This window comes from Moschus berezovskii, chromosome 5 (genome assembly GCF_049115385.1).
Source record: "Moschus berezovskii isolate FMDL1 chromosome 5, NW_MosBer_1.0, whole genome shotgun sequence".
Lineage (NCBI taxonomy): Eukaryota > Metazoa > Chordata > Mammalia > Artiodactyla > Moschidae > Moschus > Moschus berezovskii.
The window spans coordinates 98,682,078-98,754,166 of NC_142464.1; the positions used below are offsets into that span (position 1 = coordinate 98,682,078).

Genomic DNA, 72,089 nt, shown 5'->3' on the forward strand with positions numbered 1-72,089 from the left:
CCGTCACCCCGAGCAACCCAAACCACCCACCATCCGGCAGGTGACCCCACAAACCAACCCTTCTGGTCCACGCTCCCCATCTCCTCCCGCAGGAGTCAGGGAGGGAGATGGAAAAGTTTGGGGAGTAGTCCCCGGCTCGCGAGAAGGGCATTTTTCTCGTTGCTCGGTCACTCTCAGGTGTTCAGACAGGGAGGATGACATCCGGGCCGTCCTCCGGCCACTCCTCCCCCGGGCCGATTATGAAACTGCGGGCACTTTGCACCTCACCCCGCTCCTAGTGAGTACTCAGGCCCCTCCCCAGACTAATAAAGGTCGCAGCGCGCGGCCGTGGAGCTCACTTGCCAGACACAGCCCGGGTGTCCGAGGGACGCGTGGTCCCCGTAGGTCCAGCCGCCGCCGCCGCCGCCCAGCCGGACCCCTCCCGCAGCCCGCCGGAACCCCGAGTCCCCGCGCCCCAGCACGCGCTCACCCGCACAAGGATGGAGCCGCGCCGCGCCCGCCCGGTCCCCACGCTGCTGCTCGTCCTGGGTGAGTCCCCCGCAGAGGACGAGACTCGGGCGGCCCGGGGGCACCTGTCACTTTCCACCCGACTCCAGGGTCCTCCACTTCCAACCACGTCTCTCCTTAGGCGGGGAGTCCGGTCCTTCCCTCCCGCCGCGGATGGAATGGGATGGGGTAGGGGAGCGGGGAGCGGTGTTCAATATGCCTTTCGCTGATCAAGGAACTTGGGCTGTGTGTTCTGCGTGAATTAATACAGCTCATTATTGGGAGAAATAAAAAGTTGAAAAGATCCACCCCCGCCCCTTAGGAAAATCTGACAGTTTTAAGAAATCCAAAGACAAGGGAAAACTGGGGTGAGGGCAGGGACAGGGGGCGGGAGTAGGGACTAGACCCGCGCCTATAAAAGACCTTTGGGAAAGAAAAGCGGTTTCCTCCCGCCTGGCCTTCAGTTTTCTACATTAAGCGGGCTTCAGCTTTCCGGGGCGCTGGTGTGCGCCGGCGCCGGCTTCGCTGAGGCTCCGGACTCCACGAGTGGAAACGCTGCTCGCTCTCCTGGAGCTGCAGGGACACGCGGGCCCTGCCGCTTCCGGTCCCCTCCCCTCCCGGGCTCATCGCTTGCTGTTAATTGCACTCCGTAGCCTGTAATGGCAAGCCACTCCAGTACTATTGCCTAGAAAATCCCATGGATGGAGGAGCCTGGTAGGCTGCAGTCCGTGGGGTCGCTAAGGGTCGGACACGACTGAGCGACTTCTTTCACTTTTCACTTTCCACTTTCACACATTGGAGAAGGAAATGGCAACCCACTCCAGTGTTCTTGCCTGGAGAATCCCAGGGATGGGGGAGCCTGGTGGGCTTCCGTCTATGGGGTCACACAGAGTCGGACATGACTGAAGTGACTTAGCAGCAGCCTGTAGTAGACACGACTGAACACGCAAACACACATACACGCAGCCGGTAGTGGCAGAGCGTACTTTAATGCATGTCTTCTTATTTGAGATAATTCACTTTTTTTTTTTTTGGACAGAGGGGGGAAAATCCTTACGTAACTTTACTGATTTTGAAAAAAAATAATGCTAATTCCTAAACTTCAAGAAGAGTTTGGAGCTGTTATGAAAATTTTCCTAAGGAAATAAAGGTTGCCAATCTCGCGTTATTTCTCGGATTGCAATGAGGCGAATTCCCCTAACTCTACCTGTGCAGGATGTGACAGTTAAATTATTATTTCTACACACCTTATCTTAGGGGTTAGGAGACCTAATGACATGCATACTATGCATACTTATAAGTTACTTGTCCAAGTTCAAGAACATAGGTGGGAACTGGATCTGTGGTTTCTACCAAAACTTCTAAGAATAACTTGCTAGGAGTTTCTCAGTAAATAATGTGGCTTTGCTATCTTTGTTACCAAGTCTTCCTAGAGTTGGATGTCAGCCTAGAGGTCAGAATAGCTTAACACTTTTTTTCCCCCAACCTGTAAGGTTGATTTGACCAATGCAAGTGTCTGTGTTCTGGGCCACTCATTGAGTATTCTAATTTGAGACATCAAGATCCTATGAATATCCTGGTTACTACCCACTTAGCTTATGTGTTGTGTGTGTTTTTGTTGTCATAAAAATGCTTAACTCCTTTATTGCATTACTTAATTATAGTTCACCTATTTCATCAGCTGCCAAGCCCATTTCTAAATGAGCTCGGTCAGTTTCTGTTTTCCCAGTTTGTTTAGGTATTTCTCTGCCACTAGGAAAGTTCCTGTTTGAAGTTCTGTATCATATCTCTACACTCTATTCAGGTATGCAAGTCCAATAGTCTTATTCGAAAGCACACAGAAAAAAGGCAAGGCCAACCGTTCTTTCTGAAATTGCCATTTCCCCCCTAAACTAAAGATTACCTAGGAATACTTTTCCCAAATATCTATCCTTCAAGAAAAAGAGACATTCTTTTGAGTTTTCAGCAAACATTTTATTATTGCCTTTTTTTTTTGGTGGAATTTATATGTATTTATGTTTGTGGGAAAAAATACAGACACTTTCATTTCCATCTTCTGCTTTCAACACATGCAGATTTAAATTGCTACACACATCCTATAATCATTTGGTCACTTTTACATTTTATAAATATTTGATATTGATTGTTCCCAAATAAAAAGGAAAAAATTTTATATTGAGTCTGCAATTAATGGTAGGGTCTCTTGATCTAAAAATCAAACATACTCAAGGATACCTAGATGGGCTTTTGAGCATGCTCCTGAATGACAGATCCAAGACAATTTATCTGTACTTCATTGCATGATGATAGATAATTGACAGAATAAACATTCTTTCTTGAAATCTGAGAAGCATAGATAGTGAGGCAATGGCTCGCCTTAGAGCTTTCCTTTTGACCCTGAGAGTTTATGAGCTGCCTGCTGTTGGCGCAACCTGAGATGACACATCACGGGCAGAAACACGATGACAGGCCTCTCCGGTCTGGATTTTGACCCAGGCACCCTAGCTGCCTTCCGCATCATCTTGCCTTATAAGCAACTTGGATAATTGGGGTGTGTGGTTCAGCCCTGAGACCCAAATCTAGGCTTGGGAAGGCAGATGCCGCCTGTGAACTAACCATGTTGTGTGTGAGGTGTTTTCCATGTATCCTTTACTCCTTAAAATAACTGTATGAGGTAGAGATGATTATCCCAGTTTGACAAATGAAGAAACCAAGGCTTAGTGATGTCAGATACCTTACAAGGACTTAGAGACAGAAAATGTCAAGGTCATTCTTGGTCAATGTGTAAAGAGCTGGAGGTTTTCAGAGTTAGTTATCAGGAGCATAATAAAGTAACTGGTTCTAATAGAGAAGTCCTAGAGTAGTGTGGGGGTTGCTGCAGAGCTTAGGACCTGTTATGGGCACTGGCATATGTGCAAAAATGGTACCTGATGGTATCACTCAAAAAACCAGGCACAGAAAAGATGAGATTATTTCTTTAAGCTCTGCTCAGATATGTTACATTTTTATTAACCTATATTCAGCATTTTTAATACCCAGGAAATGACTTTATTATGAAGCAATCATTGACGTCAGTTGACTGAGACCTTTGTTTCTATTTTTATAGTTACCTAGACGTATGTTAAGTAAAGCAGACAAGGAGAAGGAAACCCACATTCTTTTTATTCCCTGGATCATTCACAATATTATAAATTGAATGTAGTGTTGACAAGGGATCAAGCTGGAATCTACAGCATACTTTATTAAGAGTGAGAAAATAGACCTACTTATTTGGTTTTAAAAAAAATGTGCAATGGTCCCATAGTCACTTTGGAAAACTTGAATTTGAATGTCTTCTGTTCAGTTTTGCCCAGGAATCTCCCATTTCCTGGTGAATGATCACCCAGGAGATGCAAATGTCGTGTAAGAAATCCTCTTTAAAGGGACTGTCAATTTAGGTGTGGTCTCTTCATCTGTCACTCTGAATATAGGCCTATGCAAATTCCCATGGCTGTAACTGCTGTTGGAAACATTCCTTCAGAAGACAATGGGAAGACTCCCCAAAGGTGTAACAGGCCAGCTCCTCAGGGAGGAGCACCCTGACGGCCATTGCCTTGGTATGGGAATTCTGGAACCTTTGGAAAATGAAGTAACACAACAGACTCAGTGTCCTCTGGCGATGCAGTTTATGTTAAGGCTGGATGTCTGGTTTCAAGGCAAATAAAGGTTCAGTGACATTCTAGGTTAAAGCATTAATCAGGATACTGTTAATAATACCCAGGACAGCTTGATAATTGTCCAGAAAAAAAGTTAGCTCAATTATTTAGGTCAAAAAGCCTGAATTTTAAACTTGAGGCATGAAAGTAAGTGAAATACAAATCTTTTTGAAAATCCTCAGGATAAGGGGAAAAGTCTCTCTTTCTCATATGTATGTATAAATGCATATATGTATAAGTTTATATACACACATATGTGTATCATACTTTACAGTTTTGCATCGAGACATAGTATATAGAATATAGGTTTCACATCCCGCTTCTTTTATTTCATACTTTTGGAAAGATTTATTTCTCCTTGAGCTTCAGTTTTCTCAACTGTAAAATGGAGATTATAATAACTATGCTGTTAGGTTATTGTATATGGATATTATAAATATCATAACATTAAAAATAATGAGAAACAGTTTTAAAGTTGGCATTGTTATCAGTAGTAGCAAGTGTTATTTTTTAGAAAAATGCCTCATTTTATCTTTGTAACTCCCTTTTAGCCAGAAAAGGCATTATTTTTCCCAGTTTATAAATGACAAGACACACTTTAAAAGAAGTGAGTTACACAGCATGTAAGGCTCCTTTTTAAAATATGGTGTGTCATCTACTGTGGATGCTCCCAACTCACTTCACTTTTGGTGAAAGTTCTACTCATCCTTTAAGACTGAAGAAAAATATCAGGCCTTCTCTGATACCTCCCTCCATCTTTCTCTGACCTCTGGAAAATAAATGTGCAGTCTGCCTGCCCGCCCCCCGACCCCCACCCTTTTGCTTCTTTCTGAATCCTCCTATCCTACTCTTCACATCACACTGTAAGTGTGTATCCGGCCCCGTCTTTCCTTACTGATGCTCAGTTTTTATCCATTTAGTCTGTTGTAACAGACTTATGTTAACCAGTCAATGAATATCATTGGAGGGATGATGAGAATGGTGCTCTATTTAGGGTTCTTAGCACTCTGTTTTGACTCAGACAGCTGTTCTTTGAGAATGTGCTTGCAAAGTCAAATATTTTGGCTGAACAATAGTTTTTGAAAATTCAGTTCTGCTTAATAATAAAGTTGAACAGTTTTTCTTCCCCGTTTTCCTCATTTCTATCTCAATGTAGTCTGTATTCAATGACAGTATGCCTAACAAAATTTAAGTGTATCAGCACTGTGTGTGTGTGGGTGGATGTGTGTATAAGAGTATGTGTGTGTGTGTGAGAGAGAGAGAGGGAGGGAGATAGGGCAATGATATGACTGAATGATGGATAATCAGCAAGAAAAAGTATAATTTTAGAAATGAGAGTGACCTTAATCTAATCTAAATTCTCTCTCTCCTACTCCACCCTGCTCCCCGGTGATATTTTCAGAGATAAGGAAACCTAGCTGCAGAGAGATAAACAGTATCTGAGCTAGAACTAGCTCCATACCTCGTGGATTTGCTGGAAGCGTTTCCAGCCTTGGGTCTATTTACACTGTGGACTGGATAGTTTGTTGTGGACTGTTCTATGCATTGCAGGGCATTTAGCAGCAATCCTGGTCTCTACCCACTAGATGTCAGTAGCAGCTCTAGTTGTGACAACCCAAAATCTTTCCGACATTGCTAAATGTCTCTGGTTGGCAAAATTACTCCAGGGTGAGAAGCACCAGCTAATGTTTTCCATTGCTAGGAAGCATTGCCACTCGTAAGTTGCAGTTCGAATAATCAGTGCTTGAATTACTAAGACAAATAAAATTCATGTTAATGGTAAGCTCGTTGCAGATATAAAAGCAATTCTAATGTTAAAAAAATCAACATGGCAATTTTTATTGCCGATTTTAACACCATTTTCCCTGAATAATGATGAAACTTGTTTATGATGGAATCATTCATCATAAACAATGATTTCTCCAATCATTGCATTGCTAACCACCCCATGCCTCCTTTCACAATTCTGTTCTCTTGACTCCTGCAAGACCGAACTTCCTTTTTCCTCCAATTTCCTCGGTCATTTCTATCCACTCCTTGTCACCTATTTCCGAAGTTCTATGATTTTCCATTCCGTACTTTTTCCCTTGGAACATTTGAATGACTTCTATCTTTTAAAGGTAGTATTTCCTCATAAGACTTTCAAATAGATCCTGTCAATTCCATTCCTGTTCTTTTACTCAAGATCCTTTTTCCCAAAGTGAAGTTGCTAAGAGGTGTCTGACTCTTTGCGACCCCATGGACTATAGCCTACCAGGCTCCTCTGTCCATGGGATTTTCCAGGCAATAGTACTTGAGTGGATTGCCATTTCCTTCTCCAGGGGATCTTCCCAACCCAGGGATCGAACCTGGATCTCCCACATTGTAGACAGACGCTTTACCGTCTGAGCCACCAGGGAAGTCCCCTTTTCCCAGGTACCTCATAAATGTAAATAGATGACATATGAACTGCAAACCCAGATTCCTTCATTCGTTATGTCCTCCTTCATGTCTACTAGCTGCAAACACTGCCACAAACCTGCTGTCCTGCCTGTATTATCTACTCTTCTAATGGCATCATCTTCCTTTTATTTTCTGGCCAGAAATCTATGAAACTATGAAACTCCTCCTTCCCTCACTACCACCTGGGATCTAGCCTCTAGTTCGAAGAGAAGCTATGGCCCTTGCATCAGTTTACTTTTCAGCATCTTGTTCAGTATCATGCATATAGAAGACTCTGGGTAGATATTTGTTGAACAGATGTTATTAGAAACAGATAATTACTAAACAGTTAGTATAAGTTGCTTTCCTTCCCTCTGGTTTATCAAGTGTAATTAAGCCCTTCCCACCCTTCTGTTATGGTAAGGACGCACATATGCTTCGCACAAAAGTTAAAGTCTCCAGTGTTAACCAAAAAATATATTTTCACAAAATAAAATTTCTTAGCAGCTCCTATTATGCTAGGTGCATCACACAGATTCTTGGAATGAAATGTAATTAGCCTTAAGGCTTTTAAAATTATCTTTTATGTACTTGTTTTCTCCTCTTTTCTTTCTTTCTTCTTTTTCTTTGATGCATACTGATGAAAACATTATCCTTTTGCAAATTCATTTTTGGCAATGGGCTTTGGTAAAGAATGAATAATAACAATAGCTAGTATGCTTCTAAAAATGTTAAGTTTTCAAAGTTGTAGGCCACAATACGACCGTAAGGAAGTAAGAAAAGGCAAATGGCACACACTTATCCAAACTGTTTCTCCTTTAGAAGATTTTTCTTTTGAGACAATAATGTAATAGTAATTTAAATTTCTGAATTGAATCAATGGGGATACATGTGAGAAGCAAGATGGAAGGGGGTAGATAGAAAAGGTGCTAAAAGGATCTTCCGTGAAATATTATATTGATAAAAAAAATACATTTTCAATAGATAATTTGAAATAACACCCTAGAGATGAATCTTTGGTTTTAGAGGTTGCACATTCCATATTTAGAGCTCTTAGTCACAAAATTTCAAAGCATCCAGATTAGTACGAATTGTATCCTTTATACAATAATTGATATGCTTTCTCCTATGAGAACATTTCCATTATCTATAAGATAGCTTTAAATCCATTTTTATGATAAAATAAGCTCTACTTTGATATTTTGACACATGATTCTTGATTTGAATAGTTTTAAGTATAGTATTGTATGATAACCAAAATATATGAGCATTTTGAAGTATGATATAGAAATTATTGCCAGAACTGAAGAGTTATTTAATGTCTCTGAACTGAAAACTATGGCCTATTACATCTTCTCTTGACAGTTTACAAGGAAGATCTTATGGCTGTATTTGAAATTCAAAATTAAAGACTTATCTGTAACCTGTCATTATATCAACCACTGGTTTCATTCTGTTATCCTGTTTTTATCTAAATAGTTACTGTTGGCTTTTACATTTACTTTTTAATGATGCTTAGTGGTAAAGTTAACATTAAAAGCTGTCGAAAGAAAATGGTTGCTGGTAGGAAGCAAGATTTATGCTATACAGATATACATTATGATATATTATATATGCTATTCTCTGAGAAATAGGCTGTTACTAGAAAGTATTTTCAGTAGTTCTTTTCAGTGTCTGATGTGATAATAGAGTTTACAGTTATTTTAACTTTATCTAATAATGGAGTTTAAGACAAAAAGACATCTGGAAATGATGAAGGTATATTCACTCCTTGAAAGAAAGTATACAAGACCTAACAAGCCTAGTATGTTAAAGACAAATCCTAAAATTACAGACTGCCCTGGAAGAAGGTAGAAAACTAACAGTCTTGTGAGTAGGTAGGCATGTGACCAAGCAGAAGTGTGAACAAAGAGGATTTTGCTGCCTGTTTGGGCTGGGCAATTACTGTGATTCATTATGAGTTTGCTGTTCTGGTCTAAATATCCTAAAAGGTTAAATTAGGAAAATAAGGTGCATTCCTTTCATTCTGTAACCCATCTCATTTTATTTTGGGTCATTTTTATTTGACTTGATTGTTATTCAGGAGAGTCTTTTTATCTCTGAGAATTGCAGTTGATGATTGCAGAACAGGCTTGGTTAACCAGTCACCAAATCTCAGTCTCCATCTAGATGGCCCCTCCGTGTGGCCAGAAGGGAGCAAGGACAAAAGAAACCGTATGCAATAAAAAGGACGTTTTCTACCTTTAGCATTCCTTCTGATGGTCAGGCACGCACTTTTCACTTAATGCCCCAGGGCCCAGGACATTTAGTGCCCCCCTCCCCCCACTGGAGTGATGGCACTCAACCTCTCCCACGCGCTGTCCCCAGTATTGTGTAAGGTGTAGGCTCGGCCCTGACTCACAGAGTAGAGGTGATTTGTATCCTGTGAGTCACCGGTGCCACTTCCTGCTGGCACATTTGAGATTTCACTGAAACAAATCTCTGAAAGGTGAAGGTAGATGAATAGGCAAGCTTTAAATTCCTGAAACCCATTTGGAAATTGGACAGAAATAATGGGCTCCAAAGACAGTTTTGTTTTCATAACATTATTGACATAGAAGTTCCAATGGCTAATTTTGAGTTTGCAAATTACCGTTTAGCATGGAATTCCTCTGTAGCTTAGTTATCAATGTAGGGCTGGCCACCAGTCTGTTTGCTGACATTATCCAAACTCTATATCCAAATAATATCATAGGGTTATATTTTCTCAGCAGGGACCCATGGTCAAGATCAAAAATTCAAATATAAGATTTGCAACTGACCTAGAGAAAGATCATTATGTTCAATTAACACTAAAGTCATGAAAAACTGAAAGATTAAGGAAATATACAGATAGGACTTCAGCATGGATCCCTGTATGACTTTAATGAGTAATGATTTATAATTGGATATGAATGCTGGATGTTTAAATTCTCCATGGGTTAACTTTTTTAATCTTTTGATCACTCCCCACTATTCCTTTACCCCATTTTGCAAGGCCCTGGGCTAGATGTGAGGTTGAGGAAAGCTTGAAAACCACTTTTGAAGCAATAGAGCTGTGTGAATGAACACATGATTTAGAACCAATTTTGGTAGTTCATTTAGAACCAATTTGGGTAATTCTTCCCAAGTGGTGCTAGTGGTAAAGAATCTGTGTGCCAGAGCAGGAGACACAAAAGATGCGTATCTTATCCCTGGGTCATTGGAAAGATCCCCTGGAGAAGGAAACTGCAACCCACTCCAGTATTCTAGCCTGGAAAATTCCATGGACAGAGGAGCCTGGCCGGCTACAGTCCATGAGTCGCAAAGAGTCAGAAACGACTGAGCGCGTATAAGAACTGAACACTTGGTAGTTCACTGGCTACGTATATCTATGATTAAAGTGTAATCTAAACACTGTCATTTGAGAAGTACATTTAAAATCATTTACAGTTCCATCTATAAAATACCCGGATGTGGGATTAATGTACCAAGTCTCATAGAAACCATCCTGAGAGGTGGACTATGTCCAAGGGAGCGTCACAGGTTAGGACAGCCCAGTTTTTGTGGAGGCACGCCCTGCCCTGAACATTCTTTAATTCACAAAGACAAATATTTCACCTGTGGCTTGACCAACTGGAACAAAGTTTCCAACAGTGGAAAAACTAACAATATGAAAAACCTTTGAGAAAAAAAAAAAAAACAACTAATAAGCAACACCTCAGAGCAATTAGCTGAATTTTATTATAATAGTTGTATGTTGCATTTGTAAGCAGTTCTGAACAGGAAAGGCTAGTGTCTGACTTCTGCAAAGAATGAAGAAATGATCCTTTGCAGAGAAATGTGCATTTGCACAGTGGACCTGGCTGGCCCTTTTGCAGTAGGAGAATCGATAATATCTCCTCCCATCAGTTGAAGAGCCATGGAGGAATAGGGATGTCAGGGATGTAAAAACACACATTTGAAACTGCAGCTTGTGTTGAGCAGACTGTATAAATTAAAGGAAATAATTCTTTACGAGTGAAAGTTTATGGTAAAATTATATCGAGAAGTAGAATAATACTGGCTTAGATAAAACTAGCTAATTCACTCCTGAAAAAATGTGTGGATAAAGTTATGCTTTTCCATCTCTGTTCAACTGACAGTGGAATCCAAATTTTAGCCATCTTTTTGTCATTGATGAAAAAAAATTTTTTTTTCCCTGTAAGGACAATCAAAGTATCGTTTATATTGTAGGAGAAATATGGAGCAGGGAGATGATAGTTCTAAACTTTCCAAAAGATATTTTCAAGTCACTGAAAGGTTATGATACTCGATGTCATAAGATGTACTCCTAACCCTTATCTTCTATAATCTCTAGATAATTGGTCTTGGATAAGACATTTAATTTAACTACACTGCAGTTATTGAGGTTAATATAACTACTTCACAGGATTATTATCAGTGTCAAGTTTGAAACATAAAGAAATTGCAAAGTCTGATGCTTATGTTTTACCCAAATCATACTCAAGTTGCTTAACATGTACACATCTCCTCTAATTGTGAAAAAATGAAATTCTACATTATATGAAATAATTATCCTTTAAAATACCAAAGTACAGAGAGATTTATAACCTTGTTATAGACCAGTAGAGGGCACTATCCACATATACTACTGCTAAAAATAAGCTAGCTATTGAATGGCATGGAACATTCATGAGTCCCATTTCATTTAATTCTCCCCCAAACTCTATAATTTGGGAAAATTGAGATCCAGAGAATTTAATTAATTTGTCCAAAATTGCATAGCTCAGGTTTTCTCCTAGGATTGCCTTTCCGCCATATTTTGTTGCCTCTTTATGGCATTAAATACTCTGCTTCAGTTATATTTAGCTGCGTTCATTCCCTGTAATGTCCATTATACGCTAGTGTTATTGCCTGTTTCCAAATTCTGTAATGTGGCCAACGAACAACATTGCTGTGTACTCTGAAGAAAGTTACTTAAACTCTTTATGCCTCATTTTTCTCATGTGGCTAATGGGGAGAACAGTAGTAACTTCTTCATAGAGTCACTGAATGGATTAAAGAGATAGTATAGTAAGGATGGGTTTCCCTGGTGACTCAGACGGTAAAGAATCGTACTGCGATGCTGGATACCCAGGTTCGATCCCCGGGTCAGGAAGATCCCCTGGGGAAGAAAATGGCTACCCACTCCAGGATTCTTGGGGCTTCCCTGGTGGCTCAGAACATAAAAAATCTATATGCTCATACATAGTACATGGTCAAGAAATGTCAACTGCTGCCAACTACTACCACCACCACCACCAATAATGTTTATTACATAACAGATATTCATATAACCTAGAACGAGTGATTAAAGAGCAAATACATGACTCCTAAGAAGAAGAGTAAAACTCTCTTCAGTAAACTTTCATGCAGTTAAAAGGATTCTTCCTATTCTTTCCATGCAATTCACAAACTTCTTGAGTCATCCTGGTGCCCGTTCTGCAACATTTATCTTTTCAGTGGAGACACACAATGAAACACCTTGTTAATCTCTTATTAGATGACAGAAACTGTATTCTAAGGCTCAGTATGGTTCATGTAGCGTGTGTATTCGTTCCCATATTGCATAAGATATGTTCTGACTTTACTTAGATTACATATTGTTCATTAAAATCTATTAATATTTTCATGTGTAATACAAAGAGTACCTTAGGTACTTAAATCAACAACTGATGTATCTTCGGTTGAGAGTCCTATTTCATTTTGACCATAAATAGAAGCTGAGTTTTATTTGAAGCCTTCTTTGGAGCATTGCTCTGAACACATCATGAAGTAAACCGGTGGAAATTTTCCAATCGCTAAGCTTCTTAAGAAATCAAATGTTAAAACCAGGTCTTTGAAAAGGTTACTATGAAATGTTTAGAACAGGTTACGTTTGTAACTCTGAATATAATGCCAAGGCTTTTACCATGGGACACAGAGCTGGGTGTTCATGTATTTTCAGTGATATGCCTGTTTTCTTTCAGGGTTTAAATGGATCAAATTCTTGAAATAATTAAAAGAAATCTGCAGATATTGTAATTGTGTGGAAATCTGGTCAGAGTTTCTTTCTTGAAGCATTGGTTATATATTTTATTTTTCTCCATAGTTTTCTATCTTCTTCAAGCAGTCTTCAGTACAACTGTGATTCCTTCATGTATCCCAGGAGAGTCGGGAGATAACTGCACAGCATTAGGTAAGCCCAGCTTTGTCAATGTTGCATCAGATAATTACACATTCTTAACAGAAATGTAAACTTAAAGACTATAAATATGAGATAGCAGAAAAAAGAGAAGAATACCTGCTAATTAACAAAAGAACTCGATGATCTGGAAAAATTATATAAAGGAGTAACTGGAGGCCGAGGGACTGGATATCTAGTTATATGTGAAGATTTGATCTTAAAGAGAGGGAACAAAGGAAATCAGATTCCCTTTGATCATTTCAGAGCTTTGCTGTGAAACCATTGGGAGAGGCTGGATCCCAGGCAAAATAGGCAAATTTGAGCTTTGTACACAGTAGATAACGTATTTCGTTGTTATTTTTTGTAAAAGGAACAAATGATGTCCTTTGAGTTACAGCATTCATTCAGAGTACTTCAGTTCAGTTCAGTCGCTCAGTCGTGTCCGAATCTCCGCGACCCCATGAATCACAGCACGCCAGGTCTCCCTGTCCATCACCAACTCCCGGAGTACACTCACACTCATGTCCACAGAGTCAGTGATGCCATCCAGCCATCTCATTCTCCGTCGTCCCCTTCTCCTCCCGCCCCCAACCTTTCCCAGCATCAGAGTCTTTTCCAGTGAGTCAACTCGTCGCATGAGGTGGCCAAAGTATTGCAGCTTCAGCTTTAGCATCAGTCCCTCCAATGAACATCCAGGATTGATCTCCTCTAGAATGGACTGGTTGGATCTCCTTGCAGTATAAGGGACTCTCAAGAGTCTTCTCCAACACCACAGTTCAAAAGCATCGATTCTTCGGCAATCAGCTTTCTTCACAGTCCAACTCTCACATCCATACATGACTACTTAATACATGCCAAATACTGTGCTTGGGTGGCATTAGTGGTAAAGAAGTAGCCTGCTAATGCAGGAGATGTAAGAGATGTGGGTTTGTTCCCTGTTTAGGGAAGATCCCTGGAGAAGGGCATGGCAACCCCCTGCTGTATTCTTGCCTGGAAAATCCCATGGACAGAGGAACCTGACGGGCTATGGTCCATAGCCTCACAAAGAGCCAGACACGACTGAAGCAACTTAGCATACGTGCACACAGATACGTGGTGCATAGTCTTATCTTTGGACCCCAGAGGACTCTGACTGTGGTTCAGGAGAGATCTGCTTTATATTCAGTCTGAGTTATTGAGTTCAGAGTTATCCTGAGTAACCAGAGGATTACGCCTCCTTTCTTGTCCTTCCTCATTATACTCTAGAGGTTTGGTCTGCCTCGCTCCCTATTTTTGGCTATTTGAACAAGAGTATTACAGTCAAGATGCCTTCTTCAAATTTTAGTAATTAAAACATTCTAGGGATTCCTTGGTGGTCCAATGGTTAAGACTCTATGCTTCAACTGCAGGGGGACATGGGTTCAGTCCCTGGTTTAGGAACTAAGATCCCACATGCCACATGGCCAAAAAAGTAAATAAACTGTAAAAAGAGAAAAAAAGCTCTTTATAAAAAATTCTAAAGTAAATTTTATGTGTAGGTTGTAGTGCTAAAGAGGCTACTATTTTCATGGTTGTATTTGTGTAACCAAGGCATTTATAAGTCAGGGTTTGTTTAGGTCATATTCAGCCCTTATCATTAGAGACTGATTGATTTTGGGTTTGGGGTGGTGGTTTAGTCATAAGTCATGTCTGATTCTTTTGACCCAATGGACTGTAGCCTGTTAGGATCTTCCATGGGACTTTCCAGGCAAGAATACTGGGGTGGATTGCCATTTCCTTCTCCGAGGGATCTTCCTGACCCAGAGATCAAACCCTAGTCTCCTGCATTGCAGGCGGATCCTTTACCGACTGAGCTACCAGAGAATGCACACCAAAACAAACCTTGCTGGCTTAAAACCCGCTATAGATTTAAGCTGTCTTAAATTAATTAATGGATTCAGCTTGCAAATGTCTGAATTATTTGAAAAAATTAGACAACCTTATTTGGATAAGTGAATAGCCATAAAGTATTATGATTTTTCATGTGTGCCTTCAGCTTACCTTTTCTAACCTTATACATTGTCTTTTGAGAATTTTATTCCCAGTTTTTATTTTGTTTTGTTTAGTCCTCTGGGCATTTTCCTTTGGGAATCCAGTGTTTTGCTTATTGGTCTAGAGAGTATGAAAACTAAAGTGACTTTTTGTCCACAAATGCCTGAGAATGGTTATTATTATGAAAGGATGATTACTATTTCAAAGTAAGTAACAGAATACATTCCACTTTCCGTTTCTTTCACAGTTCGAACAGAAGATAATCCACGTGTGGCTCAAGTGTCAATAACAAAGTGTAGTGCTGACATGAATGGCTACTGTTTGCATGGACAGTGCATCTACCTGGTAGACATGAGTGAAAACTACTGCAGGTAATGTGCCCAACACAAACAAACAATTTTTTAAAAACCCACATTGTCTCTCTTTTTTATCTTCTTAATAATTACTCTATTATTTCCATGGGCTGCAGTTTTTAGTACTATTAGCTTGCAATTTGTATTTACTATTGGAAACTTTATTGAGTTTTTCTTTTAAGTTGTGCTGTGTGTGCTAAGTCGCTTCAGTCATGTCTGACTCTTTGCAACCCCATGGACTGTAGCCCACCAGGCGTCTCTGTCCATGGGATTCTCCAGGCAAGAATACCGGAGTGGGTAGCCATTCCCTTCTCCAGGGCATCTTCCTGACCCGGGGATCGAACCTGGCTCTCTTATGCCTCCTGCATTGTCAGGCAGGTTCTTTACCACTAGTGCCACCTTCTTTTCAGTTGGGGAACAAATAGTAGAACAAACGGTAGTTATCAGATTATACAGATAGTTCAGGGGTGTGGAATGGGGAGGGCTTCAGATAGCTTCTTCTCACATTTACCACAATGGCAGGTCAACTTTTAATCTTTTCACTGGATTTATATGTCAGCTATTGTTACAAGCATTGACTCCACTGATTTAGACAAAAAGCACCTCAAACCCACACAACTTACACAATACCATTGTCAGCCACATAGGCAGCTAAATCAGACTATCATTTTAATATAACAGTTGCGATTTGAGAGCTTCATGGGGCTCTTTTATCAAAGTTGGGCCAGCTTTCAGGTCAGTCTTTGAATTCATCTTTACGACTTTCAGCAGACCTTGTTGATATCTTGCATTATAGTGTGAGATGACCTCTTATGAAACTAATTCAGAACCAAGATTTCTTTTTAAAATAATTGATCTTTCTCTTCCATTGTCCTTTAGGTGTGAAGTAGGTTACACTGGTGTCCGGTGTGAGCATTTCTTTTTAACCGTCCAAAAACCTCTGAGCAAAGAATATGTGGCTTTGACTGTGATTCTTGTTATCTTGTTCCTTGTCATTGTTGCTGGTTCCATATACTACTTCTGCAGATGGTAAGCCAGTGTTTTTGTTTTTTAACACTCTGCTTTTGTAAATTACCTTTATATAAGACACACAAACTGGGTAAAAATATGGCAAAGTATTATTTAGTGGGAAAAGACAGACTTTGCACTAAAGATATTTTTAAGGAAGTTTCAGCAGCAGAGCATCTGGACTGGACTCTGTCTGGGGCTCTGTTATTTATTACCTCTGTGATCTTATACAACTTAAACTAAGAATATCAGTTCCTGCCTTTATAAAATACAAAGAGAAATCCTTATTCTACATTAATGACAGGATTACTATCAGTATTGAGTATAACCTATGCAAAAGTAAATCATAAGGCATCATGTCAATGTTAAATTTAGCCACTTGTATTTAATTTATTAGATTGAAGTTTGTATTTCATAAAATATACTTTGTAAATTAATAACCCCAGAGGCTTAGGATCTTAAAATTTAAGGCAGACTAGAAGAAATAAATGTCCAGATAATTGTAAGAGCTTACTTTTAAAAATTGGTTCATGCCAATCACTTAAAATTCCATCTTCAACACTCCATCTTCGTGTACAGTGCTATACTGATATATGCTGATAACTGAGTGGGCATTGAAACTTTTGACAGCATATCAGATTGGCTGTTTTTTAAGGTTAGTATCAGGAATAGTATGACTTAAATAGTGTGTGTGTTCAGTCATATCCAACTCTTTGCGACCCCATGAACTGTAGCTTGCCAGGCTCCTCTGTCCATGGACTTTTCCACGCAAGAATACTGGAGTGGGTTGTCATTTCCTACTGCAAGGGAACATCCTAATCCAGGAATCAAAACTGAGTCTCTTGCGTCTACTGCATTGGCAGGCTGGCTCTTTACCACCAGGTCTCCTGGGAAGCCCTACTTAATAGTAGCTGCCTTTAAAATGTCTCCATGAAATCCTTCTTATTTTGGAAGGGCTACAAATTTTTCAGTGTACATTTGAGTGAATTTTATTTTATTTTTGCTGAAAATAATGCACTTCTACTTTTGAAGCTCCAAAACTGTTACTTTTACAAGATTAAATTTATTTGGTCTGTGTTTACTTCTAAGTATTCATCAAATTATAATACCTTTTTAATTAGTTACGATCATATAACTGAATATTATTACAACTGAAACACACCTGAAAGGTCTTTAACTACAATCCTTTCTTTTAGAAATATGAGAAAGTGAGACCCAGAGAGGTGAACTGACATGCCTTGGCTTGTCTAGTTGACAAGTAGCCAGATCAAGGCTAAACAAAGGTTTTCCTAATCGTGTTTTTCAACTAAGCAAAACATTATGCAGTTTCCTTAAGTCTGCATGATTCATCTTCAAAATGGGTAGAAAATGAACTCAAAATATTAAGTAGATAGCTTTAATGAATGAATGAATGAAGATTCTGAACCACTAGATTTATGAATCTTAACTAGGAGAACTTGCCAGGTTATGTAATCCATTTGTACTTTACTTTTTTCATCTGTAAAATGAGGATGATAATGCTAAGTGTAAGGATAAAATAAATAATGAATATATGGCACTTAAAACATTGTCAGTCACGTAGCAGTTGCCTGATAAATATTAGTTATTTTTATTTTTATTGGTGATAACATTACATCAACATGATGGGTAAAATATAATAGTGATATTCAAAGTACTTGTACTTTTTTTCTTATTTGTAATAAGGAAAGAAGGAAGAAAAAGGGAAGGGAAGACAGAGAAAAAGAAAAAAATGGTAACAGTCCAGGATTAAATGTGGTCACATGCTCTTCTGGAATTTTACAGTTTTCATGACCATCTGAAAGCCTCTGAGAAGTTCTTTAACTGCATTTCACCATCTCCTTCCAAAATTATTTGTCCAGGGAAACTACTCTGTGCCCCTTTCCTCTTTTCTCAACTTCAACCTAAACCTGGTTACCTGTGTCATTTTGGAAGCACCATGCTAAAGTACCTTCAGAGCCCAAGTATTTGTTTCTTTTGTTAGCATACTTTGTTCTTATTACTGTTAACTACAGTGCTAATGATTTCATTTCTGAATATTTCTAGGTACAGGAATCAAAAAAGTAAAGAACCCAAGAAGGAATATGAAAGAGTGACCTCAGGGGATCCGGCATTGCCGCAAGTCTGAATGGTGCCATTAAGCTTATGGGCAGGAATGCACTGCATGCCTGGTTATGTTAATATTCCTATTTTATTAATAATATTTATGTGGGGTCATATGTTAAGTCAACAATGATGTATTTTTTAATATACTAAGAAAAGTTTTTATTTTTGTTTTATTTTTAACAGATTGCTAATGTATAATGTACACAAAATATTTAATATAAAAGGAAAGTGGATATTTTTGTAAGAAATCCTTTTCTGGGCTAAATGCTTCACTGAAAACTTTTTTGCCTGGTGTACAGAGCATAGAAGTGAGCAATGCCCAGTTTGTTGTTTAGAAAGTGTCAGCATGTGACAGATTTCTATAAGCCTAAAATATGGTCAAACCAATTTAATATATTTTTCTACTGCTTGAATCAATGATAATTGGTTTGACTGTATTAGAGTTTGGTGTTTGAGTTGGCACCACTGTGCCATGTATTTAAACAGTAATGCTATGGGAATTGGGGAGAAGCAAATATAGATCTTGGGCTAAACACTACACCTTCTGCTCCTTCTACTCACACATCCTGACTGTTTACTGCCTGGAAGGAAGGTGCGTGATTCTCTATGCCCATTCACAACTCCTATGGATATTAGTCATCCATCTAATACAGGGGTCTCCAACCCCCAGCCACAGACTGCTCCCAGTCCACAGCTGGTTAGGAATGGGCCACACATCAGGAGGTGAGTGGCAGGCAAGCAAGCAAAGCTTCATCTGTATTTACAGCCTCTCCCCATCACTCACTTCTCCCTGGTGCATGGAAAAATTGTCTTCCACAAAACCTGTCCCTGGAGCCAAAAAGGTTGGGGACTAATGATCTAATAGATTTTCCTTAAGAAAATGAATTGAGAAAACTTTTACCATCTTTTATGTAATTTCATGTATAGCTTCACAATGTTCTTTTTTTTTTTTTTTAGCACAACATTTATGCTAGGTAACTGTTGCTCATGAACTAATAAAAAAAATCCACACATGAAGCCAAAATTTGTGCTTCTTTTTTGAAGCGTATTTATTTCTATATGAACTTTCCTAAAGAATTATACAATTAAATCAGAGTCCAAAATTTGATGGACTAAGTGTTATTTTAAAGTATAATATAAGACAATTATTCTATATGTGGTCTAAAGAGATCTGAAAGCATATTCAGTTTTCCACTAATATAGCTGAAGTCAAATGTGCTGTGTAAGAATATGTTTTTAATCCTGCACAGCTTATTGACATTTACTGTATGTAAGGGAGGTCTGCGTTTTTTGAGTGATATTGATTGCTTCAAAAAAAATTATTGACGAACCAAGAAATCATCTGAAATCCATTTATTTTGTTACAAAGGGGAGTCATATTGCTTTATCTTGAGCATTTCAATTCATATTACATAATTAATTGTAAGTGGTTTGGGATGTTAAATCTTTATTTAAGGATGCTTAAGTAAAGATTAAAAACTAGCCCCTGTAAAAGTTAAATTTTTATTTATAATTTTATCTTAAATAATAAAAGAGATAGGACACAGATTGCTTTTATGGGTGAAAATTAATTTTAAAAATGTTTTAATGAAGATAATGGTGGGCAAACATTAAAAAAAACCGTTGCTATTAGCTCATGTTTCTTACAAACAATGAAAAAAATTTGGCTCATATTTAGTCTGTCTTCCTTATTTTATAAATTTCTTACTATATATATTTCTAGAAAGATCTGTCTATATCTAATGCATTGAGACTAAATGCAAACCAATGCATAAATACCTACTTTGTGGCTTCCCACTAAGACCACACAGTAACCCGGTAGACATACTCTATAACCAAAGAGGTTCTAAGATTGATGCTAAAGATAACCTCGTGATCAAGATTTGTGTAATATATTAAATATTTAAAATATAATCAAATGCCACTGTTCTTTTGGACATTCTTTGTTCTTTCTCTGCCAAAGTCAAAGCAAGGAGAGAGATGGTGCATTGGGAGGACAGATTTTTATTTTTGAGTCCTGAGAAGAAGATTAGTTAAGTTCAACTGCTCTGAGGTGTCAGATCAATTTCTATGTACCAAATACATGATACTAGCTTCTAATTTCTGTTGATTTCAGTAATGCAGTTTTTAAAAACTTATGTCTGATCCATTTTGCCATTTTTGCTGCAATAGTCAGTATGTGGAGTTTTGGGAAAAAAATGTGTTTGACTTGCTGCCCAATACTTTCTGATTTTTTTCTACTCTTATTCTTATGGGAAAAAGGGGAGTAACAACTTTTATATAAACAGTGTTGCTTGAGTAAATTTTAATGTTTTGACTGAAGAATAATTTTATCTAAAACATGCCTGTTATTCAAGTTGGATGAGGTTAAATGTAAGATAGTGAATTTTTCTCTGCTTTTTTTGCACTCTGTAATTGCACTTTTTAAGTTTGAAGAGCCATTTTGGTATACAGTTTATATTAAAGATGCTATAGAACATAAAGTTGTATCACATGCAGTTTAAAGTAACTTATTTGACAATGAATTTTATCAGAGTACTGAATTGTATCAATTTGTTTGTGTTCAATATCAGCTTTGATAATTGTGTACCTTAAGATATTGAAGGAGACTATAGATACTTCACAGGATATTATTAATTTTTATTTATTTTTTGTTGCAAACTGGAAAAAACAAAATTGAAAAATAAAAATGCATGAAACACCTTGCATTAAAAATGTCACTGATTGATTTAGTCTCTTTTGTTTTTCCATACTACATTAAAGGGCTTAAAAGCAGTGACAGTACTATAATGTGTTTAAGGACATTGATTTTAGTTTGGGAACGCACTATAGAAATTTATCATAGATTATGGCCTACCATAGTGAAGAATTCCTTTGAAATGTAAGGAATAACATTAATTATAAAATTCTAGATGTTAGTATATTTTAAAAGAATATTTTTAGAGAGTAGTTGCTATAGCATAGGCAGCTCAGCTCACTGCTCTGTGATGACCTAGATGGGTGGGGTGGGGGTGGCAGGAAGGGCCGAGAGAGGGCATATATGTACACGTATGACTGATTGGCTTCTTTGTGCGGCAGAAACTAACACAAAATTGTGAAACAACTATAGCCCAATAAAAATTTTTAAGAAGAAAAAATATTCTACTGAGAAATCACTTTCGAAAGGATGTATCAGACAGAAGCATGTCCCATGATTCCCTCAGCATCTGCCAACCAAAAATTTGGGTTTTCCCAGGCCTTCCCAGGTGGCTCAGTGGTAAAGAATCTGCCTGCTAATGCAGGAGATGCGGGAGACACAGATTCAATCCCTAGGTCTGGAAGATCCCCTGGAGTAGGGGATCCCACTCCAGTATTTTTGCCTGGAAGATTCCATGGACAGAGGAATCTGGTGGGCTATAGACCACAAGGTTGCAATGAGTAGGACATGATCAAGCACACACACCGCCGCACAGCACATTGATCCTCTGAAAGTAACACCTTCTGAAGTAACACCTTCTGAAATACATGCTTCAACAATCTATAGAATGCTTTGTCTTTTATTAGCTCCTTGGACCACTTCATAAGCCTCTGGATAGGGCAGGGAGGCATAGCTCTGACCATTTTACAAGGGGATAAACCAATCTGTCCAGGGTCACAGTTGGTAGTAAAAGACGAAGCTGGGGTGAGAAACAAGGTTTTCTGGTCCCCAGTTACACTGCAGCTCTGGCCATGGTGGTGCTAGTGTTAAAAACCTGCCTCCCAGTGCAAGAGACATAGAGACTTGGGTTCGATCCGTGGATCAGGCAGGTCCCCTGGAGAAAGAAATGGCAACCCACTCCAGTATTCTTGCCTGGAAAACCCCATAGACAGAGGAGCCTGGCAGGCTACAGTCCATAGGGTCACAAAGAGTCAGACACAACTATAAGAGACTTAGCACCTGGTTCACGTCAGGGGCAGCAGAACAGACCATCACGTGGAGTGAATGTGAGATTTAATTTGGAATTTTGTGGGGGAGAAACAGAAATTTCTATAAAATGAATTTCTTGAGATCTCACAGAACCATCAGACTGATTCTATTCTGAGAACCCACAGGGTTAGGTAAGGAAAAGAACTCCCTGAAACATTTCTCCCACTCAACTTCCAAGGTGCCCTACTCATCTGGTTGTCCACCTGTTTTCAGTCTTATCCTTGATCTTCCCTAATATCTTCTGTCTTCCACCACTGATTTGTAAATGCTGGAGTCTGCCTGAGCTCTTAATTTTGGAACTTCTTCTCTATGTGCATACGTGCTAAATCGCTTCAGTCATGTCCAACTCTTTGCGACCCTATGGACGGAAGCCTTCCAGTCTCCTCTATCTAAGAGATTCTCCAGGCAAGAATACTGGAGTGGGTAGCCATGCCCTCTTTGAGTTTTCTCTATATATACAATTCCTACTTTATTTCATACCGCCTCGTGCCTTTAATTGCCATTTGTATACTGACTATTCCTTGACTAGATATTGTCCCTGATTTCTAAACTTCATTATACAACTACCTATCCACTTGGATATCTACTGGGCATTAAAAGGTAACATGTTCAGTAACCAACAGCCCCTTATTGTTTTTTCTTCTACCATGTTCCTATTTAATTAAATTCAACTCCATCCTTTTTGTACCTCAGGCCAAAAACCTGGTGTCTTTTCTGGAAGGTGATGAATGGCTCACTTTCAAGTGGTTTCAGACATGATTACCCTCAAATTTGTTCAACAATGGAAAAACTGCAGAATTGGCTATTTTGAAGGCTTTATGCAGAAGAAAAAATCTCTCAGAAGACTAGACCTTGATAGAATATCACAATTTTTTTAAAAATTGGAAACTGTAGGCAATGTATTTGACTTTGGTCAATTCTAGAACATATTTCTCCTCAAATGGTCACAAGATGTTGTTTTGTTCATTAGGGTCCAACATGAATTCATTAAGAAGGAGACATAAAATACAGATCCTTTAAAAATATCCTGTCTGGCCAACTAATGGTAAATACCCAACATACAAAGCCAAACAAAGGAAGAACATTCAGTTTATTTAAATTTAAAGAAATATTTAGGGAAAGCCTTCCAAAATTTCATGAGCCTGCAGCGCCTTGTGCCTGTTAAGAAAAAGGCACAGCCAAGTAATTTAATGCAGGTGTTGTTAATAGGTCATCCCTGGTGGCTCAGTTAGTAAAGAGTCACCTGCAATGTGGGAGACCTGGGTTCAATTCCTGAGTCAGGAAGTGGTTAATAGATCCAACACATGCTAAATGGAGGCCATGTGACAAAGCTTTGGATAAGGGCATGGTTTTACCCGTTGGAAATACAGAAAATGTGAAGAAATGAGTTTTCCCAGTGGCTCAGTGGTAAAGAATCTACCTGCAATGCAGGAGCCACAGAAGATGGAGGTTAGATCCCTGGGTCCAGAAGACCCCCTGGAGAAGGGTAAGGCAACCCACTCCAGTATTCTTGCCTGGAGAATCCCATGGACAGAGGAACCTGGCAGGCTACAGTCCATGGGGTCACAAATAATCAGAAATGACTGAAGTGACTCAGCAGGCATGCATATAAAAATATTAGTGGAAAGGTGATTTTTCCAGCCCATCTGTCAGAAAGGAGCAATGGTTTTCTGTTTAGTCTTTTTCTCTGGATAACAGAATTTATAAAAGGGAAATATGTCATATTCTTGGCCCTCAACTTGTCATCAGGGATAATTCATGTTCTGGACAAATGATAAAAATTAATACTTTATGAATCAATCAATTAATACTTATAGAAAATCTTTTTTTAGTATCTATAAGGACTGTAGAGTATTCAAAAGAAGTATTAAATGTACTTTAGATTTTAAGAAACTTAGAAGAAGAATTTGAAATTATCATGACATATAAAGAACAATGCAAGACTTTAGTAGTTACAGTTCTTTGGCTTTTAGGGGAAAAAACCGATATTGACTCTGGCTCAACCAAGAATAAAGTTTTGGGAAGGATACATGGGGTTTGATAGAATTAAAATAAAAGCCAAAGAATCAAGGAAGTTCTAGTGCTTTAGTTAGCAGTGTACTGCTTCTAAAAGGTGAGAATTCCAACTGTTTTTGTTCTTGGGTGCAAGAGGTCAAGGGAGGCAGCATCTGATTACTCAGCTGGGATCATGACCTCACCTCTTGCCCTGGCCACTAGTACATTTTAGTTGAAAAGCCATAGAGTTTGAACCTAATGGGAGAATCTTTTCCCTGCAGAAGAAAATCAGAGAGCTATTTACTAGAGGAAGAATAAGCGAATTCTGAACAGGCAAACAATGTCCTTTTCATTATAGGGGACTGGAATGCAAAAGTAGGAAGTCAAGAAACACCTGGAGTAACAGGCAAATTTGGCCTTGAAGCACGGAATGAAGCAGGGCAAAGGTTAATAGAGTTTTGCCAAGAGAACGCACTGGTCATAGCAAACACCCTCTTCCAACAACACAAGAGAAGACTACACATGGACACCACCAGATGGTCAACACCAAAATCAGATTGATTATATTCTTTGCAGCCAAAGATGGAGAAGCTCTATGCAGTTAGCAAAAACAAGACCAGGAGCTGACTGTGGCTCAGATCATGAACTCTTTATTGCTAAATTCAGACTTAAATTGAAGAAAGTAGGGAAAAGCACTAGACCATTCAGATATGACCTAAATCAAATCCCTTATGATTATACAGTGGATGTGAGAAATAGATTTAAGGGACTACATCTGATAGATAGAGTGCCTGTTGAACTCTGGATGGAGGTTCGTGACATTGTACAGAAGACAGGGATCAAAACCATCCCCATGGAAAAGAAAAGCAAAAAAGCTAAATGGCTGTCTGAGGAGGCCTTACAAATAGCTGTGAAAAGAAGAGAAGTGAAAAGCAAAGGAGAAAAGGAAAGATATAAGCATCTGAGTGCAGAGTTCCAAAGAATAGCAAAGAGAGATAAGAAAGCCTTCCACAGATACTAAATAGTATTATATCAAGCAATTTAGAGAAAGATCATGTCAATAGGGAAGCTTTTACTGAGGAGGTGGGACTTTAACTGGATTTGGAAGAGTGACAGGACTTTGATAAGCAAAGGAAGGACTGTAGGACATTTCAAATGGAAGAATAATCAAGAAAATCATAGAATGTTAAAGATATGTAAGGGAAACCACCCTGACAAAAGTGTCGGATATCTATTTGGGAATAAGTTAGAATTTAGTTTGAAGGATCTGCAAAATCATACTGAGAAGATAAACTTCACATTAATGGGTAATAAGTAATCATTTAAAGTTCTTGATCAGGGGACACATGCCATTAAAATGGTGACATAAGCCGAATAATACCCACCACCACCCTCTATGCCCCAAAGATGTCCTTGTCCTAATTCCTGGAACCTGTGAATATGGTCCCTTACATGAAAAAAGGGGCACTGCAGATATGATTAAGTTTACAGACCTTAACTTGTGGAGATGATTCTGATGAGCCCAGTGGACTCAGTCTAATCACATGAGCCTTTAAAAGTAGGGAGCTGTTCCCAGCTGTGGTCAGAGCTGTAGTCTGAGAAGGACTTGACCCAAAGTTAAAGACTTTGAGACAAAGAAAGCTATCATAAACCAAGAAATGCAAGTGGCCTATAGAAGCTTGAGAAGACAAGAAAATGGATTCTCCCAGAGAGCCTTCAGAAGAGAATGTAGCCTCACCAACACCTTAATATTTACCCAATGCCAACACCTTGCTTTTAGCCCAAGGAAACCTATATTGTACTTCTGATCTATAGCACTGTAAGACAATGAGATCTATTGGCTTAAGACACTAAATTTGTGGCAGTGTGTTATAGCAGTAATGTAAACTGAATATGATTAGTGTTTTGAGAAAATTTAAGGGTTCTGATTTAAGAAGACTGATTGAAAAAATCAGTCTGATTGATTGCAAAAAGAAGAATACCTAGCTATATGAGTGCTGTAATCACTTAAATATAAATTGAAGAAAGCTACAACTATGGTTACATCTGACATAACAGAGAGCAGGAGGAAAATTTCAGACACATAACAGAGAGAAAACCAGAAGTGGTTAGTGAGTAGATTTGCAAAATAAAAGAAATTGAAGTTAGAAAGAATTCAGCTTTGGAAAAAAGAAGTTAATTTAGTATAAATATGTTGAATGCAAGATAACAACAGGATATACTTATAGAAACAGCATGTTCAAGGTATTTGACAGTACCTCAAAATTACATATGCTATTTTACAATTTAAAGAACACTTTCACATCTATTAACTCTTTGTTTAAATGAATTCTCTGAGACGGAAGGAGGAGATTAATAATTATTACTTACAAGAGAATATAGTTTCTGGAAAGGTTGTGGTTTTCTCTGAGTCATAAAACAGGTAAAGTCACAGAACTTATATGTTATTTCAGGTCTCCTGATCCCCAAATTTCCATCTACTTAGAGCTGCCTCCCTAATGTGGAACTTGGGTGTGTGGTGTGAGTTGAAGATGTGATGGTGGGAACTCCCATCACAGAGACTATAGCTGGTGTCAGAGAAACATTTCAAGTTCAATACTTCAAAGAGTGAGGGTAGAGGAAAAATGCCAAGAAAACCAATGATTGACACAGAGGAAATATCTTCATCAAAGAAATTGTCAAAAAAAAAAAAAAGAGCCAGTGAAGGTAAAAGGAGTGGTTAAATGTTTCATTCATTCATTCAAAAATTACTTATTGAAGGTTTAGTATATGTCTCACAGTTCTACATCTCAACAGTGAGGGATGAACAAGACAGATAATGCCTGGAATTTGCATTTCTAGTGGGAAAAGAAGATAAATAAATATTAACAACAATAATAGTATCAAACATTTATATCAGGCTTATCATTTACTGGAAAGCTTTTAAAAAGTAATAACTTATTAAATCCTTATAACAAGTCTATTAGGTATGTAACTACTTTTATAAGATTCATTTCTCAGATGAAGGAAATGAGGCAGAGTAACTTACCCAAGATCTTGTGGATAGTGATAAAATAAGTTAGTGATACATAATACTCTTCGATGTCAGGGCTGCTTTAGCTGGGATGGCCACATGTGTGCATGCTAGGGCGGCCACAGAGGCATCTATATGGAAGCAACATATGAGCATAGATGTGTGGGGGTGGGGAGCAAACAGTGCAGCAAACTTGTAGAGCCAAAGTATTCTGGATCTGGAGCAGAAAATACAAGGACTATAATATTTAAAAGACAGTAAGATCAGCATGGCTAGAGCATGCTCCGTGGACAGCAGCAAGAGAGAAGTCAGAGAAGTAGGTGAGGGCAGAAAATTGGGGAAGTATAGTCTTTGGATAAGGTGTTCACCTTTTATTAAAAAGTCAGCAAGTCATCAAAGGGTTGGGAATAGAGTGGTGATAAAATTTGAATTTCATAATGTCATATGCAGCCGCATGGATGAGCCAAGAGATGATCATACTAAGCTAAGTAAATCAGAAGGAGAAAGACAAATATCATATGACATCACTTACATGTGGAATTTAAAGTATGGCACAAATGAACTTATCTTTGAAACAGACCCAGAGACACAGAGAACAGATTTGCACTTGCCAAGGGATATGGAGGATAAAGGAGGGTTGTACTGGGAGTTTAGAATTGGCAGATGGAAGCTACTGTATATAGAATGGATAAACAAGGTCCTACAGTTTAGCGCAGGGAACTATACTCAACATCCTGTAATAATCCATAATGAAAAACAAAATGAAAAGAATATATATGGTTTATATATATTTTTGATTTATAATGTCATGGCTATTGTCTGCTATACAGCAAAGCAGTTCAGATATACCTATACATATATCTATGTATACATATAAATACAGAAAGTAATTCACATATACCTATGTGTGTATATATATATATATATATATATATACAAAAAATAATTCAGGTATTTCTATACATGTGTAATTCAGATATACATATGTACTATATAAGTATGTATATCTATATATACACACTTCAATAAAAAAAATACGTATTTCAAAAAGACCAGTCTATCTGCTCTGGAGAAAACAGAATAAAGAGGGGCAAAAAAAGCCTGGAAGACAAGATAGGGACTTATTTTATTTCTACTTAAATAATAACATGGCAAGGACAAAGATGATAGTAGTAGAGGTCATGAGAAGTGGTTGAGCTTGGGCTGTATTTAGAATGAACCTCATTTCAACAGGACTTGCTGATGGGTATAACCAAGAGAGCACAGTGGCATTGAAAATCAGGAGAAAAAAATCTAAGATTGGCAGTGATAATGAACACTGTCCAGTACACTAGAAACTTGGAAAAAAGAAACTGAAGAAGAGTAAAAATGTTACTGGTTTTGACTTCTGAATATCATGGATTTTGAAAGAGTGTTTTTAGTGCTTGATGAAGTGGCTGACGTCAGATTGCCCTGGATAAAGGAGTTGGTGGTGGCTGATGGTAGAAAATACTTACCTAGAACTTTGACTGTGTAGAGAATGGAAATGACAAGCTCTCAATCATTCAGTAATTGTATACCCTTCAATTGCAACCTTTTCTCTTTGGCCTTTTCTGTGTTCATTAGAATCAATAGTTAAAGAAAGCTTAAGGCCATAGAGGAGGTTAACATTATTGGTTAAAATGGAAGTTGGGACTCACCAATGACTTTCAGTTCTCCAGTCATCTCTGGCATTTATACCACAGGTAACTGAGAGTTGGCTCCCATCCCGGGTTTCAGGAAAAGGACCAATGCCTGTGAGTCATATGCTTACACAAGATGAAGTCTAGATTACAGAGAAGGAGACTCTGGCTGGGGAAATATAAATAATACCCTTATCACAGGGTAGGGCTTCTTTACAAAACATGGGTTGGACCTCAGAACAGAATGTTGAACTGGAGAATATACACAGCAGCTATACTGAGAATTGATTCCCTCAGTGTATGTGATGGGTCCTGACCTGTTGGTCATGTCACATAATTTAGAAATCAGGAGTAGGAGGTTTCAGGTTAGTGAAAGTCAACAATTATAATGGTCTTCTCAAAGGTAACAATTTGCTCTCCTGGACAAGACAAGACTGGGAATCCTAATGAGGACTGGTAGTTGAAGTAAAGTGTCACATTGCAGCATTGTTTCTGCCTTTTTAATTTGTGCTTCAGAATCTCCACCAGTTCACAGTCTCCATTGCACTATTCCATAGCATGGGACCCAATATTCAGTAGTTTGTTTGCTTAATATATACCTGTTTTCCAGCTCTTTGTTGTTCTGTGGTACTTGGTAGAAAAGTTCAATATTTATTACTAATATCATAATATAACTAATGATTCCTCACTGGGATCAATCTAGATTGAAAAAAATTCCCAAACAAAATGGTACATTGTGCCTACTTCTTTAGACACACACACACAAGCATTAAATAAACAGTCTTTAGTAATATGCATATAAACTACAAATAATACATCCAGAGTTGAATGACAAAGAAAATATTTATTAAAAGTCACAGAAATGATTTCTGAATTGTAGCCTATACTATCTAAAATTTAGGTCCTGAAAAACTTGTAAGAAACTATCCTTGGAAATCAAATCACAAGAGAATGAAATTCCTTTGAAAGTGCTTGTAATGACAACAGGCAAATTTAGCATATAATAAAAGAAGTGTGCCTTGTACACAGATTTTAATAAATATTTTTTTCTTATCAGAATGGGCAATCTCAGGCTTGATACTCTCATTAGGCAACAAATCCAACAGGCTATGCCCTGTATAGCAGACATAGATCTGTTTGCTACAATGGTAGCAGAATTTCCTGGTGTTGGGTCACAACCCAGCCCCCATTCAAGGAGGGCAAGGAGAAACCAAATACACAGGCAGCACACTCCAGATTGGTAGCTGGCAGAATGAATAAGCAAGGGAACTTATCTACAAGGTCTTGGGCGACGGTGAGATGGTTAAATTGCCAACACCACCCACCAGATTCTTGAAACTTTATATTAAGCCCTTAATGGAGTATTAAAAAGCAGAGACATTACTTTGCCAACAAAGGTCCATCTAGTCAAAGCTATGATTTTTCCTGTAGTCATGTATGGATTGAGAGTTGGACCATAAAGAAGGCTGAGGGCCGCAGAATTAATGCTTTTGAACTGTGGTGTTGGAGAAGACTCGAGAGTCCCTTGGACAGCAAGGAGATCAAACCAGGCAACCTTAAAGGAAATCAATCCTGAATATTCATCAGAAGGACTGATGCTGAAGCTGAAGCCCTAATACATTGGACAACTGATTCGAAGAGCCGACTCATTAGAAAAGACCCTGATGCTAGGAAAAATTGAAGGCAGGAGGAGGAGGGGAAAATAGAGGATGAGATGATTGGATGGCATCACTGACTCAATGGGCATGAATTTGAGCAAGCTCCGGGAGATGGTGAAGAACAGGGAGGCTTGGAGTGCTGCAGTCCATGGGATCTCAAAGAGTTGGACATGACTGAGCAACTGAACAACAAAATGTAGTTCAGCCACATATACCTTCCAGATGGTGCCAGTAACACTGTTTTCTCAAGGCTGCATCCTTGAAAGTGGCTCCCACTGTGGGAATGGCCGGCAGAACATACATTCCCAGGACAGGGGATGGGCTGAGGGACCTCCAGTTGACCTGGTCCAGGTCTAGTATTCACCGGTGCTCATGTCCTTTAGATGAGCTCCTCCAAAACCTGGATGTATATTCCATTAAAAGAAGAGTTTCTGGGTCATGCTGTAAATGTCACTCATCAGCTTCAGCAGCAAAATTTTGTATTATTGGAAAGAAGTTATAGTATGTGCAGGTGTGTGTGAAAAGAATAGAAACTGTATTAAAATTTATGCATATGTATGTCTTATGTAAAATATGTGACCTATACTTTCAGCAAATTGGTTTTTGTAGCTTTTAATAACAAAATAATATGTTTTTAACAAAATTTTAAAGTGTTATTAAGTAAAAATAGGTTTAAAGTTACTCTGTTTTCCTGTTTCTTAAATCACCACATTTTGATTCATAGTTTTACAGTCTTTTATGTGAATGGGATTGGGAACATATGCACAACAATGGAGTTTTTCTGTGTATAACATTTTGCTTCATTTTTTTTAATATTTAACAATTGCAATTTTACATGCGACTAAGCCTTCTTGCCCAGAAAATCCTATGGACAGAGGAGCCTGGTGGACAATGGTCTATGGGGTTACAAAGAGTTGGACCTGACTGAGCAACTCAGCACTCACACAAATATTATCAGAGCTAGTATTTTAATGACTGCATAACTTCAAAACAAAGTTACATTACTGAATGTGTAAATTTTTTTTAATTTTACTTTTGTACAAATTTAGGTGAATATCCCTATACCATAACCATGTGCCTCTCCATGATTATTAAGTAAAATTATTTGAACAAAGTTAAGGGCCAAATTTTGAGCATGGCTTTACTAGCGTGTGAGGTGAGTACAATTGTGCGGTAGTTTGAGCATTCTTTGGCATTCCCTTTCTTTGGTATTGGAATGAAGACTGACCTTTTCCTGTCCTGTGGCCACTGCTGGTTTTAGAAAAGGCAGAGGAACCAGAGATCAAATTGCCAACATCCGCTGGATCATGGAGAAAGCAAGAGAGTTCCAGAAAACCATCTATTTCTGCTTCATTGACTATGCCAAAGCCTTGGACTGTGTGGATCACAGTAAACTGTGGAACATTCTGAAAGAGATGGGAATCCCAGACCACCTGACCTGCCTCTTGAGAAACCTGTGCAGGTCAGGAAGCAACAGTCAGAACTGGACATGGAACAACAGACTGGTTCCAAATAGGAAAAGGAGTCCGTCAATGTTGTATATTTTCACCCTGCTTATTTAACTTCTATGCAGAGTATATCATGAGGAACGCTGGGCTGGAAGAAGCACAAGCTGGAATCAAGATTGCTGAGAGAAATATCAATAACCTCAGATATGCAGATGACACCACCCTTATGGCAGAAAGTGAAGAGGAACTCAAAAGCCTCTTGATGAAAGTGAAAGAGGAGAGTGAAAAGTTTGGCTTGAAGCTCAACATTCAGAAAATAAAGATCATGGCATCTGGTCCCATCACTTCATGGGAAATAGATGGGGAAACAGTGGAAACAGTGTCAGACTTTATTTTTTTGGTTTCCAAAATCACTGCAGATGCTGACTGCAGCCATGAAATTAAAAGACGCTTACTCCTTGGAAGGAAAGTTATGACCAACCTAGATAGTATATTAAAAAACAGAGACATTACTTTGCCAACAAAGGTCCATCTAGTCAAGGCTATGGTTTTTCCCGTGGTCATGTATGGATGTGAGAGTTGGACTGTGAAGAAAGCTGATCACCGAAGAATTGATGCTTTTGAACTGTGGTGTTGGAGAAGACTCTTGAGAGTCCCTTGGACTGCAAGGAGATCCAACCAGTCCATTCTAAAGGAGATCGATCCTGGGTGTTCATTGGAAGGACTGATGCTAAAGCTGAAACTCCAATACTTTGGCCACCTCATGCGACGAGTTGACTCACTGGAAAAGAGTCTGATGCTAGGAAGAATTGGGGGTGGGAGGAGACGGGGATGACAGAGAATGCGATGGCTGGATGGCATCACCGACTCGATGGACATGAGTTTGAGTGAACTCCGGGAGTTGGTAATGGACAGGGAGGCCTGGCGTGCTGTGATTCATGGGGTAGCAAAGAGTCGGACACGACTGAGTGACTGAACTGAACTGAACTGAAGGGCCAAATAGTCAAAGCTATGGTTTTTCCAGTAGTCATGTATGGATGTGAGAGTTGGACCATAAGGAAAGCTGAACTGTTGAATTGGAGAAGACTCTTGAGAGTCCCTGGAAGAACAAGATCAAACCTGTCAATCCTGAAGGAAATCAGTCCTCACTATTCATTGGAAGGACTGATGCTGAAGCTCCAATAATTTGGCCACCTGATGTGACGAGCTGGCCCATTAGAAAATAGCCTGATGCTGAGAAAAATTGAAGGCAGGAGGAGAGTAGTACAACAGAGATGAGATGGTTGGACAGCATCACTGACTCAATGGACATGAGTTGGAGCAAGCTCTGGGAGTTGGTGATGGACAGGAAAGCTCGGCGTGCTGCAGTCCATGGGGTCGCAAAGTGTCAGACATGACTGAGTGACTGAATTAAACTGAACTTAAGTGTATATTAGTATAAGGGGTTCCCAGGTGGCACAGTGGTAAAGAATCTTCCTGCCAATACAGGAGACGAAAAAGACACAGGTTTGATCCCTGGGTTGTGAAGATCCCCTGGAGTAGGAAATGGTAACCCACTCTGGTATTTTTGCCTAGAAAATTCCATCGACTGAGGAGCCTGGTTGGCTACAATTCATGGGGTCTCAATGAGTCAGACAAGACTGAACATGCTTGCCAGAAGGATGTATAAAATTTTGCTTTTGATACAATTTGCAGCAATTATTTTTTAAGTTCTAGAATGATGAAAAATACATCTTAACACCAATTAATTTAATATTATTTTAATACCACTAATTTGCCAATGTATCAATCAGGAGTTAACCTCTGAACATTTCATCCTATTCCTTCCTTCTCTCCCTGCACAATTTGGGCCAAGTTCCAGATATCTAGAACCCTGTCTCTAAATATATTAGTGCTTATTTCCTAAGAATAATGATATTTTCTTACATAACCAGAGTCAGGTTATCAAAATCAGAAATTTTAACCTTGATATACTATTGTCTAATATTCATTCCATATTCAAATTTTATCCACTCTCCTAGTGATAATCTCATGCTAAACTCTTTTTGGTTCAGAATTCAATCAGGATCACATATTGCATTTAGGTATCTGCTGCTGCTGCTGCTGCTAAGTCGCTTCAGTCGTGTCCGACTCTGTGCGACCCCATAGACGGCAGCCCACCAGGCTCCCTTGTCCCTGGGATTCTCCAGGCAAGAATACTGGAGTGGGTTGCCATTTCCAGTTTCCTTTAATTTCCTTTCATCTGGAACAGTTCCTCAGCATCTTGATCTCCTAAACCATAAATGTTCTCCCCATTATTAATATCAACCCTTTAGATTAAGACAGATGACTCCCTTTAAAAGACCAGAGTCAAGGAGGAGGGAAAAGTCATGAATCCATTAGCATCCTTAACTACATTATCATACATTCATGTATCATCTTAGCAGGAAAGTGTGCCCCTCCAGGAGAGGGAGTTTATTGAAAGGATAGTGAAGGAAAACTGCAGAATGTGAAAAGTTACTGATGATGATGATCCTGGCTGAAAAGTTAGAATCATCCTGTGAGGATTGAAATGACAGAAGGATGGCTTTGAAGGCTGGAAGGAATAGTGACGATATACAGAGAAAGTGATATTACAGAGATGTGAAAGTCGCTCAGTCATGTCTGATTTGGAGGGCATCAATACCTGGTTTTTGCCATTTCACCAGTTTTCCCAAGGATAAGAAAATTCTGTAACTAACACAATGGGGCTTATAAAATGAGTTAACTATAGCATTCTTTTCTTACCTTTTGAATCCTGATATCTAATGATACTTCTCAAAGAACAACAATATGAGCTGGGACTGATCATTTGCTTTTTAAGTCAGTTCTCAAACATATTCTTTAAAATGAGAGAATGCCTACTTGGCCAATTAAATCCATAAATATCTCATTAAATAGGTTCAGTTCGGTTCAGTTCAGTTCAATCGCTCAGTCATGTCCGACTCGCCGCGACCCCATGAATCACAGCACGCCAGGCCTCCCTGTCCATCACCAACTCCCGGAATTCACTCAAACTCACGTCCATAGAGTCGGTGATGCCATCCAGCCATCTCATTCTCTGTCGTCCCTGTCTCCTCCTGCCCCCAATCCCTCCCAGCATCAGAGTCTTTTCCAGTGAGTCAACTCTTCGCATGAGGTGGCCAAAATATTGGAGTTTCAGCTTTAGCATCAGTCCTTCCAATGAACACCCAGGACTGATCTCCTTTAGAATGGACTGGTTGGATCTCCTTGCAGTCCAAGGGACTCTCAAGAGTCTTCTCCAGCACCACAGTTCAAAAGCATCAATTCTGTGGTGATCAGCTTTCTTCACAGTCCAATTAAACTGGTTAGAATAGTATAATTCAGCATAGTAAACAATATCAACATAACAACTAATAAAACTTGTAGCAGTTTCATAGGTAAAGTCCTAACTTTCTGAAGTTAGATTCCTATCACCACAACTATGTTAAATCACTCTCATTTGCTCTTCCGCGCTCACCAGTGAAAGTCCCCAGGGAACACACATGAGGTCAGACTGTTGGGAGAATGCACTTCTTATTAGGAGGAACTTTTTATAGTGTTTGGGTCTGTGCTAGATGTTTTAGAGGAGAATATGAGAAAGCCAAGTTTTTTCCTGGATTGGGTGCCATCAGAAAGCTTGAGTAATTCAATTAGGTACCCTACACATTTTTATTTAACAGTCAGGGGGAAGCATGCAAGGCTAAATTTGCCATTGGTCAGAAAATGATAGCCACTCATGTTAGTGGAGATAGGAGGGTATTTGAACATTTTGTGATTGCATTGCATACTGTCTCTGTCCTCATACGATTGGAATGCGGCCCTACTTTTGTCATGCTCCACCATGGTCATGGTGTGGCCCTGTCTGACTCTTCTATATATTTATTGGATGCATTTTGTGTTCAGTGGAGGACACCATGGCCTACCTGTGAGATGTCAAATGTTAAGCCCTTTCATTTTATTTCATTTTATTTATTTTATATTATTTTATTGTTACTCTTTTCTCAACTTGTCTATTCCACATTCAATAAATATGTATGAGTGACAAGATGTGCCTGGCACTATGTGAGGTACAAGATATGGGTGGAAATAAAAGATGAGAGGGTAGAACTCAGGTAACAATAAAGTGTTCGAGAGTATGGCTTTGAGTTAAAGTCCCAGATTTAAATCCTGGCTTATCACTTACTGGGTTTCCCTGGTGGCTCAGACAATGAAGAATCTGACTGCAATGCAGGAGACCCAGAGTTTGATCCCTATGTTGGGAAGATCCCCTGGAGAAGGGCATGACTCTCTACTCCAGTATTCTTGCCTGGAGATTTCGTGGGTTGAGGATCCTGGTGGGCTGCAGTCCACAGGGTCACAAAGAATCGGACACAACCGAGTGACTAACGCTTTCACTTTTTTATCACTTCCTGTCTCCTTGAGTAGTAGTAATAGTGTTAGTCACTCAGTTGTGTCTGACTCTTTTCGATCCCACAGACTACAAGATCACCAGGCTCTTCTGTCCGTGGGATTCTCCAGGCAAGAATATTGGAGTGGACTGCCACTCCCTTCTCCAGGGGATCTTCTCTACCAAGGGATGGAACCCGGGTCTCCTGTATTGCAGGCAGATTTTTTACTGTTTGAGCTACAGGGAAGACCTTGAGTCTCCTTGAGTAAGTTATTCAATATGACTAATTCTCAGTTACTTCATCTGCAAGTAGGAATAATAACATTAATAGCTCCCTAAATTTTATTGATATTAAATAAATGTTATCGTCATCATTATCATTAAAGAAGACAGAAGTGCTACAGAAGAGGAACCAGAGATGATGTGATGGTCTGCACCAGGAGCATTTCAACTCAGGGACAATCAGGGAAGTGCCCCAAGGAGGAAATATTTAAATAGAGCTCTAATCATGCTTTAATTAAGTGGAAGGAGTGAGGAGAAGGGTATCCTATCCAAATAGAAGAAGGAGTCTAAGCAAAGCCTAAGACAGAAAAGATGTATCATGTTTGAAATCCTGGAAGAATGTCTGTGTAGCCGGTTTAGTCCAGAGGAGGTGCCTGGTGGGAAATAACATTCATGAAGGGGACAGTTAGGAAGGACCTTAATGCCATATTAAAGATTCGAGATTGTCCTAAGAGCAACAAAGTACCACCACCAACAGTGCCATGCCTCACCCAATGCCTTTCACAGGAGCTGCTGTTAAGTTACACAATAAGGAACTTGAATTTTAATCTCTATTCCCCTCTCTGACTCCTAGACATGTGCTAATGAAGGGCTTTGGGTAGTCACCTCAGACAATGAGCACAGCCCTAACTTGTTGCCCAGCTCTGAGAAAAACAAAAGTCATTTAAAAAGAAGAGGAATATCAATGGACAAGTTAGTTTTTCCAAGATAGTAGAATATATGACACATGCTTTTTAAAAACCCTTATATTCAAGTATGTTTAACATTACATTGTATATTTTAGAGTCTAGAATTCCACAGATTTTCTTTTTTCTTATGTCTATAATTTTTTTTCAATACCTGTAACTTAGGTACCAAGTCATTTAACTGGTATAGAATCACTTCGGTACAAACAAATAGTCTAAAATATAGATACAGTTGTTGTTTTTCTTTTCCAAATTATGTATTTACTTCTATAAAAATTTACAGACATAAATATGTTATTTCTAGTAACTTTTGGTTTCTACACTTTAAAATTAGTATAATTATCTCCCCTAGCTTCTAGGATTGTTGTGAGAATAACATGGGAGAACATATCCAATGGATATTCAGCACATGCTTGTTAATTTCCCTTCTACCGAAAGAAGGCCTGTTTTCAGCAGAAGCCGAGGATAGCCAGGAGGAGCTGACCCTTGAAGTCTGAGTTTCGATTTCCCCAGTTTAATTTGGAAAGTGTCACTGCCAAGGTAACCATAGAGTTGTATTTGAAGCCATGATCTGTTAGGGGATGTGTAAGAGAGTTGAACAAAGTCATCAGTGAATGCAATACTGTCTTTCAGTCCTTTTATCATCAAAATTACTTTTCCCAAAGATCTTTGCAGTCATGAGTCCATAATAACTTGTCAGATTTTGTCCAGGTGGAGCTGAACTTTAAAAAAAGATCTAGCAAAATAAACTGCCCTAGGCTACCATTCATGTGACTCATTTGAACGGAAATGTGAAATTATTTGAAGGCATAAGGAAAACTTTATATTAAGTGATCTAAATAAAATGAATTAAGTGTTGAGAGATGAGTCAGTTCTTTCCTCTCAAAGCACTAGCATTCCTGCTGATTTCATTTAGAATTATTAATCTTCCTGTAATTATTCCACCTTTTCCTTTACCTTGTATTGACCTCTCTGTTCTATGTTTAAATCACATAGACTCTCTTAAAATTGTAAAAGCCACATACTAATATTTAAATTTTGACATTAAGGTTGATAAATATGCCTTTGATGGAAAGTATCTGAGTTTTTCAATAAACTTTCAATTCTATAATACTTTCTTTTCCTGAACAGCTGATATAATGCATCAGAAGGATCCATTTATGTCAATGGTTCTGAGAAACTGATAATTCAAGAAAGTACCAAACTGTGTCATGGATAATACAGAAGTATTTACAGACCAAAGTTGAATTAATGCAATGTTTTGTTTTATCCATGTCAGAAATGCAAGGAGTAAATAGACTTCCTTCCCAGATGGTGGTTTGTATAGATGGTGACATCTGTGTTGCAATGATCACACAAGCTTGCACGCAATTCATGCCCAGGCTTTTTCCATCAAGGAGAAATGACTAAGAAGGACCACACCAGCTTACAGGCCAAGAATTCCAGGACAGTCTCCTTGTCTGCCCAGCCCCAACCTGGCACAGGTTAAGGGATAGAAACCCTTTCTGATCATCCTCATTACCAGTTATGAGTGGGAAAAATTAAACAGAGTAGTCCTTTAAACTGGATATTACTTTGCTATCACAGATGATTAGTGACAATAGCCAGTGACAAAAATGTACTTTCCCTGCAATGAGATATAATTTTTGTTATTCCCTGACTCTGTGTTTCTCAATGCTGGCTGTACTACAGGGGAATTTAAGAGATCTAAAAATTTTTTTTACTATTCATTTATTTGGCTGTGCTAGGTCTTCGTTGCTGTGCATGGGCTTCTCTTATTGCAGTGACTTCTCTTGTTTTGGAGTTCAGGCTCTAGGGCATATGGAATCAGTAGTTGTGGTGCAAGGGCTTAGTTGTCCCAAGACATGTGGGATCATCCTGGACTGGGGATCGAACCTGTGTTCCCTGCATTGGCAGGCAGATTCTTAACCTCTGGACCACCAGAGAAGTCCCAAGAGATTAAAAAAAAATCTATGCCTAGGTCCTACTCCAGAAAAATCAATCAGAATCTCGTGGTTTTAAGGCTTGATTCTTAGAAGCTGTTTATGTGCTGCTAATACTTGCTTAGGTGAAGGTATTATTAAAAATAATGGTTTTAACCAGTAGAATCAGTCAGCATAGGATCTGTGGAGAGTCAGAGTTAATTGATCCAGGTTTTGTCTGAGAATTTGAAACGTGATTCTAATAAGCAACCAGGCTAAGGTGATGATGTTATAAACTGCCTGTATTCTGTTTAGACATGTATAGAAATTCATGACAAAGAAGTCTTCTAATGCAGAGATCCCAACATTGGTTCTTTTCAGAGACAACAGAGCCATTAATAACTATAATAATTTTTCACATTTATTTAACATGCACTACATTTCAAGTATTTTCCAAAGCATTAGATCATATTAAATGGGTATGGAAATAGTAGATCATATTAAATGGGTATGGAAATATGAAAATAACTTAAAAATGCAAAACTAATACCTGTCTAATATTGTTTATTATTTTCTAATGTTATTTTAACTCATACTTCAGTTCAGTTCAGTCGCTCAGTTGTGTCCGACTCTTCATGACCCCATGGACCACAGCACACCAGGCCTCCCTGTCCATCACCAACTCCCAGAGTTTACTCAAACTCATGTCCATTGAGTTGGTGATGCCATCCAGCCATCTCATCCTCTGTCATCCCCTTCTCCTCCTGCCTTCAATCATTCCCAGCATTGGGGGCTTTTCCAATGAGTCAACTCTTCACATCAGGTGGCCAAAGTATTGGAGTTTCAGCTTCAACATCATTCCTTCCAATGATGGACTGATTTCCAACCCAGGACTGATTTCCTTTAGGATGGACTGGTTGGATCTCCTTGCAGTCCAAGGGACTCGAGAATTTTCTTCAGAACCACAGATCAAAAACATCAATTCTTCTGCACTCAGCTTTCTTTATAGTCCAACTCTCACATCCATACATGACTGCTGGAAAAACCATAGCTTTGACTAGATGGACCTTTGTTGGCAAAATAATGTCTCTGCTTTTTAATATGCTGTCTAGGTTGGAAATAACTTTTTTTCCAAGGAGCAAGCGTCTTTTAATTTCATGGCTGCAATCACCATCTGCAGTGATTTTGGAGCCCAAAAAAATAAAGTCAGCCACTGTTTCCACTGTTTCCTCATTTATTTGCCATGAAGTGATGGGACCGGATGCCATGACCTTAGTTTTCTGAATGTTGAGCTTTAAGCCAACTTTTTCACTCTCCTCTTTAACTTTCATCAAGAGGCTCTTTAGTTCTTCTTCAATTTCTGCCTTAAGGGTGGTGTCATCTGCATATCTGAGGTTATTGATATTTCTCCCAGCAATCTTGATTCCAGCTTGTGCTTACTCCAGTCCAGTGTTTCTCATGATGTACTCTGCACATAAGTTAAATAAGCGGGGTGACAATATACAGCCTTGACATACTCCTTTCCCGATTTGGAACCAGTCTGTCGTTCCATGTCCAGTTCTAACTGTTGCTTCCTGCCCTGCATACAGATTTCTCATACTTAGCTCCTCTTACAAACTGAGAATTCCTTAAGGCTCACCTCTTTATCTTATTTATCACTGTATTCCACACAAGTGTTCAATAAATATGTATACTTGGTAAGTATTCAATAAATTTATGTTGCATAAATCATTGGATAATTCCGTTTACTTGGATGAATACTAATGAATGATTCTGTGTTCGACTCTCTCTAGGTCTTACAGAAACAGTAAAACTTTTGCTCATAGCTGCTGTTTTCATGGCACTTACATTCCAGGAGATGAATGGAATATTAAAATTTCAGCTTCCAGAACTATTCCATGTGCCTGTCATAAGTACTGACATGCCGCAGTAGAGCTCCAGACTGGCACAAGCTCAAAACTCAAGAGATACATGTGTTTTCCTTTGCTAGCAGTCAAGAATCAGCCTGTATGGAATCATTGCAATCCTTATATCTTCCTTTTTTTTCTTTGTCATGCTGCATATCAAGTGGGCATCTGTGATCTTAGTTCTCTAGCAGGGATTGAACTCATGCCCCATGCATTGGAAGCATGGAGTCCTAACCACTGGACAGCCAGGGAAGTACTGATCCTTCTATCATTTTAAATGAACAACTTCTATTACTTTGGGCATCCTCACACAGGGGTCTTTTAAAAAAAGTGCAATCAAAAGAATGTATTAGCTGCTTAGAACAGAAACCTGAAATCTTAACACTTGATGCAGAAGTCTCAGGTTACCAGGTAATCTTCCCCATTGGAAGGACTGTACCTGATGGTTCTGCTTGAACTGTGATTTACATCTGCAATGTATAAGATGGATATCTGTGCCAAGGAGAAGTCTTCGCATGGAGAAAACATTTAATAGCCAATTAAAATAAAATGATAAATGTGCATGTTCCCTAACATGCACAATCCCACTGACAATACTGAGGAGAATAAGAGTGACTTTTTCTTAGGAAATTAAAAAAATGACTAAGAGGAGCCTCCAAAAGCCTACTGGTAATATAAACTTTCCCTCTCCCGAATAGCTCCAGAATCAGGTCCAATTTATCATCCTTTTAAACAAAAACTAAATTCTGTGCTCCCCTTTCAAGGAAATGGGAAATCATCATCATCATCAAGGGATGGGAGTTATAATATGATCTGAAGACAGGAGACTTGATAGTCAGTTTCACTGACCCTTCTGATTCCAAAACTGCCCCTGAGAAGGAAGAGTAGTAGTGCTTTACTCCTGAGGGGCTATGGCACCTTGACTCTGGAGAGGGCTGGATGGGGTTTGCCCCAAATAAATTTTCCTTCAGCTATTAAAATTCTGCTTTGAATTTTAGAATTCAGGCTCACTGAACTTACAATAAAATGTCTTTTAGGAGTACTAGCAAGCCTAATGGAGCAATGGCAGTGATTCTGTTAAAAAAAAATCCTGTGCTTAACTTGGAGCCAAGATAATATTTAATGCAAACAACTGACTAAAGAATTACCATTTTACTGGGTGGGGAGAATAGTTATTTTGAGTTTTGAGGCCAAATAGAGAAATGATAAACACAGAAGACAAAATATTAGTCCTCTTTCAAGTTCAACTTCCAGCTAAAACCGTTTATCATAATAACCATAATTATTTTTAAAAGCACTCTGAAAAAATTTGCACAGAGAGTGGCAAATCTGAAGATCAGAATCTTAGAGTCCATCTAAAATTAGTGTTTTCTTTGTTAATATCCCTTGCTATGTTTCTGTAAATGCTAATCTCAGGTATATGCTTTCAAAAACAGTAGCTGTCACCCAGGCCCTTAATAACCTTTTTGAAATGAGGTAATAAAAAGAGCTAATTATAAGGGAAGGGAAAGCAACATACATATCCAAACAGCTGACCAACATGAGGTGTCACTTTCCTTTTCCAAGGCAGAACAGGATGAAAATCCAGCAACTACTTTTACAGATTGGAAACTGACTAACAAGATGGAATCATCTTGGCATGAAACTTGTATAGAAGAGACTTTGGTTACCATGAAATAATTAAGCAAGGTGAAAATATTAATTGATTCTTGATATAAAGGTAATTTTATTGAAAGCACATTTCTATTATGTTGCAAATATTAATGTTTAAAGGAAAAATATAGTTACACTGATTTTCTGGTTAATACTACCCAGCATTTTACTAACCAGAATCCTCTGTTCACTGGCATTTCTGAATATTTCCAGTACACAAATAATCATCATTACAAACTGAGATATGAAAATATTGTGAAGAATTATCTGAAGCTTAGGCATATTTGAAGATAAACAATGCTATGTAAATCATGTTTGGTATATCATAGACCATAACAATATTTTCTAGGAATCCCAGATATTTTGTAAAAAATATGTATGTGAAGAATTTCCTCCTGAGCTACATTAATAGAGAAAGACATGTCTCTGAGGCCAATTAGAAGAGTGAGTTTCAGTGAACAAAAATTATTAATGTGCACCCTCTTCCAACAACACAAAAGAAGACTCTACACATGGACATCACCAGATGGTCGACACCAAAATCAGATTGATTTCATTCTTTGCAGCCCAAGATGGAGAAGCTCTATACTGTCAGCAAAACAAGACCGGGAGCTGGCTATGGCTCAGATCATGAACTCCTTATTGCCAAATTTGGAAAGAAATTGAAGAAAATGGAGAAAACCACTAGACCATTCAGGTATGACCTAAATCAAGTCCCTTATGACTATACAGTGGAAGTGAGAAATAGATTTAAGGGAATAGATCTGATAGAGTGCCTGATAAACTGTGGATGGAGGTTCGTGACATTGTATAGGAGACAGGAATCAAGACCATCCCCAAGAAAAAGAAATGCAAAAAAGTGAAATGGCTGTCTGTGGAGGCCTTACCAATAGCTGTGAAAAGAAGGGAAGTGAAAAGCAAAGGAGAAAAGGAAAGATATACCCATTTGAAAGCAGAGTTCCAAAGAATAGCAAGGAGAGATAAGAAAGTCTTCCTCAGTGATCAATACAAAGAAATAGAGGAAAACAATAGAATGGGAAAGACTAGAGATCTCTTCAAGAAAATTAGAGATACCAAGGGAACATTTCAGGCAAAGATGGGCTTGATAAAGGACAGAAATGGTATGGATCTAACAGAAGCAGAAGATATTAAAAAGAAGTGGCAAGAATACACAGAATAACTGCACAAAAAAGATCTTCATGACCAAGATAATCATGATGGTTTGATCACTCACTTAGAGCCAGACATCCTGGAATGTGAAGTCAAGTGGGCCTTAGGAAGCATCACTATGAACAAAGCTAATGGAGGTGATGGAATTCCAGTTGAGCTATTTCAAATCCTGAAAGATGGTGCTGTGAAAGTGCTGCACTCAATATGCCAGGAAATTTGGAAAACTCATCAGTGGCCACAGAACTGGAAAAGTCAGTCTTAATTCCAATTCCAAAGAAAGGCAATGCCAAAGAATGCTCAAACTACCACACAACAGCACTCATCTCACACACTAGTAAAGTAATGCTCAAAATTCTCCAAGCCAGGCTTCAGCAATATGTGAACCGTGAACTTCCAGATGTTCAAACTGGTTTTAGAAAAGGCAGAGGCACCAGAGATCAAATTGCCAACATCCACTGGATCATGGAAAAAGCAAGAGAGTTCCAGAAAAACATCTATTTCTGCTTTATTGACTATGCCAAAGCCTTTGACTGTGTGGATCACAATAAACTGTGGAAAATTCTGAAAGAGATAGGAATACCAGACCACCTGACCTGCCTCTTGAGAAACCTGTATGCAGGTCAGGAAGCTACAGTTAGAACTGGACATGGAACAACAGCCTGGTTCCACACAGGAAAAGGAGTATATCAAGTCTGTATATCGTCACCCTGCTTATTATAGTTATATGCAGAGTACATCATGAGAAATGCTAGGCTGGAGGAAGCACAAGCTGGAATCAAGATTGCTGGGAGAAATATCAATAACCTCAGGTATACACATGACACCACCCTTATGGCAGAAAGTGAGGAAGAACTAAAGAGCCTCTTGATGAAAGTGAAAGAGGAGAGTGAAAAAGTTGGCTTAAAGTTCAGCATTCAGAAAACTAAGATCTTGGCATCTGGTCCCATCACTTCATGGCAGATAAATGGGGAAATAGTGGAAACAGTGGCTGACTTTATTTTTCTGGGCTGCTAAATCACTGCAGATGATGCTTGCAGCCACCAAATTAAAAGACGCTTACTCCTTGGAAGAAAAGTTATTTCCAACCTAGACAGCATATTAAAAAGCAGAGACAGGGTTCAGGTTACCATTTTTCTAAATTCCATATATATGCGTTAATATACAGTAATGATGTTCTTCTTTCTGGCTTACTTCACTCTGTATAATTGGCTCCAATTTCATCCACCTCATTAAAACTGATTCAAACATCCACCTCATTAAAACTGAACCCTGTATAAGAGACTGCAAAAGAGACATAGGCATTTAGAACAGTCTCTGGGACTCTGTGGGAGAGGGTGAAGGTGGAATGATTGGGGAGAATGGAATTGTAGCATGTATATTATCATAAGTGACCAGTCCAGGTTCGACGCATACATTTTCCTCTGTTCATTTCTTTGCATTTGTGCTTTTTTAATAAAATTCTTTTTTAGAAATAAAAAAAAAAAATTAAAAAAATAAAAAGCAGAGACAATCCTTTGTCAACAAAGGTCCGTCTAGTCAAGACTATAGTTTTCCCAGGGTTCACATATGGCTGTGAGGGTTGGATTATAAAGAAAGCTGAGTGCAGAAGAATTGATGCTTTTGAACAGTGGTGTTGGAGAAGACTCTTGAGAGTCCCTTGGACTGCAAGGAGATCCAACCAGTCCATCCTAAAGGAGATCAGTTTTGGGTGTTCATTGGAAGGACTGATGTTGAAGCTGAAACTCCAATACTTTGGCCACCTGATGAGAAGAGCTGACTCACTGGAAAAGCTCCTGATGCTGGAAAAGATTGAGGGCAGGAGGAGAAGGGGACAACAGAGGATGAGATGGTTGGATGGCATCACCGACTCAATGGACATGGGTTTGGGTGAACTCTGGTAGTTGGTGATGGACAGGGAGGCCAGGCGTGCTACGGTTCATGGGGTTGCAAAGAGTTGAACACGACTGAGTGACTGAACTGAACTGAACTGAAGTCTCATTCTTCAAATGACAATGAATTTGAACTCACTGGTTTCCCTTCACCATCAGTTTTCAGGTAGTAGATTGTTTCTCATTAAGGTTGTTTCTTCTTGGTTTGTCTGTCACTTTTCTAGTGTATTATTCCCAATTTTTTATTTCAGGCATAGATGAGAAGAGATGAGAGTGATTATGAGCTATAAGAGTTGTGATAGCTCAATCATGAAACTGGACCTGAATGGCATTTTTCAAAGCACAGGCCTTGGACCATTTGCATCAAGAAGCTATCTGGGAGGTTCCGGCACATGTAGTAAGTAACTCAATTTATTTTTATTCATACTAAGACTGAAAATACTTACCTTAAAAATACTTCTTTTCCTCATTTTTAAAACCAAAATTTTATAAAACCTAGAATTACTTAGACATTTAGAATTTTGTTGAGCTTTAAGCTCTGCCTAATGTAAGATTGCTTCTGCTGGAGCTCAGCAACAGCAAGTCTTATAAAATCTCTAGGAATTTACATGATGATGGTGGTGATAACAGTGGCATCACATTGAAAAAGAAAAGACAGTGAAAGTCGTTCAATTGTGTCCAACTCTTTGTGACCCCATGGACTATATAGTCCACGGAATTCTCCAGGCCAGAATACTGGAGTGGGTAGCCATTCCCTTCTCCAGGGGATCTTCCCAACCCAGAGATCAAACCCAGGTCTCACACATTGCAGGCAGATTCTTTACCAGCTGAGCCACCAGGGAAGCCAGGAATCACATTAATCTTGACCAAAAGTCCAGGTTCTTTCTTGAAAATTTTAAGCACAACATTCATCTCAGGGCCTTTGCATCAAATCATGTTGTCTTTCATTTGCATCAAATCAATCATGGCTGAAATGATCATCCTCTAGATTTTAAATGGCCTACTTTTCATTTGTGCTGAAAAATTGCCATATCTGAGCGATCTCCCTTGACCACCCTAAACTGTATCATGTTCCCGCACTCTCATTTGGGTTTACTTCTCTTCATAAAATAATTATCATGTTATCCATTATATATTTATTGTTTACTTGCTTAAGTTCTTCTGCCTTAGAATAGAATACTGATGAGAGCAATGTTTTCATATGTTTTGTTCACTGCTTGATTCCCAGTGCCTAGGAGGGTCATCAACCCATGAGAAATTTTAATAAATATTTGTTGGAAGTGGATGAGCCAACATATACAGTTGTCAGTTAATCCCTCAGGAAGCACATGTTTGAAAGTGGTCTAAAGGGAACTAGAATGTGAGCTCATAAAACTTGCCCCATGCATTTCATGCTCCAACAAAGTTATTTGCACAGAGAGTGTGCTAAAGGTAAATCTGTGTTCCAATGTCTTAAGACACTTCCCTAATGAACTAGTCTCCTTGCTTCCAATATTGTCACTTTCTATTTTATCCCCCACATGGAAGCTAGGGTGATCAGACCACATCATTCATCTGCTTAAAACCCTTGAACAGCAGCGCACTGTGTCCAAAATAAAAGACCCCCAGAGCTTTGCATGGTCCAGCTTCATTTGAGTTCCCACCATTTTTTGCCTAAGCAGCTCTTCCAATAGTGCAAACTCTGTCAAACTCAATGCTATACTGATGCTGCTCTTTTTGCCTGGACTGCCTTTGGCAAGCTCCTGGCCTTGGCAATCTCCTATTCCTTCTTCACATTTTAGAGGAATTGCCTTTTTTTTTCCTCAGAAAACTTCCCTGACATTGCCATTTAAGTTAGCTCTTCTTGGTGTATTTTCTGAGCATCCTATAATTCTCTTCTGTAATAGTGATCACAATTCAAATAGCTTTTGAAGATATGACTATTATTAAAAAATGCTTATCTCCACTAAACTCCAAGTGTCATTTCACAAGCTCTTTGAGTTCTTTTTGCATCCCAGCTATGGGCACAACATCGTGTGGACTTTCAATCAGCATGCACTGAATGAACAAATGAATTGTCCCAAGCCAACCTCTGGAAAGAATGGAGTTAAAATATAGCCAGTTTATGCCATTGTGAATGCTCTGAGGTTCCTGGAAAGCTGAATTTTTTTGTTAATTGTTCTTTTCAGTCGCTAAGTCATGTCCGACTATTCTGCCACCCCATGGAGTATATCGCCTGCCAGGCTCCTCTGTCCATGGGATTTCCCAGGCAAAAATACTAGAGTAGATTGCCATTTCCTTCTCCAGGGGATCTTCCCAATCCAGGGATAGAACCCATATCTCCTGCATTGGCAGGCAGTTTCTTTACAACTGAGCCACCAGCAAAGCCTCAATTTTTGTTTATAGTTTTATTTCAATTCTAGTATCCTCTTTTATTGTTAATAGTAACTCTTATGTATTATCTGATGGTTTGATTTAATCCCTTAAAATCATTCCAAATAATTTTTATTGTCTACTCAGAGCTGAAGCTCAGTACAGATGATGCTTGACTATTTCAGCCAAGTCCTGTTGATTCCAAAGCCTAGGCTGTAACCTCTACTGTGCTGTCTTGGCAATATTAGACCCTTCCACAGGTTTCCGGTTCCATCCTGAAGCCCTTGTCACTTCTATACTTGGAGAGTGCCCAGTATTCACTTTATTGAAACTTAGTTCTTCTCTGTTTACTTGGGCATTTACAGAATCTAACAGTAGCAATCTAAAGCATCCTACTTCATCAATGGACTCTACAATCAAACAGTCAGTTGAGGAATCCATGTACGACCTGATGTTTTTAGGTTCTGGGTTTGGGGCCCTGGAAGGCAATCTTCTACTTTACCTTATTTTTTCAATACTAGAGTCAAAAATTTAAAGAATACAGTGACAACTATATTTATTCAGATTTTGTGCAAAGATCTGTATTTGGCAGCTACCTGGCATGCTCAATGCTGAGCTCAACATGCCTTGGCATGTAAGAATGAGTCTGCTCTCTCTGCCCTGTTTGTGGCATTCTGGCTGATAAAGAAGGTCCCACAGTTGATGAGGATACCAGATCAACTGTGGAACTTGTAATATTATTTGCTTTGAATCAGAGTTCATTTGACCACCTTTGGCATTCCGAATACTGGCTTGGGTACTCCTTAAATTGTCTGTTTATTCTAGAGCAAACCTCAGTTGATGTTTAAAAATCTCGGTTAACAGGAAATCAATGAACTCTAGAGAAGTAAGTAAAAGGCAAAAATTCTTTTTGTGGGCCTTTGAAGGCATGCAAAAATGACACGTGAATCACTAATGTGAATGAGTTTATTATGCATCATGATGATTTTACCTTTAATCACTAATATTTTTTAGATGAGACAATTATACTTATTTTAAAACCACTGCAGAATTTCAGTTCTATATATATCTTTATGTTTATTTTAGATTAGATCCCAAATATTAGTTGCTCAGATTAGGACAATGTACATTACTTTGCCAACCAAGGTCCGTCTAGTCAAGGCAATGGTTTTTCCCGTGGTCATGTATGGATGTGAGAGCTGGACTGTGAAGAAAGCTGATCGCCAAAGAATCGATGCTTTTGAACTGTGGTGTTGGAGAAGACTCTTGAGAGTCCCTTATACTGCAAGGAGATCCAACCAGTCCATTCTAGAGGAGATCAATCCTGGATGTTCATTGGAGGGACTGATGCTAAAGCTGAAGCTGCAATACTTTGGCCTCCTCATGCGACAAGTTGACTCACTGGAAAAGACTCTGATGCTGGGAAAGGTTGGGGGCGGGAGGAGAAAGGGACGACAGAGAATGAGGTGGCTGGATGGCATCACCGACTCTGTGGACATGAGTTTGAGTGTACTCCGGGAGTTGGTGATGGACAGGGAGGCCTGGCGTGCTGTGATTCATGGGGTCGCGGAGAGTCGGACACGACTGAGCGACTGAACTGAACTGAACCAAGAAAGAAAATCAGAAATCCTATGAACAGAGTTATCTATTTTGTTATATAATTTACAAGAAAGATCAAGGATAGCATTTAAGAAGTTCAGAATAATTGGCCAAATTTTCACCCACTTTTAAAATAGGAACTGGTCTATTTTGATAGCTCAGGAAGGTTCCTTAAAAATGAAGTGAGTAGTCATTTAGTTTCTTGTTTTTCAGATTTATTACATAAATGTGACTAAGTTAGTACATTTGGACTTTAATGTACAATTGGGATCACCTGTATATCTTGTTAAATAGCAGATTTGGATTCAGAAGGTTTGGACTGAGATTCAGCCTTTCCCCCAAGTACTGGCTGATGCGGATGGCTCTTGAACCATTCTGTTCATGCCTTACACAGAGTTAAAATTCAACAGAAACTGATGTTAATTGAATTCTTGAAAAATAATTTCTTGAGGGAATGCTATGACTTTGTATCCTTTTATTTACTGAACAAATGCATGTAGTACCTACTATATTCCAGACATTGATGGGAATAGGACATTGCCATGAAAAAACCAGATCCATAGCAATGCTTATGAAGGAATCCTTAGAGAAACAGCTGAGAACTAGCCTTGTCCCTGCCTCAGAGTCCTGTGGAGAAGACAAATACCATATCAAATATAATATTATAAATCTTGACACCGCAATGAAAAGAGTAATGAAAGAGTCTCAAAGATTTATACTGGGATGTGTAGATGTGAATTTCAGCAGACTTGAAAGATGCCTAAGTGTTAACCATTCAAAAAGGAGGAATGTGTTCCAGGCAGAATGGTGCCTTGGGCAAAGACCCTAAGATATGAAAGAGTTTTGCTTCCTCTTGAAATCTTAGACTTTAGATGACCAGGGTAGCTCAAATGTAGAAAAAAGTAGAAGGGGCAAAGAAATGAAATTCGAGATGAGTGACCACCTACCTTAACTTACTAGAAAACAATATTTTTCAGAGTAACAGAATGCATTCTTAATAATGACTTTAAGACAATTAGGTATACACCAAGGTGTATGATGGGGCTTCCCCAGTAGCTCAGCAGTAAAGAATGTGCCTGCAATGTAGAAGAGGCGGGTTTGATCCCTGGGTGGAAAAGATCCCCTGGAGTAGCAAATGGCAACCCACTCTAGTATTCTTGTCTGGGAAATCCCGTGGACAGAGGAGTCTGATGTGCTGCAGTCCACGGGGTGGCAAATGAATCAGGCATGACTTAGTGACTAAATAACAACAGCAGAAAGGTGTATGGTGACCACCCTAGGGTGGATAGGAAGGCAAGGATAAAATTGCAAAGTGCTTTTGGCTATGAAGTTGTTAGGATTTTTAGTTCGTTTCTTTCTTTGTTCTCTCTAGTGGGAAGAATTTCAAGTCATAGGAGTAAAATAATTTCATTTATGGTTTAATAGATCACTCTGGAAGTTCTAAGAGGATAATGGTGAAGCCAGTCTTTTTATTCCCAAGCATATTTTGCCTCACTTCAGGAAAAAAGTGTCAAAAAGAACATTAACTAGAGCACAATTAAGAGTCTCTTGATGAAAGTGAAAGTGAGAGTGAAAAAGTTGGCTTAAAACTCAACATTCAGAAAACTAAGATCATGGCATCCAGTCCAATCACTTCATGGCAAATAGATGGGGAAACTGTGGAAACTGGCTGAAAAATAAAGTGGATGACTTTATTTTTGGGGGCTCCAAAATCACTGCAGATGGTGACTGCAGTCATGAAATTAAAAGATGCTTGCTCCTTAGAAGAAAAGTTATGACCAACCTAGACAGCATATTGAAAAGCAGAGACATTACTTTGTCAACAAAGGTCCGTCTAATCAAGGCTATGGTTTTTCCAGTGGTCATGTATGGATGTGAGAGTTGGACTGTGAAGAAAGCTGATCACCAAAGAATTGATGCTTTTGAACTGTGGTGTTGGAGAAGACTCTTGAGAGTCCCTTGGACTGCAAGGAGATCTAACTAGTCCTTCCTAAAGGAAATCAGTCCTGGGTGTTCATTGGAAGGACTGATGATGAAGGTGAAACTCCAATACTTTGGCCACCTGATGTGAAGAGCTGACTCATTTGAAAAACCCCTGATGCTGGGAAAGATTGAGGGCAGGAGGAGAAGGGGACGAAGGAGGATGAGATGGTTGGATGGCATTACCAACTCAATGGACATGGGTTTGGGTGGACTCCGGCAGTTGATGATGGACAGGGAGGCCTGGTGTGCTGTGGCTCATGGGGTCGCAAAGAGTTGGACACGACTGAGCGACTGAACTGATCTGAAGTGCTCATGTTCTGTCCATTTTATTTTGTTTCACATAGCTATGTAACATTTAGCTACTATGTATGGCATACGAATATACATGGTACTTCCATTTGTTTAATTAAAAGTACATAAGTATTAAGTAAGAAAGTTCTTAAAGAATTTTAATATCCTTGAAATATCAAGTGTTACATAAATTTAAAGGATTTTTAAATGCCAGGAATGTAAATATGATGAGCAAGATATGATAAACTACTTGGTCAAACATCAGGGGTCTTATTACTAGTGACCTGAGGTGCAGAAGTAGATCCTCACATAAATGATAGCCCTTCTCTCCTCCGTGTCCACTGGGTAACTAAAATATCCCACATAGATGATATAGAAAGACTTCTGTGGGTTCTTACAACAACTAAGTCAGTGCCACCTACTTTCTTTGCATTGCTTCTTTTCAAGAACTAATTTCTCATTTCCTTCCCACCCTCTTCAAACAGAGAACCAAAATGCTGACACTTAACAAGGCTCATCTACTGCAGTGATTCTTCTACTTTCGTCACCTCTCTAACCTTGGTGTGTCAGAGTCTTCCCCAGAGTCAGGCCGGTTTCTGGCAGTGACTTGGCTGCTTGGGGAACATAGTCACCATATCCTGACACTAAGGGCTGTTCATGCACCCCAGGAGCCCTGGTATGGGTACACAGGTGTGGGAGTGAGGGTGTTCAAAGGCCCCACTGCTTCCTTTCTTGCCTCTTCCCCATCCCTCACTCCACGCCCTCTGATGCCAGTTGACTCATTCATTCTCCATGAACCACCATCTCCTCTGGAACGCGTCCATGTCTGCCCCGCCTTCCCGTTTCCTCTGCCTGGAGCTCTAAGACAGAGAAGTGCTTTCCTAAAGAGATGAGTGATATCACATCCTTTCCCAAACTGTTTATCTTATCCTGAGCCCTTGTTACAAGTTTAATTCTCTTTGTGCTAGAGGTGTTTTTCACATTTGTGACTGAATCAAATTTATTTTAAACACACTGTGACATATTTGTTACTGAAAATAGTTCTCTTAAGAATGCTTTAAAAAATGGAGAGAGTTATTCCCACCCATCCACCACCTTGTATCTAAGTGAAGATTTTAGCATAAGTGGGTTGCAAAAATAGCCTACACCTGTGTAAAGCAAGGCTACCTGGCCAACACAAGTACAAATTATCTCCCCCCTCCCACTTTTGCATGTTACAACTCGGGGGACTGATGCAGCCACCACAAAAAAATCAAGGTTGTTTTCAGATTTTTATCCAGTTCTGTGAGACAACATATGTTTTAAAAATAAGAAAACTATCACTTTTTATATGTGCCTGTGCTTTGTTGCCCAACTGTGTCTAACCCTTTGTGGCCCCATGGACTGTAGCTCTCCAGGCTTCTCTGCCCATGGAATTTTCCAGGCAAGAACAGTGGAGTGGGGTGCCATAAGCTACTCTAGGGGATCTTCCCAATTATAGTTGTTGTAAAAATCAATTGAACACAGCAGAACACAGTGAAAAAAATACTCACCCTTAACACAACCATCCAAGGATGAGCAAGTTTCACTTTGGGGACCACTAGATCACATTTTCCATTACCTTATTCTCATATCAGGTAGACAGGACTAGAGATGCAGGTGGGGATGAGAGAATAACAGCCATAGCCAATGGCCCCCAAGTATTTCTAAGTAGGTGGTAGAAGATACACATCATTGCCTTATCCATACAGGATGTCACAAGTACCTCTGTAGAGAGAAAGAAAGGAAGTGGGAGTGAAAGCAGAGGAGGGTATGTGAACAGAACTAGTCCATCCCTACATTCTTCCGGATACTTCCTCACATGGTACGAAAAGTCAAAGAATAAAATTTAATAGAACTCACTCTGTTAAGTGATCCACCAAGTCTCCTCTGGGGACACATGAGCCTGATTCTGCTTGTTGATGAGGGTCATAGATCATAGATTATTTACTTGGAGGCTGAAAAATCTTAGTCCATTTTATTCAGCTGGAAATGTGTACCTGGACATGTTTGTAACTCTATCTTTTTTCGTAGATCACACAATTCAGTATGATACTTAGTGCCAATGTACGCTTGTTCTTGTAATTTACTTATGTGACTGTTCTGGGTCTTCATTGGGTACACAGGCTTTTCTTTGGTTGCAGTGTGTGTGGTCTTTTCTAGTTGTGGTGTATGGCCTCTAGAGCACTTGGGTTCAGTAGCTGAGGCACCTGGGCCTAGCTACTGTGTGGCATGTGGGATCTTAGTTTCTCGACCAGGGATAGAACCCACATCCCCTGCATTGGAAGATGAGTTCTTAACCACTGTACCACAAGGGAAGTCCCCATATGTTTGTTCTTAAGGGTTTCTAGGGAGGCATGTTATGATTTAAAACAAAACCAGCCTCAGGAATACTGCACTTGCTTTTCCTTCTGCATTTGTCCTCCGAAATCTTTGTCCTTCTAAAAACATTGTTCTCCTAACACTTCCCTCCTAAATCTTTGCATGATTTTCTCCTTATCACTCATCCAAGCTCAAACACCTACCCAAAGAGAACTTCTTTAATCCAATGTACTAACATACAATGTACTTCTTTAATCCAATCTAACTCAATGTGCAGTTAGCCACTATCACCTCAGCCTTCTCTAATTCACTTTATTTTCTTTAGTCTTACCAACATTTTAAATTGCTACCTTTATTTATCTACTTGTTTATTGTCTGTCACTATATTTTAATGAGAGCAGGGACCTCATGTGTCTAGCTCACTACTTATCTCCAATGTCTAGAAAAGCACCTGGCACAGGTGCTTTAAAATATATTTGTATTTAATAAATATTTATTTACTTTTTAGTAGCTTAAAGCAATTCATATTTATTATTTTTTTAATATAAATGTATTTATTTTAATTGGAGGCTAATTTCTTTACAATATTGTATTGGTTTTGCATACATCAACATGAATCTGCCACAGGTGTACACATTTAATAAAAAATATTTATTAAATAAGAATAAGCTTAACAAATGTGACATAAATTATACTGACAGAATAATTTCATTGGAAATAATGAATAAAGTTTAGATGGTGTGACTGTTTCACTAGTCACAAAAAACATAAAGCAAACAAAAGTAGAAAATTCTGGGTGAATATAATATACAGACTGGTCCTTCTATGGGCCAAAACTGAGAAGATGAGTAGGTCCTAAGGGATCTCTTTCATCTGTTTTTTCTCATTTCTTTTCCTGAGATGCTCTTAATCTATGCATGGGAAAACACCTGTACACTGTGCAGTACTTTTACAAATAGAAAATGTTTTTATTTCTATTACCAAGTCATCTTCTATTTGCCCTAATTTGTTGACAATGAAGAAAACAATGGCTATTTGGAAAGGAACTGTTGGACATAGATCATCCAAAGGAGCAGCACACGGAATATTTACCATGGATCAGGTGCAAGTGAAGCTTTGGAAACCACCCTATAAAATATTTCTTGTCATCCCCATTTATCAGATGAGGAAACTGAAATTAAGGTTTTGAATAGCCTGTTCAACTGAAGCTAGTCTTAATTCCAAAACTAATGCTTTCTGCTATGATGTGTGGAAAAGGAAACCCACTCTATTATGACAATCCCCACGCCTTACTCCACATCACACACAGTAGCTAAACAGGATGGCTTGTAGCAATAATGGAATTCCTTGAAATGTGGAGGATAATGTTAATTGTTCGTTTCTTTTGCTATTTGCTTTTCTCCCTGAGCTCTCATTTCCACTGTGACTCTGACTTAATTTAACATTACCACTATGAAGAAGAAAAAGAAGAGAAAAGGGAGGCAGGAAGCAAAGAAGGACAGACGGAAGAAAACATATTAAGGATCTGGGCACCAAGATTCTGTCATTTAAAAAAAATCTTTTTTGGTTTGCTTTCCACAGACAACTGTATCTCTTATTACAGAAAAAATATCTAAAAAGAGAACCATTTTTCTCCATTTATATCTTGCACCCTGGCTCAAGATGAATTTATATTCTGTGTTTCTTACTATAGATACCATGTTCCTTTTAGGCAATTTCTTGCTTTCAGTTTGCTTTATATATTCTTTGCTGAACAACTTTTAACGGTGAATTTTTATTTGCTATTTTTGTAAATTTTTTAGGAAGCATTCATATCTTTAAGTAAGGTTAGCAGGAACTTGGAGTATGGAATGCAAAGAAAATGTGGTAGAAGGAAAGAATTAGGAGATGAAACTTAATTTAAAACGGAAAACTTTGGAAAGGAATAGATTAACTCTTTCCTCCCAATACAGCCCTTAGGAAAAGGAGAGATATAAGAGAAGTGACTGTTTCCTAAACTGGGCAGGGGCACATAGCATAAGTGTGGCCATTTTAGTGTGGAATCTAAGCTTAAAGTCGCAGTGCAACTGGTGGCTCTTTGCTCTCAAAGACACTGTTCATCATAACAGGCCCATCCTGTACTATATACTACGATTTGTTGTATTTCTACTGAGGTTGAGGGGATTTAAAGTGTCCCTGGCCACCTGTTTGGTGGCTAACATCAAGCCATATTTTCTGTTGGTCCTTCTCTTGGTTGATACTTTCTCCAGATCTCCCTGATTATGGTAACTATACACTTACATAGTTTCAATAATTAGACCTTTATCTTGTTCAAACTTTTGAGACCCTAAGTTTGTGTCTCTTTTGCATCTCTGTCCAGAGTTTAACTTTGGACCCCTGATCTCAGTTTCATAAGTTTTGACATGGACAATATATCCATGTAACTGAAACTCCAATACTTTGGCCACCTCATGTGAAGAGTTGACTCACTGGAAAAGACTCTGATGCTGGGAGGGATTGGGGGCGGGAGGAGAAGGGGACGACAGAGGATGAGATGGTTGGATGGCATCACTAACTCAATGGACATGAGTTTGAGTGAACTCCAGGAGTTGGTGATGGACAGGGAGGCCTGGCGTGCTGTGATTCATGGGGTCACAAAGAGTCGGACACGACTGAGCCACTGAACTGAACTGAACCATCAAAGCCAGATAAAAAATTATTTTTATTATCCCCCACAAATTCCTTCATCCCCTTTCCAATCAATTCATCCCTTCCCCTGCTCCTAGAACATCTACTTTCTGAATCATGTCTCTGTAGATTGATTTTGCCTATTCTTGGACCTCATAAGATTGAAACAATACAACATTTAAATCTTTTTGTCTCATTGCATTTACTTAAAATGCTTTTGAGGTTCCTCTGTTATTGTATGTGTCATTCTTTATTGCTAAGTGTCATTCTACTGTACAAATATACTATCATTTTTTAAAATCCATCTTTCTATTGATAGACATGGGTTTTTTCCCAGTTTGGGCCATTTTTGAAGATGGATGCTTAGCACAAGTTTGTACATTCTCTTCAGCAAATACACAGGAGTGAAATTGCTGGGTCATAAATTAGATGTGTATTCAGCTTTATTAAAAATTGACAAACGGTTCTCCAAGTACTTGCAGCAGATTTACACTCCCACCAGCAAATATAGGGGAGATCGCATTCATTTACACCATCAAAAGTATTTTGAATTGTCGATCTTTTCAATTTGAGCCATTCTAAAGGGTATAATGATACTGTGTTATCAGTTTGATTGGATTTTCATTTGGTCTAGATAACAAACTCTTGGTCAGATACAGATATAATAAAAATTTATTTTTCTTCTCTGTGGCTTGTCTGTTCATTTTCTTAACAGTGACTTTAGAGACTCAAAAATTTTGAAGTCCAAAATATCAACTTTTCTCCTCCTATGGTTTAGTGTTTTTTGTGCCCTGTCCAGAAAATCTTTGCCTACACTAAGGTATAATCTAATACAGTTTTCTTTGATGATTGAATTTTCTGCCTTAGCTGCACCATCCAATAATGTAACCTGTAGGCATATCTAGCTATTAAGCAATTTGTATGTACCTACAATGACTTAGGAAGCTTTTTAAATTTAATTTAAATAGATGTGGCTAGTAACTACTAAAGTAGATAGCAATTCAAGAAGTTTTAAGGTTTGGGTTCCATATTTAGATCTACAATGAATCTAGAATTATTTTTATGTATAGATTAAGGAATCAGTTTATTTCCATGTGTGTATCTAGTTGCTATAACAATATTCACTAAAACTACTTTCTTTTAACCTTTAATTCATTTGGCACCTTGATGGAAAATCAATTAACTGTGTAAGAATAGGTGAAAAAGAGTTTTAATGAACTATATAAATATTGAACAATTTTTCATTTAGTACTTTTATGTGCTAGGCAATGTGCTAAACTCTGGGAGAAATAGAGTTCTCCATTTAAGGTTCAGTTGAGATACATACTATTGCCCCTGCCCTCATTAAGATCTCAGTGCAGTTAGCAACATGTGGCAGTCACAGGGAATTGCAGTGTAGTACTCTATGCTGGGAGAAATAATCTGTGCCTTGGGCATATATAGAAAGATACATGCAATCTGGATTTAGGGGCAATAGTTATAGAAGACTTTGTTAGAGGAATTTATCTCTAAGTTGAATGCTGAATATAAGTTAGTTAAAGAGTGAAAAGATGTATTTCAGGCAAAAGAAGAGGAAGAAAGGCATCTAAGAAAAAATAATACTTGAGTGCTTACAATTACCCCATGCTTTACATGGGCTATTTCAATCAAACTTAACAATAATCTGAGGCACAATAATAGCACCATTTTGCAGACAAGTAAATCAAGGCAATAAAGGATTAACTACCCAAGTCATAAATGTAGTCAAAAGAAATATCAAAATTTGAAATTAGTCTCTCACTCCAAAGATAGCACTAAGTCATATCCAACTTTTGTGATCCCGTGAACTGTAGCCTGCCAGGCTCCTCTGGCCATGGGATTCTCCAGGCAAGTATACTGGAGTGGGTTGTCATTTCCTTCTCCAGGGGAGCTTCCTGACCGAGGAATGGAACCCAGGTCTCCCACATTGCAGACAGATGCTTTACCGACAGAGTTACACAGGAAGCCCTCACTCCAAAAGTCATGCTGTTAAATCCACTACTCAATAATGCTCATAATATTTGATATTTATTTCATTATTATGTATTTTTAATATCTATTGGATTTTACTTCAATTTTTAATACCTATCATGTTGTACATTAAATTCCCAGAACTTATTTGTTTTATAACTGGAAGTTTGTACACTTTAATCAACATTTTCTCATTTCTCCTACCCGCACCCTAACCCCTGGCAACCACCATTCTACTCTCTGCTTCTATGAGTTTGTCTTATTAAATTCCATATATAAGTGCTATCACCAGTATTTGTCTTTCTCTGTCTGATTTTTTCTACTTAGCATAATGCCCTCAATGTTCATTTATATTGTTGCAAATGGCAGGATTTCCTTTTTATTGCTGAGGAATTGAACTGTGGTGTTGGAGAAGACTCTTGAGAGTCCCTTGGAATGTAAGGAGATCCAACCAGTCCATTCTAAAGGAGATCAATCCTGGGTGTTCATTGGAAGGACTGATGCCAAAGCTGAAACTCCAATACTTTGGCCACCTCATGCAACGAGTTGACTCACTGGAAAAGACTCTGATTCTGGGAAGGGTTGGGGGCAGGAGGAGAAGGGGAAGACAGAGAATGAGATGGCTGGATGGCATCACCAACTCGATGGATGTGAGTTTGAGTGAACTTTGGGAGTTGATGATGGACAGGGAGGCCTGATGTGCTGTGATTCATGGGATCGCAAAGAGCAGGACACTACTGAACGACTGAACTGAACTGAATATCCCATTGTGCTTGAGTATGTCTGTGTGCGTGGAATTCCCTGATGGCTCAGACTGTAAAGAATCCACGCACAATATAAGAGACCTGGGTTCGATCCCTGGGTTGGGAAGATCCCCTGGAGGAGGGCATGGCAACCCGCTCCAGTATTCTTGCCTGGAGAATTCTATGGACAGGTCAGCCTTGCAGGCTACAGTCCATGCGGTGTCAAAAATTGGACACGACTGAGTTACTAAGCACAGTGTGCATGCGTATGTGATAAACATATGTACACACACACACACCCACACCCCACATTTTTATCTACTCAGCCATCAAAAAATGGGCACTTAAGTTGTTTCCACCTCTTGGCTATTGTGAGTAATGCTGCATTGAACATGAAAAAGAGGTTTTTTTTTGTAAAATGGTGATTCTATTTCCTCATATATATATATATACCCAGAAGTGGGAGTGTCAAGTCATATGGCAGTTTTGCTTTTAATTTCTTGAGGAAACTCCATGCTATTTTCCATAGTGCCCTATCAATTTATATCCCCACCAGCAGTGCAAAACTGGTCCCTTTCCTTCACATCCTTGATGACACTTATTGTTTGTGGTTTTGATACTGGGCTTTCTAACGTGTGAAGCAATAGCTTGTTACACTTTTAATTTGCATTTCACTGATTAGCTATATTCTGTATTAGATGAATGTACATTAAAGAAACATAAAGAGTATAATCCCCTTTAAATTTTTAGATTCTCCTTTAAGAATCAAGATACCCCTTTTTAAACTAATTATCAACTTCATCAACACTTCAGCCAAAAGCTAAAGCTGCACTCTAATAACATCAAAGAATTTTAAGAGAAAGTACCAGAGGCCATAGAATTCTAGGCCCACTAAAGACTGATCAAGTATTTAAACCTGTGTTAAGCATCACAATTGTCCTCTGAATTTTGTCTTTCTTCATTTCCCTTATTTATACTTCGACACTGGGTTAAAAGTCATTTTAAAAAGGTCTAATGCTCCAGCACAAGGCCATTTCCAGGCCACATAAAGAAAAGAAGCCAGTTCACAGAGTATCTAATGAGTCCCCAAGTTATTAAGAGTTGATTGTAATAAGCTAAGAATAGTGTGTAACTCACTTCCAAGCCGTTGGTGTTAGCTCTATCGTGCTGACAACAGGGAAAGTAAACAGTCAACAAAATGATTATGACTCAGACGTAGTAAACAGTACGTTTATAGAAAGCCAAGTCTGGCTGTTTCTTTGTATCCCACATAGTTCCTCCTTACCTTGAGTTGCTTTTGAAGTCAGTTAAAGCCCTGTGATGGAAAGGTATTAAGAGACATGTAGAAAGAAACAGTAATATGATGGTCATTGGTTTAAATAACAATAATTTGTGGAAAAAAATCATTGTATCTGATCAGGAATGTATCTCAAATCGTCTCCTAACATCATGCAGGTGACACTCAACTATATCAAAACTAGAAAATGGGTACAATACAAAAGTGCTAACAATTCCTCTTAAAAGAGAATGCTGATCTTCTTTTTGATTTATAAACAATATCTCAAATCTATAACCAAATGTCCGAAGAGAAAAATCCTGAAAGCATTGACAGAGACAAACAAAAGGTGTCCTGAAAGGCGTGAGAGTCAGACTGGTGACGGTGACCCTCTCGGCAGCAGCACTGGGCATTGGAAGGCAATGGGCAGTGTCTATAATGTTCAGAATAGAATTATTTTGAAATGAGAATTTGATACACAGCTAACAGTCAAATGGAAAAGAAAATACATTTTAAGATGTATAAGAATGTGGACAACTAACAGCTCACACACCCTACGTCAGAAAGTTTGAGTAGAAAGAGACTCACAGACTTATAAAATTAACTTGAGGTTACCGAAGGGAAGGGATTGTTAGGGCGTTTGGGATGGTCATGAACACACTGCTATATTAAAATGGATAACCAACAGGGCCTACTGTATAGCACATGGAACTCTGCTCAATGTTTTGTGGCAGCCTGGTGGCGGGGGGTGGATTTAGGGGAGAATGGAGGAACATGTATGGTCGAGTCCCTTCAATGTTCACCAGAAACTACTGCAGCATTGTTAATTGGCTATACCCCAGTATGAAATAAAAAGTTCAAAAGAAAAAATGCAAAAGTTTAGTTGAAAAGATATTCCAGGGAAAGAAAAAGCTAAATAAGGAGAACATGAAAGAGGATGGCATGCCGTTCAAGAAAGAATAACAGCTGATTGTAACCTATAAGAAGAGAAGAACACTGAAGACACTTTGAGATAGACTGACAGATGCTAGGAAAGTCCTCTTTGGAGTGGCGAAATGCAAACAGCATCTCTTCCTATGTATTTATTTTCAGTTTTAAATCGTCTATATAAACATTCAAAATGACACTAACTATAGTAATGGAATAGGACCTCAAATTTATAAAATGGGGTAATTTAAATAATGACCATTGGAAGGAGACTAAGAAGTGAAAAGTGAAAAAAGAGTAAAGTGAACACATTTCAATTTTTTACTTGAAAGGAGTCAGTATTCTCTCTGTAAAGTCAAGAAATCCAAAACAATGTTTCAAGAATGTTGTAAAGTCATGAAGGCAACTGATAATGTAACTTAACTACAATGTAACTTAAAAAAAATTGAGGGCCAAATGGGATTAGAAGATAATGTGAAATATTACATTTCTTTTCCTTCATTGGAGAACTAAAGAATATCTAAAACTAACAAGTCAAGAATAGAGCTAATACTGTAATATATAAAGCTATAAAAACCACCAGCAGAGCCAAAAACCAAATGACACTAGTGATAACATCAGAGAAATGCACGGGGAAGTGGCAGTGGAGACAGAAGGCCTTTCTGAATTATTTTATTCACATTTTTATTTTTGATTTGATCTAGCCACCTCCCGTAATTACTTTAAAAATTTAGCAATGAGATGAATGAGACAACTTGTTTTAAATTCTATCATTGTCAGTTATTTTTAATTCATTGACATTCCAAAAAAAATTTAAGGTGGCTCACTCAGTTCTGTGTGGGTTGTTTTGGTTTTTTTTTTTTTTGGTTTTATATTTATTAAAATGTTTTTTCTTTCATAAATTAATTTTTTTCCAAGATACAGCCTGGACATCTTGAGTATATAAGAAGTTGAATGAAATATTCTTAAATCCATGGAGACACGTTACAGATTTAGGAGACATCATAGAATCTCATCCTCATGATCCACCACTGTGTTCCTTGTGTTGAGAAGAACGCAGACCAATATTAAATGGCACAGAAGTAAGCTTTCATAGGTAGGGTAAGTCTATATTCCCTATTAGCTATACTATTTTCAATACTATTCTATGCTAAAATTCACCTTTATCATGTTGAAATCCGAAAGAATGCACTATGAAAGCCAATCTTTGATCCCTCCTCCATTTTACAGAACCATATCTGAGGCTTCCAAGAGCAGGTTCCAAACCCCTGAACTTTGTGTCGTTTGCAAACAGTACACATACTGAGATCTCTTCAGTGAGGAGCGCTGCACACGTGAAGGTGTCCAGAATGACTCATGTTTAATAGAACTGCCACGGCAACGGTTCCACAGCCTTTCTCTAAACACGAGGAAACAAAGCCAGATGACATCATAGAGGATCAAGTCCAGAGGAGTGCCGCTGACTGCTGGGCTTTGGCTTCCTGTCTATGTGGCTGGGGTAAAAGAAACGAGGTCAGAGAAGAAGAGTATTTGTTGTTATAAGGATGAAACAGCAAATATGTCTCAGGTTATCTATCTCATCTGATGTCGCAAGGCTGCTGACACGGGCCCAGACAGATAGAGCTGTCAGCACCTAATGCCTGGGTCCCAGTGAGACCCAGGCGTTTGAGAGTGCTGTGACCTCTGCCTGGAACATGAGCACTCTCCTCACCCGCACCCCCATTCACCTACTCTTCAGCTAACGAGGCCAAGTCATTCTTCCCAGGGATCATTTCTCCCAGGATGACTTGCCACAGCTCTTTAGTCTATGCTACCTTCCCCCACTCTCCAGATCTCAGGGTACCATGTCTTTCCCTTAGTATCATGCCACTTACCACAATGCATTACAGTCATCTGCTTCTCATCCGTATCCATCTGCTGCACTGTAAACTGTTGAGAAGAACTGTTTTTCATTTTTACATTCCTATCACAGTTCTTGGGATATAATAGGCAATGCAGAATAATACATAATAGGTGATAATACATAATAGGTAATATATAATATGTAACAGGTAATACATAATAGGTTGAATGAATGAATAACTTACACATTCAGAACACTATCATGGCCATTTTTGAAGGATAAATCTGACTTTCAGAGGTAGTTTAACCAAACTTACACAGACTGAGGTAGAAATTCAGATGTCAATTGAGTAATTTCCAGTGAGAATTGTGATTTCTGATATGCCTAATTATAGGAATCTTCTGACCTGCACTGACCTTGGACAACCTACGAAGACAAATTCTAATCAGAGATCACTCAGGCATTAGACTGAGTGAAATAGATATATCTATTTTTACAGTAACGATGTGTCAGCTGTCAGAATGAAAGAGATGAACTCCTTGGGCCAGAGAAAATCCTTCCTGGAAATGTGTTCCAATGGAAAGAGCCAACTTTAACGTTCTTATATCACCCTTCTGATTGGCACATTTGTCTTTCAGTTTTACTGAAACAGTAAATGTAGTCCTGTGAGTTTTTTTGGATTTTTTAGATTTCTGTGGTCCTTTAGATTTTTTAGTTATTTTCAGTTATTTTAGAGTTATTTTATATGTTTGCTTTCTGCTCTATTAATTAGAAAAATTTTTAAAGTTAATTTATTTCTGGGTTCTTTTATACTATGACATCACTAGTATTTGGTTTACTGAGCAAGTAACTTTGAAAACATTTGTTGAGGACTTCCCTCATGGTTCAGTGGTTAAGAATCCACCTGCCAGTGCAGGGGACATGGGTTCGATACCTGGTCTGGGAAGATTCCATATGCTGTGGGGCAACCAAATCTGTGTGCCACAACTACTGAGCCCATGCACTGCAACCAGCAGAGCCCACACTCTAGAACCTATGAGAGTGTTCTGTAACAGGAGAGGCCACTGCAATGAGAAGCCCATACACTGCAACTAGAGAGAAGCCCCTGCTCAGCACAACTAAAAGTCCACGTGTGGCAATGAACACCAAGCACAGTCAAATATAAAAACAGATTAAAAAAAGGAAACGATCATCTACTGTATGCCTAGTGCTATGTTGACCATGATATATAATAACGATTAAATGCATGAGCTTTCAGTCAAAGAGACCTTGGTTTGAATCCTACTTCTATCAATAGTGCAACCTTCTAGCAAGTTATTTGAAACTTTGATTTTCTCATCTGTTATCTGGGGATGATAACACATATTTTAAAAGGATTTTATGAAGATCAAATGACATGAAATCTAAAATGTACTTAGAGTATAAACTCTCAATACATGTTATCTAAATTATATGATAATATTTACAGCTTAAATGTACTCTTTCCTGTCAGAGGCACCTATAAAGGAAATGGAAACCTAAACTAAGAGTTTCAGTTTTTTTAGCATAGGAAACACCTAATGGATTCTGTTCTTATCTCAGGACCTCTATATAATGTTAAGCATTTGCTGAGAACATGCAATGCATATAAACTTGTGCTAGGATTTAACAGTGGTGAACAGATGGAGAGAATACATCCCTGCCCCTGTTCTCACGTATTACCCATGTTGGATATGGTAATTCTCATTCTTGGTATCTTTTCAAGAGTCTCTTCCATTTAGCTTTAGTAACCATGTTAATGTAGTCCTTATGCGAAAAATTTATTTTAAAAAATGATGTAAGCGCATCCAAATGTTACCTAAGTCACTGTAAAATAAAAATAGTAACTGGGGGTTTTTAATTTGTTTACTAAATACTTGTTAATTCACTCAGTTCATTCAACCAATAGCTGAGCCCTTAACCCACACCAACTATTATTACAGGTGACAAAGAAAAAGTCAGCCCCTGACATCCAGGAGCTGGCCTGGTACTCTCACCTTGGCCTTAATGTTCTGCTGAACATTAACAATTTCACACAACAGCAACATCAAATAAGGTCACTATCACGGATTATGGCAAAATCAAGATCATCTCATAATCACACCTGAACCTGTGTTCAGACATGAATGTGGTTCAAGCCACAGCAGTGACCACACATCCTCTTATCCTGATTACTATGGGTGACTGTGGATGCCTTCACAATTAACAGATTTAGCCTTGCTGCTTCTATGGAAGACCAAGGTATCCAACCATAGAATTACTCCCGCTTCCTGACAGCTTCCAGTTCAGAGAAAAATGTCCTCCTTAAATTACTTAACACAAGCCCAGATCCTCTCCGTCCTTTCTAAAACTTACTCGACACCATCTTTTACTGATATATCCATGTACCCGTGTGTACATTCCCCTTCCCTTCAGCTGTGCTCCTGTGGTCTTTAGCTTGAGAACATTGCTTTGGAAGGGAATATTGCTATAAATACGAGAGTGTCTGATTACCAAAGCATTTCATATTGGGCTCAGAAAACCACACACCAGAAAACCTTAAATAACAGCAACTTAATCAAGATACAAGGTTTTCTCTTCTAAGGTAAAGAGTACAGAGGTGGTGCAGCAGCTCCAAATCAGGGATTCAGGCTCTTTCTGTCTTTCCCACCATTCTAGCACATGCCTTCTGATTCAGGGTCAGTTCACGGTTCCATACAATTCTGGGGGATGCTGCCAAGTGTCCATATTCCAGGCAACTGAAAGGAATAAAGAAAGAACAATAAGGACGTGGCTCCTAACTTCACCAAATTCCTTCAAGAAGCCTTCCCAGAAATTCTACCCATACTTCTGCTTACAATTCACCAGACATGACTCACAAAACCTAATCACATGGTCACCAATATTTTCAAGGAAACCTGGGAAATGTTCCACCACCCTTATGGCAGAAAGTGAAGAGGAACTCAAAAGCCTCTTGATGAAAGTGAAAGAGGAGAGTGAAAAGGTTGGCTTGAAGCTCAACATTCAGAAAACGAAGATCATGGCATCTGGTCCCATCACTTCATGGGAAATACATGGGAAAACAGTGTCAGACTTTATTTTTTTGGGCTCCAAAATCACTGCGGATGCTGATTGCAGCCATGAAATTAAAAGACGCTTACTCATTGGAAGGAAAGTTATGACCAACCTAGATAGTATATTAAAAAGCAGAGACATTACTTTGCCAACAAAAGTCCGTCTAGTCAAGGCTATGGTTTTTGCAGTGGTCATATATGGATGTGAGAGTTGGACGGTGAAGAAAGCTGATTGCCAAGGAATTGATGCTTTTGAACCGTGGTGCTGGAGAAGACTCTTGAGAGTCCCTTGGACTGCAAGGAGATCCAACCAGTCCATTCTAAAGGAGATCGATCCTGGGTGTTCATTGGAAGGACTGATGCTAAAGCTGAAACTCCAATACTTTGGCCACCTTATGCGACGAGTTGACTCACTGGAAAAGACTCTGATGCTGGGAGGATTGGGGGCAGGAGGAGACGGGGACGACAGAGAATGAGATGGCTGGATGGCATCACCGACTCTGTGGACATGAGTTTGAGTGAACTCCGGGAGTTGGTGATGGACAGGGAGGCCTGGTGTGCTGTGATTCATAGGGTCGCAAAGAGTCGGACACGACTGAGCAACTGAACTGAAGTTGTACATATTGCCATCTGAATAAGGGTTCTATTACTAAGGAAATAGATAGGAATGGATACTGAGTAATGTCTAGGACAAAATTATTGATGGGGTAGTTGGTATCGAAAAATTGCTCAGTTGGGTTAATTTATGGTGAAAAAAGAAATTTCACCAACAATGTACTCAGAGCAGAAATGGCCTCATTTTGCTGTGAAATCATGGTATCATTGTATGAAGACATCATATAATAGGAAAATATTGCACAGCTGAAAAAACCTAGAGTTTGCATGTTTAAAAACAAGTAATGCTCTGGAAAGGGCTTCCCAGTTGGTATTACTTCTACTACTAAGTCGCTTCAGTCGTGTCCGACTCTGTGCAACCCCATAGACAGCAGCCCACCAGGCTCCTCCGTCCCTGGGATTCTCCAGGCAAGAATACTGGAGTGGGTCACTTTCCAAATGCAGGAGACACAAGAGACAAGGGTAGAATCCCTGGGTTGGAAGATGCCCTGGAATAAGAACTGGCAACCCACTCCAGTATTCTTGCCTGGACAATTCCATGAACAGAGGGTTACGGTCAGGTTAGGGTTAGCCTTGTGGGCTACAGTCCACAGGGTCTCACAGAGTCAGACACGACAGCACACACATTCATTTTTGCAATGCTCTGGAAATGTCACGCATCTGAAGTCAGCAGTGCAAGTTATTTGCAATAGGACCTTAATAACAGGGCTCACTCACGTTGCTTTCATCATTCTAAAAAAGTTTCGAATTCTTAAAGACTTATCTGTCACAGTAAGGAGAGGTTCTCAAGTTATGAAATCAGTTAGAGCAGTGTTTAATTATTTATCCCCATCCACAAATAGGCATTGAAATTTTTCCATTGGATTCTCCAGTACATTTTTCATTTGTGTCAATATTAATCATAAGAAAAATACAAAAGGTCTTTGAGCAATTACGAAAGGTCAGATACTGTTCCAAGGGTCTTACATGCATTATCACATTTAAACATCACAACAATCCTATGATTAAGGAGTGGTTATCATCATCTCCTTTTTTAGAGATCAGAAAGCTAAATCCACAAAAGCATTTAAATCATTTGCCAGTTTTGGTAAGAAATAGACTGTATAGCATTGAAACTTACACACGTGTAAAATAGCTAGCTAGTGGGAATTTGCTGTATGATACACAGAGCTCAACTTGATGCTCTGTGACAGCCTAGAGGGATGGGAGGTGGAAGGCAGATTCAAGAGAGAGGGGACATATGTATACTTATGGCTGATTCATGTTGATGTATGGCAGAAACCAGCACAACATTGTAAAACAATTATCTTTCATGTATGGATGTGAGAGTTGGACTGTGAAGAAAGCTGATCGCCAAAGAATTGATGCTTTTGAACTGTGGTGCTGGAGAAGACTCTTGAGAGTCCCTTGGACTGCAAGGAGATCCAACCAGTCCATTCTAGAGGACATCAATCCTGGGTGTTCATTGGAAGGACTGATGCTAAAGCTGAAACTCCAATACTTTGGCCACCTCATGCGATGAGTTGACTCACTGGAAAAGACTCTGATGCTAGGAGGGATTGGGGGTGGGAGGAGACGGGGACTACAGAGAAATGAGACGGCTGGATGGCATCACCGACTCGATGGACATGAGTTTGAGTGAACTCCGGGAGTTGGTGATGGACAGGGAGGCCTGGCGTGCTGTGATTCATAGGGTCGCAAAGAGTCGGACACGACTGAGCGACTGAACTGAACTGAAATTTAAAAAAGAAGAAGATAGTACTTAAATCCAGTAGTTTCAACTTCAAATGTTACAGTCTTAACCTCTTCACTCTGCCTCCTGGATACCACCCAGCAAAGGACAGCACAAATGCAGGAGCAACAGTTTAAGGCTAAGGAAGAATGGGGGAAAGCAGACAGCTTCAGTGACCACTGTCTTTCAAAATTGACATCCTAATTGGAAAAAACAGAACAATTGATTATAGAAATCATGTCAAATCAGTTTGCTTGGAAAATCATTCTCTTGCCTTGGATTGGAGTTTTTAATTTAAAAAACAAAAAAGAAGTAATATTTGATCTTTGCACACATACTTAGAACATGCAGAGATGCAATGAATTCCTTAAGCGGAGTAACATTGTTGACATTCTTTCTATATCCTTTCCGAATGTTTCTGTTCATGTATATCTACATGTACCTATTTATATATGATATGTACATAAATATTTGTAAATATATTACTAAAATTTTCATACTGAACACACTGCTTTTTTAATGTTTTGTATAAAAATGTTAATATATGTCTCTAAAACTCTTTCTTGGTTTTACTCCTATAAGCAATGGATTTTTTAAAAAATGTAGACTTACAGTCTTCTTTTCTCTTTCCTCTTGTGTGTGCACTACCTCCCCAAATCTATGAATGCAGAAATAAAGTCACAATACTTGTTTAGTTTTTTTCCCAGTAAAATACCATTACAGTAATCATTTTGTGCAGATTGCAATATTGTAAGGAAAAAAAAATGAAGTAAATTTTAATAACATGTATAGACATATTTTCAAATCTCCAAATTAGGAAAACTGAGAAACATAAAATTTAACATAGTTAAATTTTTTAAAGTTATTATTTCCTTAAGTATCTGGCAGTTAAATTAACTTTTAAAAGTGCAGACTACATGCATTTCTTCAAATAAGTAATTTTAGGCAAAACATATCTTCAAAGCTCATTCTTTTTTCTATTTCAATAAATGTAAGAATTTTAGTAAATACTATTTTTAAGATGGAAACATTTGATAACATTTATATTTCTTAAAAAAATTCTTAAAAAATTTTTGCTATCATGTAAGTAACACTCCCCCACTATTATATTAGCTTTGCTCAGGCCAGTTGTACTGTTGAAGAGTCAAATATATTTTTTATAGTCACATAAGACAGTGCTTAAAAATCTCAAAATTGTCTAGCAATTTGATATTAAAAGTATCTTCTTGGAATGTCTGCTACCTTAAGAAGTAACCAAAACTAATGATTTTTAGAGTTTCTGTGGAAGAAAAGAAATCTAGGAGTGAAATTGTATTATATCTTCTGCAAATGGCAAAATCATTTGGGAGTACATAAATCCAGGTGTGCTCAGTCGTGTCCAACTCTTTGCAGTCCCACAGACTGTAGCCACCAAGCTCCTCTGTCCACGGAATTTTCCAGGCAAGAATATTGGAGTGGGGTGCCATTTGCTACTCCAGGGAATCTTCCCTTCCCAGGGATCAAAGCCACTTCTATTGCTTCACGTGCTTTGGCAGGAGGACTCTTTACCACTCACTACTGCCACCTGGGAAGCCCCAAATCCAAATTTAGGATGAAAATATTGATTTCAGGAAGATTACTAAAAATGCACTTAATGTCTATAAAATGTATGGCTGTATTTTCAATTCTTCTTTATCCATGTGTTCCATGTGTATATGTATTTTTCCATATTAACTTTTTATTCTGGTCACATAATTTCAGGGCATAATTTCAGAAAGCTTTGGGAAGTATGACATACAAAGTTCATTTTATTTGTGGTTTAATCTGTCTCTGCCTAGGACAGACTGTACATGAGTGGTCTACTTAAAAAAATAGTCTTTTATTCACTTATGATCTTCAAAAACTGCTATTCTTACTGAACTCAGGGGAAAAAAAAACTTGTTGTGATCATGGGAAAATACAACAAAATCTATATGTAGTATAATCTAGCTTTGCTAAAAATGCATGAAAGCTTAGAGAGACTATCTAAAGTGATAATAGAAACATCAAATATGTATCATTAATAATATTGCCATTGAATTACTAAATGTATGTATATGTTGTCAATTTTTAAGTAAAAGAAGGCAAGTAACAGTCAATCCTAAAGGAAATCAACCCTGAATATTCATTGGAAGGACAGATGCTGAAGCTCCAATACTTTGACCACCTGATGTGAAGAGTCACTCATTAAGACCCTGATGCTTGGAAAGATTGAAGGCAGGAGCAGAAGGGGATGACAGAGGACAAGATGGTTGGATGATATCACTGACTCATTGGACATGAGTTTGAGCAAGCTTGGGGAGATGGTGAAGGACAGGAAAGCCTGGTGTGCTGCAGTCCATGGTGCTGCAAAGAGTTGGACACGACTAAGCAACTGAACAATAACAAGAGTTCCACATCTATGAAAAAGTGGGCATCATACAATATTGAATTTTTGATAAATGGCAAGATAATTTATAAAATAAAAAGGAATAAGCTAAGGAAAGTAGAAATGCATTAAAGGAAGATTAAGCACACACAAAATATTTTTTAATTTTGGAAAAAATGAATTAAGGATATCATTATTTATTGACTAAAACTGATAAACTATAAAAATCTTCTATAGGACTCTAATGTACTTCGATCATTTTACCTCAATATATATTTCAGAAATAATAAAATGTCAAATCTTATCCTAAAATCTTAAATTCATAAAGAATTAAC

General features: G+C 38.7%; 1 protein-coding gene across 1 annotated transcript; it reads left to right on the forward strand.

Annotated features, from left to right (window-relative positions):
* The first annotated feature begins 303 nt into the window (after positions 1–303).
* EREG (epiregulin) lies at positions 304–21,022 on the forward strand. The gene is made up of 5 exons (XM_055434371.2): positions 304–528; positions 12,733–12,819; positions 15,065–15,188; positions 16,050–16,199; positions 18,243–21,022. The coding sequence occupies exons 1-5, from the start codon at positions 480–482 to the stop codon at positions 18,322–18,324; spliced, it is 492 nt and encodes a 163-aa protein (XP_055290346.2). The 5' UTR covers positions 304–479; the 3' UTR covers positions 18,325–21,022.
* The last annotated feature ends 51,067 nt before the right edge of the window (positions 21,023–72,089 follow it).

Bases quoted from the DNA above. Each gene is read 5' to 3' on its own strand.
- EREG (XM_055434371.2), top strand. From the start codon at position 480: ATGGAGCCGCGCCGCGCCCGCCCGGTCCCCACGCTGCTGCTCGTCCTG. The intron at 15,189-16,049 runs GTAATGTGCCCA...ATTGTCCTTTAG, and splicing joins ATGAGTGAAAACTACTGCAG to GTGTGAAGTAGGTTACACTG. The intron at 16,200-18,242 runs GTAAGCCAGTGT...GAATATTTCTAG, and splicing joins ATATACTACTTCTGCAGATG to GTACAGGAATCAAAAAAGTA.